Source organism: Ornithodoros turicata, chromosome 5, assembly GCF_037126465.1.
Source record: "Ornithodoros turicata isolate Travis chromosome 5, ASM3712646v1, whole genome shotgun sequence".
In the NCBI taxonomy this organism is placed as follows: Eukaryota; Metazoa; Arthropoda; class Arachnida; order Ixodida; family Argasidae; genus Ornithodoros; species Ornithodoros turicata.
In genome coordinates this window covers 59316127-59387501 of record NC_088205.1, presented here as the reverse complement: position 1 = coordinate 59387501, position 71375 = coordinate 59316127, and the positions used below count along the sequence as shown (strand labels likewise).

General features: G+C 46.8%; 5 protein-coding genes across 5 annotated transcripts; 2 read left to right on the top strand and 3 right to left on the bottom strand.

The window, feature by feature from the left end:
* Nucleotides 1-17368: 17368 nt before the first annotated feature.
* LOC135394528 (F-box only protein 6-like) lies at nt 17369-31602 on the bottom strand. The gene is made up of 7 exons (XM_064625308.1): nt 31562-31602; nt 28779-28817; nt 28496-28557; nt 27671-27760; nt 26416-26542; nt 23614-23749; nt 17369-18263 (listed from the first exon to the last, which is right to left on the bottom strand). The coding sequence occupies exons 2-7, from the start codon at nt 28802-28804 to the stop codon at nt 18090-18092; spliced, it is 615 nt and encodes a 204-aa protein (XP_064481378.1). The 5' UTR covers nt 28805-28817; nt 31562-31602; the 3' UTR covers nt 17369-18089.
* Nucleotides 31603-36184: 4582 nt separating this feature from the next.
* On the bottom strand, nt 36185-43791 carry LOC135394527 (antimicrobial peptide microplusin-like). The gene is made up of 6 exons (XM_064625307.1): nt 43470-43791; nt 40294-40355; nt 39026-39115; nt 38874-38900; nt 37122-37200; nt 36185-36332 (listed from the first exon to the last, which is right to left on the bottom strand). Exons 1-5 carry the CDS (start codon nt 43543-43545, stop codon nt 37129-37131), a joined length of 327 nt encoding a protein of 108 aa, XP_064481377.1. The 5' UTR covers nt 43546-43791; the 3' UTR covers nt 36185-36332; nt 37122-37128.
* Nucleotides 43792-49346: 5555 nt separating this feature from the next.
* LOC135395891 (uncharacterized) lies at nt 49347-50179 on the bottom strand. The gene is made up of 2 exons (XM_064626979.1): nt 50116-50179; nt 49347-50044 (listed from the first exon to the last, which is right to left on the bottom strand). The coding sequence occupies exons 1-2, from the start codon at nt 50177-50179 to the stop codon at nt 49347-49349; spliced, it is 762 nt and encodes a 253-aa protein (XP_064483049.1).
* A 2525-nt stretch (nt 50180-52704) lies between these two features.
* LOC135395890 (uncharacterized) lies at nt 52705-53983 on the top strand. The gene is made up of 2 exons (XM_064626978.1): nt 52705-53094; nt 53171-53983. Exons 1-2 carry the CDS (start codon nt 52705-52707, stop codon nt 53981-53983), a joined length of 1203 nt encoding a protein of 400 aa, XP_064483048.1.
* A 2232-nt stretch (nt 53984-56215) lies between these two features.
* LOC135395889 (uncharacterized) lies at nt 56216-57142 on the top strand. The gene has a single exon (XM_064626977.1). The coding sequence runs from the start codon at nt 56216-56218 to the stop codon at nt 57140-57142; it is 927 nt and encodes a 308-aa protein (XP_064483047.1).
* Nucleotides 57143-71375: the final 14233 nt, after the last annotated feature.

Genomic DNA, 71375 nt, shown 5'->3' with positions numbered 1-71375 from the left:
CTCACGCTCCTCAAAGTATTGGCCACCAGCAAACCGGCGCACCGTGCAGAGTTACTTAAAGAGCTCAGCTGTGACGACATTCGAATCCTTTCGGAAATCTGTCTGAACATTCTACGCGGAAATATCCCACTTTCGATGGAACTTCATAAAAACTTGAAAAAAGAAAAAAATCATCCGCTTCCTCAGTTACAAGTCACTTCATAATTGCCCCCGGCATTTCAAGAAACATATTAGGGGACAATGAGGTGCTCCTCTCAGGGCTCTCAAGTCTCATGGCGGGAGTCGCCGGGCAAGCGATACCCAAAGTCATAGGTCATGGCTCATGGAATAGAAATGGGTGAAGTTCTGAAATCCAACGATTCGGACGACGTAAAAGTGGACAAAATACTGGAAGCTCTCTATTACTTACTCAAGCATGCTCACTATCATCCACCTCCTCTGGAACCCGTCCATTCAGCACCCAAACTGAAACCGGAACCCAATCAATTCGATTTTGATCTTCTACCCTCTGGCGTTGATAAAGCACGCGCGAAATCTGTGGTAAAAGAATTGAAGAAAGTTTTCACCTGGCAGGCGGATAATGTGCTAGTATATAGAGGGAAGCGAATCAACCGCTCAAACATTGTGGCTCTCGTGAGCTACTTAGCACGTCGTAGCGCGCTCATCAAGAAATCCAGTTGGTACAAAAAAGTATCGAAAATTATAAGCACTCTGAAAATGCACCGAATTGCTCGCTAGAGCAAATATGGGGCCCTATAGAAAGATCAAGGAGAAAGGGTTAGGTGGAGTGGATCAGTACCAACCTTATCACAAGCTCACGCGCCGAGAAGCCATCCAACAGCTGAAAAAAGATGCTTACACCCTTCACAAGCCCGTGAAGAAAAAAATTTAAGCGGCGCTCTATCATCGCAACTCACGTGAGGGATTTATATCAGGCAGACCTTCTGGATATGTGTAAATATCAGAAATGTAACAAGGGCTACAAGTACATCTTAACGGTCATAGATACGCTATCGAGGTACCTGTACATGGTCCCCATTCGCACAAAGCGCCCGCTCCAACGAGTTTTCCGTCATGGAATTCCGAAGAATCTCCTCACCGATCGTGGAAGTGAATTTTGGGGTTGCCCCATTCGTCAGTATTTTCAGTCGCTACTAAATCACTATACCACACAAAGTGGAATGAAAGCGGACTCTTGTGAATGTGTGCAAAGAACAATTAGAGGAAGAATAGCCAGACATTTCACTAGTACGGGGAAGTTTAATTATATCAACGTGCTGCCGAAGATAGTGGCCGACTATATATAACAACTCGGTACACTCCGTCACGGGCGAAAAGCCGAAAAACGTGAACGCCGGAAATGAAGTAGCTCTGTTCAGCACATTAAATTGTAAGACGACCCTGCGCGAGAGCAAGTATAAAGTAGGGGACCACGTGAGGCTCGCGTTAGATCGCGGCGTGTTCGCCAAAGGCTACGATCAAAGGTGGACGGCCGAAGTGTTCGAGGTGTCGTGAACGAGAAACACCGATCCACCCGTAGTGTACGTGAAAGATTCGACGGGAAAAGAAATACTGGGATCATTCTACGAGCAGGAATTGCAGCCCGTCCACCATCTTTCCTTGTACGATAAGCGACTCGTATCTGTGGTGATTAGAAAGAAGAAACTTAACGGGGTATTGCACTACTTGGTTCGTTGGTTCGGATACGCCAAAGATCACGAATCTTGGGTGCCCGCCAGCGATGTCAGAAAATGAATTTTAGGTGTATCTGCTCTCGAATGCTAGCATGGACCTGCACCCGTCCAACACGCTGAACGACTTCACGATCGCGTTAGATAAGCCGCTACACCTGGATGATTCGTACGTTGTCGGTCTAGAGGGATTTTCCATTCCCAACAGCTTCCTGAACGTGAACCAAGCGCCGGATAACCTGATGACTCTATCAACTGAGAAGGGGCAAACAAAACACCTCACGTTCGAAGACACGGACACACTATTGAATAAAATATTCCCTGAATAAGGGATAGAGTGGAGTTACGAGGAAGATCACTACGTGTTTAAGCTACCGCGCGTGCGCTCGGTGCAATTAATCGACAGACCATTGTATCTGGCTTTTGGAATCGCCGACATCGATGGAGATCACCCGGAGGGCGGCAGAGTACGCAACGTGTTACCGCTTACGGAGGAAAGAGCCGTTATGGTTGAGTTCTCCAGGTGATAGTGATCAATGACGATCTAATTCTGGAATCCCGATCGCTAATTACCGGCACATTCAATGAATTCTTCAGAGCGACGAACGATACAGAATCAAGGGTGGAATACAAAGACAACACTTACTCGCCCTCTCTCCCGGCGAATTTTAACTTGTCAACCGAGTTCCCGGACCTCATTCAGGTGAAGCACATCCACGTTGAAGGATCCCGAAAGCGCATCATGTGTAATCCCATAGTGAAGACGTACCGCATTCACATAAACACTCGTGAGACGGGAGCGCGGCGCATTTCACTTCCACCAAATTATTACGAAACACCCGAAGCTCTCGTGAGCGCCATCAATGAGCGTCTCAACCAGAGGCTTCCCTCGCGTACGATGCATGGGCGAGGAAGTATTCGCTGAGCTTGTGAGAAAACGTGTCGCTTACATTATCCGATTACTTTGCGTACCTACTGGGTCTTGGCGCGAAAACCGTATTTACCGAAAATGATACGGGCGTCGACGAAGTAACCATAGATTTTCCCATTAACTGTATTATGGTATAGACGGATCTCGTCACGCCCTCCGTAGTGGGAAACGGGGGTCATCAGATACTGAAATTAATTCCATTTGTTTACGATAGAACGAAAGAACAACTGAGTTTCAGCTTTCTTCCTGTTCAGTGCTTTAAGTTAGTGGAGCGCGAAATTTCCTCAATCACCGTCTCTATACGCGACGACACGGGTCGCAAGCTACCGCTACAAAATCGCGGTAGATCGACGCTGACGCTGCACTTTAAACATGTACACTAAAGCGGTACCAATATACGGATTCGGCGTTACGACGGTATATAGGTCGTACCTGTACCAGAAGGGAGGCAATTTCTTTTCTCAGCTCGGGCGTTTCGCTATTCCACTCTTTAAACACGGATCGCCCTACTTAAAAAAGACGGCTGTCGCCGCAGCTAAGCGCGACCAAAAATCTGTCGGAGGGAGACTCTTTCCAAAGAGCGCTTAAAAGATCGGCGAAAGATACGGGACAAGAAATTCTCCGAGATCTCGGAGGGGCCGGGCGAAGGAAGAGGAGAAAACCGGACGTCTTCGACAGCATAAGTCACGCCGGTTCCGCGACAACAATTTAGTTGCGAGATGGACACGATTAACGTCGTACACCCCGACACTCCTCTGTTGGATAAGTCGGAAACACAATTATGTTCTGTGCCGGGAACGCAATGGCATATACTGAAGGGGGAATACGAGGTATTGTACCCGGTCGCTGACATATCCTTCGTCATAAAGTTTCAGCTCTCGAATTTGGGGCATCACTATCTCGATTTGAACTCCGCGTACATCCCCAAGAACACACATGGTCCTGAGGATGTCCCCACAGTGTCATCGTGTCCTCGCCCTTCGAGGTGTATCCCCAGAACGTCCTGACGATAACACTCGTGGACTGTCCGTGAAGAGTCATTCAGGTACGTGCTGTGCCCGTTCCTGGGGGTAGCTAGGGGGACGAGAAATATTATTTTGTTTAGTTTACCTGCTCAGACTCCCTTAACACATTTGTTTTGTTTTTGGGCCGATCCTAGGACCTGACTGAACTTTTTCTTAAATAAAGGGTGGCCCGGCGTACAATTCCCTGCCGTCAAAAGGAATGACTGTCTATGATACATGAAGGATTTCTCGTGGAAAGAACAGAAACGCGCCATTCTGTCGCACTGCTTTTGGCTTTCAAAGTTCCTACCTGAATGTCTCAAACCAAAGGGAGTAAGAAACATAGACTTTGGAATGAAGCAGAGCTAATACTTCAATCAATTCCTCGCTTTGATATTTTTTCTTTGTGTAATTGAAAGAAGCATGGACAGCTCACCCTTCGTTTTGCGTAGCGGGCGAGCAGGACTCTCGAATTTACGGTGGGTCGCGTTATAAGCAATAAATGGTATATGTCTTGGCTTCGGAAGAGAATTCTAGTACCTTTTGGAGTGGGCGAGCTTAAGCTTGTCCCACCCTACAGTTGGCAATACGAGGATTTTTCAGAGTTAGTGTCCTTGACAAGATTCTGTTTCTCAATGGAACAATAAAAATGCTGCCGTAACTTTGGTGTCATTGCAATGTAACTTCTGCAAGCACTTGGCGGATGTGCGTGCCAGAAATAGCATAAATCAAACAAATCAAAGCAGGGAATTGAGGGAAAGCATTGTCCTCCACGTGTACTTAAACTGTCCTAAATTGGTCCCTGAGGACGGGCGAGGGACAGCCTCGGGGATGTCACCTCATATGCCAAAGTGGCAGTATTATGACATTCTGAGGATCAGATTCTGACATCCTAGGGATGCCATACCTGTCCCCATCTGACAACCTTAGGATAGCCCTCGGATGACAGTGTGTTCTTGGGGATAGTGACGAAAGTCCGCATTGTACGTGACGATGGGTCGCTACCGGAAACACACGCTGGCGATCGGACGACCTACGACGAGGTCTACCCCGTCAACGCGTTCGCCAGCTCGCTTTTCAAGAACGTAGCCGTTTTCTTGAATCAGACCATGATTACGAATAATAATTTGTATAGCTATAGAAGCTACCTGGATATTTTGCTTGACACCAGCACCACGGAGCAAAATACCGTGCATAAAGCGGGTCTGTACACGCAAGAAGAATTACGTCAATCGGAAATCAACATTCGCGCTCGTGGACCGGCCGAACGATACAACCTCACACGGGGCGGTAAGACCATCGACCTGGTTTTCAAGATCAACTCGGACATTTTCCTGCAGCCTAGGCTACTCATATCAGGAGTGGAAATTAAGCTTGTTTTTTATCAAGGCTCCGACGAATTCCGAATTATGAAGACCGATCAGGAGCAGCACATGCATAAAGTGGAAATCATGAGTGCCGCCTTGTACATAAAGAAATTCACCGTGTCTCCAAGCCTATTCCTTGGGCACGAAACGGAATTGCAGCAGCGCAAGGCTCTCTACACATTGGCCGGAAGTACATGGCGTATTCGTTCGCTACCAGTTGGCAACCTGGATGCATGCCTGGAAGATTTACTTCCAGAGAAGATACCGTCTAAGGCGGTGGTTGCATTCGTGCCCACCCTAGCCTACCAGGGAGCATTCAATCGCGACCCGTATCGATTTGTGAACTGCGACATTGAGTCGGCGACGCCCACTGTGAACGGGATGCAGCGAGTGGACACGTTCCACTTCAACAATAACCTGAACCACCGAAGCTACTTCAACCTCTTGGAGCAGCTGTGCGAGAAGCACGTCTCCTACGAATACGATCACTACGTTGGAAACAAGTTCCTACTGTACTACGACCTGGATCCCGATCAATCCTCCGTCCACCTGTCACCGACCAGGCGTGGAAACATTCATCTGCAACTCAAGTTCCGACGCGCCTTGGCCGAACCCACGGCCGTATTGATACTGTCCGAGAGTGTGAGAATCATGTTCTGTGGATAAGAACAGTAGCGTCACACTGGACTAGCAATGTTCGAGCAAGACATCGAGAGACTTTTGAAGTACAACGATTACACTTCGGCATTCTTCCGTGGTGTATATGCTCGAGACGATCGTCTGCCCGCGCTGTATAGACCGGGAATAATCTTGGTCAACACCGATCGGCGACAGCAGCCGGGGAGCACTGGATTCTCTACACGAAAATGAAGGATAAACTGATCTACTTTGATTCCTTCGGATTGCCGCCCATCGAACCCGAGCTGAAACGTCTCGCCGTCGACGAATATAATGATGTCTGTATTCAAAGCCTGCATTCTCCAATGTGTGGTGTGTACAGTTGTATCGTGGTGACGTTGTTGGCCAAAGGGAAATCACTGAAGAGCATTGTATCCTTGTTTTCGAATAATCTCGCCGCTAATTACCTAAAATCAATAAAGATGCTAGAAAAGTTGTTTGTTCCTTAAAAAAGCGTGTTCTTTATTCTCTATAGCTCCCCACAAACTATACTTGCTTAGTCGATGAATACGCGCTATAGCTCCCTATCATATCATTCTATCAATATAGCTTCCTATCATACCAGCATATCTATATACCTTCCTAATCCATCACAACAACACAACATTTTTTCTCTTAAAATCAGAAATACATATATTTTTATTTTACTGATGATTATATATGGGACGCGGACTTTCGCTGGTCTCAGTGGGATGTGTCACTTTTTGTTCGCGTGAGTAAAGATGATGTCGGGCGATGCGACTCTTTTACCGTCCCTGAATCTCTTCTTCTTCTCTAGTTTCACATCTGGTAATTCTCGCATTTCTTGCAAATCTTCATCTATGAGTCGCTGAAAACGACTGGGTAGGTACACCTTTACGCGTTTATCGTTTTCCATCAGGAGTTCCACGTACACGGCCTCCCCGTACATAGTGTCCACCTTGCGCAAGTTCAACACGTCGAGCTTTTCGTTCTTCGGAACAATGCTCATTTTCTGAATGTCCCCATCACCGGGTTTCTGTAGTTTATCCAGCTTCTCGAAAATAAATTACATATCTCGCTTACTTCTCAGTGCAACTTTCTACAAACACCGAACGAACTGAAAATGAGAACAACTGTTACCTAACTTTCCTCATCTTGAAGACAATAGTGACACATAGCGCTTCACCCAGAGTCGACCGACGGATGAACAAGTAGCTTCACGGAGCTCAAATGAGTTGTATATACCGCAACTTTTATATAAAGCACCCCTGGAGGGGCGCAGGGGTGATGCGATTTTGTTTACACAATAAGATAGGAACAGCTTGTGATATATGGCGAGCGCGCACGTTAGCTGCGAAGGACAACCCATTTGGAACTTCTTGGAAACCGAAGTGCATAAGCGAACCCTTTGATTTTGGTTACAGAAAGCTTGTTTCGGCATGTGGAAATGAGAGGGCTATGATGTAATACAGGCAGTCCGCTTTGACGTGGGCTCAGAGAGATTTATTTTTTATTTTCTTCAGGTAGGCTTGTCTTATGAGGCAGAAGAGTTTACTTTTTTAATATGCGCGGCATCGGGGCATGCAGCGTGGCTGCTGAAGCTAGATGACTTCATTTCTCGGAAAACATTATTTACGATCTTTCAACTGCGAGACTGATATAAAACAGATGGCGCAACGTGTTGAGGCATGCAGCGTGGCGGCTGGGGCTCCATAACCTCATTTCTCGGAGAACATGATTTACGACCTCCAAACTATGGCAGTACGCGAGTTTTGATATAAAACAGATGGCTCCAACGTGTTGGGACAGGCAGTGTGGCCGCTGAAGCTCCATGACCTCATTTCTCGGAAAACATTATTTACGACCTCCAAACCACGGGAGTACGCGGAAGCAAGCGAGTTTTGATATAAAACAGATGGCCCCATCGTGTTGGGGCATGCACCCTGGTTGCTGAAGCTCCATGACCACATTTCTCGGAGAACATGATTTACGACCTTTAAACTATGAGGTACGCGAGTTTTGATATAAAGCAGATGGCCCTAACGTGTTGGAACATGCAGCGTGGCCACTGAAGCTCCATGACCTAATTTCTCGGAAAACATTATTTACGACCTCCAAACCAAGGGAGTACGCAGAAGCAAGCGAGTTTTGATATAAAACAGATGGCCCCATCGTGTTGGTGCATGCACCCTGGTTGCTGAAGCTCCATGACCACATTTCTCGGAGAACATGATTTACGACCTTTAAACTATGAGGTACGCGAGTTTTGATATAAAGCACCCTAACGTGTTGGGACATGCAGCGTGGCCACTGAAGCTCCATGACCTAATTTCTCGGAAAACATTATTTACGACCTCCAAACCACGAGAGTACGCAGAAGCAAGCGAGTTTTGATATAAAACAGATGGCCCCAACGTGTTGGGGCATGCGATGTGGCTGCTGATTTATAAGACGCAAGAACGCCTCAGGGGGAACAGCCTGCTTCGAGCCGCAACTCGCTTCAAAAGTAAGTTATTCGCCTCACTTGTTGCACATTTCTTACGGCTCCTTTTACTTTCAGTGTCTAGGTGTGTATTCTTTTTTGAGGATGAATCGGAAGACGAATCTCGGGACGGCGCTCCTCCTACACTGTGCGCTCATGTGATGCGATCGCACACCGACGTGGATATATCCTTCCTGCCCTTCTTCCAGACAGACAGTGAATTTAGAGGTATCGTCAAAGGGTTCGTGCTATTGGCATCCGTTCATGACCAGAGAGTAGAGGATTTGCGACAATATTTAATTATTCACTTTCACGATATAGTCGCTATATTGAGAGCGCAAAGAATACCCTTTAGGTTTTGCATTTGTTCTGATGTTTTAACGATAAAGGAAATGTGGGGAGATAATCGGGCACATCGCCCACTTTATGGCGTTTGCTCGCAAAGTCCACAGCGACGGAGGCATCGCGAATACCCTGATGGACGTGATTCAGGATTCCACAGGGCACGTCAAAAATTATCAGCGGGAAGGGAGTGGGTTCGTGTTCACCGACGTTCAAAACGTTCAAATGTGCATTTCCGCAGTGAAAACCAAAAATTCGGATGCATTGAGGTACTTCCCGCTCATTTGGCTAAACGCAGGAACGTGCTAACGAATATTCACTTATCGGCACGTAAAGAGGGTGAGTGTTTTAAATACAATACGCTCGCCCTCCTGCATCCACAGGGCTGGAATATATGAAAATTATGCGTCGGAGTATTGGTGGCCTAGTCGCTTCCCCGTTTCCTACTCTGACCTGGACGAATTCAAAGACAAAAACAAAATATCCGTGTATGTGTATGAGTACATCGATCAGGGAGTGCACGTGTCTCGACCCCCAAAACTCGAGTATGAAAAGAAAATTCACTTATTGGCTATAGACCAGCATTTTTTTTTTATCAAGTCCCTCGAGCGGCTGTTGACAAAAAGAAATTACAGTTTCGTCTGCGAACGTTGCACGCGCTCTTTTAACGAGGAAAAGAGCATGGCGAAGCATCGGCGCCTGTGCGCGGACGTAAACGAAATCATATTGGAATTTTGCGAACCGGGCAAAAACTTCATAGAATTTACTAAAATACAGTACATGCAGCAGTACAACTACGTCGTCGCGCTGGACACGGAGAGCGTACTCGCGCCCAGTGGTGTTGGCATGCAGCGTCACGTCACTTCTAGCTTCTGGGCAGTGCTCGTGCACACCCACGACTCGAAGGTGATGCGCATCAGGACACACCACAGTGAAGATTCCGCAACGCAGTGCGTGAAAGTTTTGATGGAAATGCGGGACGAGATGATTGCCCTGAACGCCTGCCCTGCCGCAATGGTGCTGAGATGAGCAACAGGCCCAGCACAGAGCTGCCACCCACTGCGCTACTGTAAACGGGAGTTCGCGCAAGATCTACCCCGTGTCATCACGACCATTCCAAGCGTTGTACTGCTGGCGAGACAAATTACATCGCGACGCTGTGCAACCCCTGTAACGTGGCGTGCACGACGAGAGAAAAACTGCTCATCATGGTGCACAATCTGGCCTACGATTTGGCCGGACTGCGGCGGGAATTTCACCTTCTCGGGTGGAAACAAGCTCCCTTCATCGTGACCAGCTCCATGGAAAAAATTTGATCGTTCGAAATTGGCACCTTCCTATTCCGAGACACCATGCAGTACCTCAATTCGTCGCTGGGAGAGCTCGTGGAAACCGTCAAATTTATGGGGGCGCAGAGGCGTTCCAATGCCTGAAGCAGTTATTTGGAGACGACTACGAAATTTTGCTTCGCAGAGGTGTGTTCCTGTGCAGCCACGTTAGCTCTTTCGCGGTGTACGACGAATTGGTTCTGCCGGATAAATCCGCATTCCGAAACGATCTGACGGGAGAGGATATAAGCGGCGAAGACTATCAGGACGCGCTGCACGTTTTTGAACGTTTTGGATGCTCGAATCTGAGGGATTATAATGCATTGTACCTGAAAACGGATGCCCTATTACATGCTGACGTAATGCAGCACTTCCGACACCTGTGCTATGACTCGCGCGGATTGGTATTGCTTCATTGCGTTTCTCTGGCATCCTATTCGTGGCAATGCGCCCTAAATTACAAGCAGGCAAAATTGGAACTGATCATCGACGAGGACATGTACCGGACCATCGAATCGGGTGTTAGAGGTGGGCTCTGTCAGACGAGCAGGCGTCATTTACGGGCTAACAACCCTCTGTGCAGTGGCTATGATCCCGATAAGGAGGAGGTGTACCACATCATACATAGATTGCAACAATCTTTACGGATTCAGCATGATAAAGCACCTCCCCGTCGGCGATTTCGAATGGGTCGAGGATTTTAGCTCCGTGGATTTTATGCGTGGGGTGCGTGTACGTGTGCGACTTGGATTATCCAAAATCTATCCACACGCTGACGCGGTACTTCCCCCTGGCTCCCGAGAAGGCGGTCGTCCCGAAGGAATGGCTCTCACCATTCCAGCAATGGCTCCTCGAAGAGTTAATGTATCAGCCAGCGAACAGCAAAAAGCTGCTGCTCACGTGCAAGGACAAGGTCGAGTACGTCGTTCATTACGCGCTGCTCACGCTCTATTGTAGATTGGGCATGAGGGTGACGAAAATTCACCGAATTCTAAAATTTCGTCAGGCACCATTCCTGCGTCCCTACATCGAGGACAATGTTGCCAGATGCGTTGCCTCGGGCACCGACGTTCGAAAAAAATTTCTATAAAATCTCAAATAATGCGGTCTTTGGGACAACGCTGCTAAATAAATTTAATATGCGGGATATTCGAGTAGCCTTCGATGAGTCGCCTCGGGAGCCTGGCGGAATGCGTGACAATGGAAATTTTGTCCCCCGGTTGCGTCATGTACGAAATGCGCAAAAGAAAATTGCGATGCGATTTCCCCCTGCAGAATGGCTTTACGATTTTAGAACTAAGTAAGTTAACCCTGTACTCGTTCTACTATGAAACCCTGTTGAGTAAGCTCACTTGTCCGGTGATTACCTGCTACTTTGACACGGATTCTCTGATCCTCGGCCTATTCTACAAGGACTACGAAGATCAGTTACGTGCGATCGCCGACGACCATTTAGACTTGTCTTCCTTCGATCGGGATCATCCACTGTACAGCGAGAGGAATCGCGGAAGGCTTGGCGCGTTCAAAAGTGAAACCGGCAGCATACCCATCGAGGAAGTAATGTGCTTGAAAGCCAAAATGTACACCACATTAGCCGGGGAAAACAGATAGCAAGAGCTAAAGGGTTCAAAAAGAACATTGTGCGCAAACACCTCCTCCATGATACGCACGAACAGGTGTCAATAGTGGGAAATAAACAGTGCATGTACACCATCAGAAATGTGAAAAGAAGTCTGATGGCGTACGACGACAAACGATACCTCTACAATGACGTGGACTCCTACCCGTACGGAAGCTGCAAATATGGTAAGCTCGAGAGGATGACGTAGATGGCTGGATTTCACCTTGTGTTCTTTTCACCCTCAGATAATGCAGAGGATGAGAAGGAGTAGCGTCATTTGTACTGTGTCACTGGAAGGATGTGGCACCTCGTTCTCTTCTCGCTCGTCTCTTGCGCGCTGGACGCCGGCAACTGTACGGCGAGCATCAAGCTGGAGAAGGATAAGCACACGTACGCGCACGAATGCCCTGGCGATATTTTGGCTATCAGAGAGTGGCACGTTGTACCTATGCGGTCGGGCATTAACCTGGACAGGAACGCTACAGTATCGCTGCGTACGTGTCTTCAATCGCTGGACGTGAGCTACAGCTACGAAGATATCCAGTGCACATGGAAGTGCCAACTCACGGAGGACGAAATTTTTCATAGCTGCTGTCCCGGAGATGTCTACATGATCCATCACTTCCGAGGAACCACACCCAGCATCAAAGGAATCAATCTCTCCAAGACTGCCATGCTTTTTCTCAAACATATACTCAATAAATGTTGAAATGTATTTTTTCCTGTCTGTCTGAGATAGAGCCGCAGCAAGGCCACTCCCGAGCGCGCCATCTTGCGGGCGCTAGTGAAGGCTATGTTCAGTAGGCTTAGAATGGCCAATCAGGACTGCCAGCCAATCAGTGGGCTTAGAATGGGCCAGCGAGGACCAATCGGTTGGCTTAGATTGGGGACGGCCAATCAAACAACAACGTTATTTTCGACCTAGGAGAGTGGGGAGTTTCATCGCCGCAGGCGATACTCTACCCCATTGCTGGTTGGGATGGGGGGAATAAAATAACGAGCCCCTTCACAATAGCGATCAAAGTCCGATGGTGTCCAGAAATGTCAGAAGAGCTTTGAGCGCAGAGCGTTGCTGGGCTGGATTGGGCCAGGGACCAAGCAATTTCGATAGGGAGAAAGGCTGAGAGTCGAGCTGACGAAAAGACTCGGAGAGTGTGGTTCGGGAAGGTTGGTAGTGAGGGCAATGAAGAAGAATATGCTCTAGATCCTCAAGAGCACCACAGTGGCAGCAGGTGGGACAGTCAACTTGTCTCAAGCGGTAACGCCACTGAGCTGTAAAGGCCACATCGAGGCGCATTCGGTGGATTAATGCAGCATCTTGACGAGGGGTGTTTCGTGGCATGCGGAAAGCGAGCGTTGGATCAACTCGAGCTCAACATAGAGGGGGGAAGAATGTCGGTTGTCCGTTAGCGGGAAGCCAGGGGTGTCACTAGGCGTCGCACAATTGAACGGCGGTCTCCTCTCAGCAGAACAATACGGGTCCGTTTCCGATACGAGAGTGCTGCTTCTGCGGCGCTGTCGGCCTGCTCGTTCCCCACGACACCACAATGGGCTGGAACCCAGTGGAGAACTAGCCTGTGGCCTCCGGCATAGATAGTGTGGTAAGCCATTAACACATCTGTGACTAGGGGTGCGGATGGGCCTCGTATGCCGGAATTTTCAATTGCTGACGGCCAATCAATTGCCATTGACAGCCAATCGGAGCGCTTAAAAAGTCTGGAAAGTGTGGAGTGATCAGTAGGCTTAGAATGGACCAATCAACGGAGCCGGTTAATTAGCATAAAGGGGCGGAGCTGTGCTCAGTGATCAGCATGCACCAATCAGCGTGAAGTGGGCGGAGCCAAACAATTAGAATAAAGGGTGGAGCTACGGTCAACCAATCAACGACCAGTAGGCTTAGCATGGGCCAATCAACGAGAAGTGGGTGGAGCTAATGGCGACCAATCAGATGGCTTCGAATTGGCTTGTGTTAGATTAGAACTGGATTTTGTTGGATTAGAACTGGATTGTGTTGGATCAGAATTGGATTTTGGCTTAGAATTGGATTAGAACAGGCTTCTCTTGGATTAGAGAAAACTCTTGGTTGTTAGCCTCTATTCTATGCTACTTAGATCATCTGAATTACAAAACAGACAGTTGATACTCCACCCTCAAAGCATCTTTGCCCTTTTGCATTCAGCTTGCATGCACAGGTCATGTGTATGTGATGGGAAATGTGAAGAAAGGCATGTACACACACATCCTGTAATAGCTGGATATTGCAAATCACTTTACGGTTCATTTAATCGACACTCATCGTGGAAGGGAGCAAAGTGTGGCCTCCCAAATTACACGCCAAGTGATTGCATTTGGACATATGTGCCGACCTCTGGACATCCGACAGCTTTTATGGAGCATGTCACTGAAGTGGAGCAATAAGTGCAATGTTATGATGCAATGCAATATGCCATTTTTTCTTCCATTTTATTGTCCTAATTGAAACACATACTAAACTCCAGATTTCGAAGCTGTGTGGAAACTTCCAATATATTTAGGGTACAATATTTTGAATGTGCAAAACATTTCAAATGTATCTGGGCAGCATTCATCTTTGTTGCTATTCCCAGTGGCATAAGTCAAGATAAAAAGATTCATTTTTGTAACTGGTGAAATTCCCCAACGGACTTCTTCTAAAGAAAACAGTTGTTCCGGGTAGACGCGTCACGTGTTGCAGTCTATTGAAATATTGAGAGGTTGCTAGAAAGCAGTTGACACACTACTATTCTCTTCTCCAACCTCTGCTGAAATCTTGCTCTTGTGGAATGGCAATCTTTTACATGGGTGACACCTCAGAGGCTTTGTGGTCCAACTGGCTGGCGAAATGCTATTCTCAATTTCAATTAATGCATCCAAACTGTCCCATAAATGCTTCCAAGCAGACTTGTTCCCGTTACTCGAAAAAAGTAATTGATTACCGTTACTGTTACTTCTACGCAAAAAGTAATTGATTACCGTTACCAATTACTCGACTCCAAACGTAACTGAGTAACGAGTAAAAAAGTAACGCATTACTCCGGTCGTTACCCTGCATTCACGCAAATTATACCAGTCTTTGTGTGCCTAAAAAAAGAACAAGTTCAACAGCGGAACAGCTGAAATAACACGAAAAACAAAAACGCGTAGGACAGGTAGATGTCGGCATCTACTGTATTTATCGCCCGGGAAGACGTTAACCAGATTGTGGAAGAACATTGCCTGGAACCTCCCCATGACTCAAACCTCCAAAGCTTCAGGTACCACCACACTGGTGTAGGAAGAGATTAGGGAGAGAGACCCTCAAATTCCAGAACATTATTACAATGACCTGCACCTGCTATAGTAGAACAATCCAACAAAGGCTGACTTGGGGCAGAACATCTGAAAGATAAGTTAATCTCTGCCGGAAAAGTGATCAGTTATTTAGTAATCGATTACTCCAAAAAGTAGTTGATTACTGAAAAAATTACTTTGACAGTAAAGTAACTGAATACTCGAAAAATTACTCAAAATGTAATTGATTACAAGTAACGCAATTACTAGTAATCCATTACACACAAGTCTGCTTCCAAGTCATAGACAGCAGTTGAATCGAAAATTGGGTTCAGTGTTGCTCCTATAAACTAATGAAAAAAGAAATAAGAAAGACGGTGTTATAAAAAGCGGCACATGTATTCTCATCGTAGCACACTACAATCGTGCGACCAACTACTGCAATTCACATGGATAAATTTTTTTCGTTTCGGAGCACCAAGTCTTGGTCAACTCTTCCCTCGCCCGTCTTCACCTCGGAAGAGCATTTTGTCTGAAGTAGTCAGGCGGGGGAGAGAAACAGATCTAGACAGCAGTGCGTCAGGGTTCCTTGATGCTTCACACTAAATGTAAAGCTTCAAAACGGGATTCCGAAAAACAAAGAGGTTATCAGGTATACAACCAGGAACTTGGATGTGTCACTGTAGATTCACAGCTAAAACATCTCTGTACCTAACAGAAAGAGTACTCATTCTTGTTTTACAAATAACTGACTAGTTGTCAAATTACTGCAAAAACATACGGTCCTATTCTGCCAAAAATATACAGGCATGCACATGGAAAGGAAACAGGTGTACTATAATATACAGCCAGGTGGGCCCTTCAACATTAACACTCAACAGGACAGAACTGAACATCCAGAATTTCACAGGAAAAGAATTACAACATAAGCGGAATGAAAGTACATAGTAATACTAATCTGTGTGTTCAACAAAGTTATTAAGGTACTTGAAGATTCCTGAAGATGTGCACAATCCAGGTGTACAGCTAGAACCGAAAATACATAGGTAGGTAACCCATGAGGAAGTGACGTCGGAAGGTCAAGTGCCGATGCCACTTCTTCAAACACTGCTGCACACTGCTGGTAAGGTCCCAGTAAGGCTGAAACAGCTGTCTAGTGTTGACATAGCGACATTTAAGTTTTGAGCCAGTTTGAAAGTACAGTTGAACCTCGTTATAACGAAGTAGCACCGAGATCTAAAATCGTTTCGTTATACCCGATATTCGCTAAAAAAGTAAACATCAATGAATCACCAAACGAAGCCGCGATGGGGCCTGTGAAAGTGGCATACGAACCAGGGCTCGAAACCGCTATTTTTTTGGGTTCGGTTCACGTTCCGGTTCAAGGTTATCGGTTCGGCTTGGGTTCAGCACAACCAAAATAACGGTTTGAACCGATATTAATCGGTTGAGAACCGGTTTACGTGTGCTATGCTAATCAGTGTACCACATGTGAGAGGTAACATCAGGTTCGCGCGATCGCTTGCTCCTCCTTCCTTCCTCTTACACTACCTCGCTTACACTACACGCCTCTACACTACCTCGCTACAAAAAAACATGTATTTCAGAGCAGGTCATCCTTTACTGTACCGAAAAGTGCTGGGAATGGCGTACAGCGTACCATTGAACTCCAGTGCAAGAAGCTATCGCCAATTTCTAAAGAAAGAAAAAAGAGAGGTCGCGTCTCTTGGTTCGGCGGTCGGCATCTAGCTCGTGCCAGAGGCACGACGCTCTGCATCATGCTCCGACTACATGCCAACCTCTTTCCCGTGGTCGCTAGTTGTCCGCGTTACTTAATTGTGGATGTCACTGTGAACTATTAAAATTTAAAGACCGATATTAAACGGTAGGTTAAAGGTAGGTAATGTAAAATTTACGCCTTCACACTGTGACGCTGAATAAAAGGAAGCAGCCGAGGCAACAATGCAAGGTGTAGCTGTCTTGTAGCATATCTTTTTTTTTTTTTTTTACACCTCGAGTTACAAAAATGTACAGTGGTGTCGTGAACTTTTTGGAGGTGAGGCTGTAGGAGGTGCATGGACTCGCCACTCCTTGGTTTTTCAATTTGTTATATCCGCTCTATGAATTCGGCAAGATTCCGAGCGATGCAGGGAGCTGGTGGGCGGCAGTCGAGTGAGAATGTATAGGCGTTTTTACCGTCTGCTGAACCGGTTACCGTATCATATTTTTTCGGTTCAGTTCCGGTTCGTTCAAGGGGGGAGAAAAAATGTTTTTGGGGGGTTTTCGGTAATGGTTCAGTTCCGGTTTCGACCCCTTATACGAATGGGGGCGGTGGTAAACTACAAAAACGTGCTATTTCAGCATATGGGGAGCATTATAAAAACGTGCAAGCTCACCTTTCGCATTGAGTCGCAACGAAAAAACGACCGCTAGACACAACGTGGTCATATTCCTTCTGTCCAGGAGACAATTTATTTGAAGAAAGAAGTTATCTTGCTCTGACGGTTCTCAAGCACGTTCTCAAGAATGAACTTTTACACAGTGGCGGATCCAAAAGGGGGGCGGTTGGGCAATCGCCCCCCCCCCCCCCAAACGTCAGATTATACATAGAATTTCCCTCTCCCCTACTACGCGCTCCGACAACGAAACCGCCCCCCCCCCCCCCAAAAAAAAAAAATGAGGTCTGGATCCGCCCCTGCTTTTACACCGTATCTATGCAACACAACACTCTTTCGACGTCGGTAGTTTTGACTGTGGTTAGCTTCCCAAGATAGCTGCGCAGTTTGCTGGCCATGTCCGCTGCCTCCCAGCTTCTTAACGGCGGCTCTTCAATTTCGTCTGCGCTGTTCTCGTCACCTCCCGGCAACGCAAGCTGGTCGACGATTTCTTGGTCAGTTAGCTCTGGTGCCACAAAGAAGTTGTCGTCGCCGGAAACAAAGTCATCGAAAGATATCTCTGGCAAGGTCAATCGGCGCCAATTAGCGTCGTCTGTCGACAGCTCCGAACGCCTGATAGTTCGCGTTGGTTGCACGGTCTTTTCTCCTTTTTTTTTTGCTTTTTATGCTCGCGCACGCGGTTGAGCAACATGAAAGGTCAAATATGCTACGTTATAACCGATATCGCGTGGAATTTTGCGTTGTTGGTTTCGTTATAAAAGTAGAACTGCCACTGAATAAAGCAGAAACCTACCAAACTTTGCATTCACTTCGTTATAACCGATAATTCGTTGTATCCGTGTTCGTTATAACAATGTTCAACTGCTCAACTACTTTGAAGCTGCAAAAATATAATTAGGCACCATTCAACCTATCATGTGGCAGAACTTGCAAGCAGTGCTGCTTTAAAAAAATCTATTATTTACAAGTGAAAAAGAAGCATACGGGTGGCTTAGCGAGATTAAGTACTGCACTGCTGGTGCCACGATGAGCTTTCCGGAAGACTACGAATGCGAACACGAGCTTCCGTCATTTTTGCCCCATAGCGGCCACGCCAAGACTGTGTGTCTCTCCCACTGTGGTAGAATTTCACGAACCGTACACCTTCGGGATAGTTGCTGAACACGTGTTGCACCTGCAAAGTAAGGTAACCATTGGTCAGGATAACCACAAATATTCCTCTAAAAAAAACAGTACCCTAATTTCACGGGTATAAGCCGCACCGCAGATAAGCTGCAGGACCCGTTTTTAGGAACGTTTTGAAAATTTCCTGGCAGATAACTGAGATAAGCCACACTCGCAGACAAGCTGTGGGCAATACGACGCCAACTCGTTAAAACTGCATGGGGGAAGGCACCAGGAAGGTCAATCTACTCGAATGTGGACGTGCCCCTGTTACACACTGTTCGTGCGTCGACTGGGAGGTGCAGCTCCAGAGTGACTGTCGGCCCTTTCGTTAAAACCGGCCTATGGGGAAAATACCAGGGAAAAATAGTAACCACATAAGCCGTGGACCACACCGGTGGACAAGCCGCAGAACGCCCGTGAGAAAAGAAAATCGCGCATAAGTCGCGGCTAATACTCGTGAAATTACGGTACTTAGGTACAGTATTTGTGACAAAACAGGCGGTGCTCATTGTGCACACTCTTCGTAAATAGCGTAAATTTTTGCACTTGTAATAGGTTTTGATATTTCTTGCATATGCTTATTTTAGTCATTAGTGCATTAAATCCTAGGTGCTGCACATTTTAAGATTAACCCCCCCCACAACTAGAGAACATCAGAACATTAGTTGTTAATTTGTTCGCTTCTCATGCCAAATGTTTACTATGGTGTACTGGACTGAATTGTTATCATTCGATTGCTATAATCGAAATTGGTGGAGCAACAGTGGTGAAAGAAAAGAAACAGAAAGTCAAAGGAATTGAAAATATGGAATCTGCATGTGCTCCCCTAGCTACTATGCAGCTATGCTTCAGGACTGGCAGATGACACATACACATAGCTCTCCTGTGCCATCAATCACACAAGCTACAGAAGAAAGTTAATTTAGAATAAGATAATAATTTAAGAAATAATTTAATAAGATACTCGTAGCGCTCCTTGCCTGTCATAAGCATCCGTATCTGTGACAGATCGCCTCATTAATGTACTGATCGATCGCTATTAGCTGTGGCTCAAATGTAATACACCCTCATCTAATACGGTCGAACTCCCTTGGAATGAACACCTTTTTAACGAAAAATAAAACCACTACGACACATTTCTTGGCTGTCTCGTTAGACACCCATAGGAATAACATACTTTTTGAACATTTACAATGGATATACTGGAATAGCGAAGTAATTTTCGGGTCTGCTCCACTAAGTTCTACCTCGTCCAACAAAGTTCTGTAGCGGAACGGCGAACCATACCATACGCCACGTCCTGACCTCTTGCTGTTCTCTTCCCAATGGGGCCAGTAGAACCCCACTTTTTAACACTGACTAATTTGCTAGAAGAGAAAGTTTGTGCTCAAAGGTGATGGTTTAGTGGGAAAATATGAGACTTTGCAAAGGATTTTGGTTTGTGCGTATCATACTATGGTCAGCGAAATATCAAAACATGCCCTGTTTCTTGGTGGTTTTGCACATGCTATGTAGTCGAAGTGTACCAAAACACAAACTAGGCAGCGCGATGCTGGAGTGAGACTCTCTCATATTCATCAAGCGACGTTCAAACAAATGGATACCATGTGACAGCATGTCGGCACGACTGCTTTGCCTCACGTTTGCACACAACTTTAGTTTAATTTATTGAGGACGGACTGATTACTGTACGTAACATGTGTAGATATATGAGATACAATTGCAGATAAGCTATGTGCGAGTTCCTCATTGGTGGCCGTCCTCGGTATGCACTTTGCCCGGCGCCTCCTCCTCCTTCTCGTGTTCGAGGGGGGCCCCAGTGAATGTGATCCAACATTCAGGCTATTTAAAGCCCCGAGGCAAGTGGCAGACTTCATTCTCATACATTTTGTGGACAATCACAGTGATGTGATTGGCCCAAGCCATTTTGGAGTACCTTCTGGAGCAGAAAAAAAGTCAATTTTGGAGCAACAAAACGGTACTTTGTAGCAGATGTGCTACATCGTCATGCGCAGTCCTATACATTTTATTTTTAATATACTTTCGAAAGAGTGACGTGGATGTGGTCACCAAAGCCGAAGACCAACTCCTTGTAACGATTGTCATGTGCTGCAATCAGTTCAAGTAGCTTATGTGTAATGTCAAAATTTAGACCAGGAATTTCAACAATAACCGCAGACAGCGACAGAGTGGTGTGAAAATTCTAATATTTTGGGTGTTCTATAACACGGAATTGAATATAGATTACTGCAAAGGATTTTTTATTAGTCAAGATTTGTCCTGATACCTTGCAGTTGCAGTGCCAAATATAAATGAAACAGCAAAAAAATCTGCCAAAGGTAGTTTACTGTTGGGAAATAATTATGTGTGCTCTTAGCACTATGACATCTTTTTTGTATTTCCAAGCTCAATTTGTCCATTATGCTTCCACAAACTGCTAGAATCACATAGGTTCAGTACATTGAACATTAATTTCAGGTTTCTTATTCCACAACACCAGCTAATTGAGGGTCGATGACGTGTTAGTGAGGTCATGTGACACTTGCGACAACTTATGGAAACACTGCATGGAAACACGGCAATGAAACAATGAAAAAAAAAAACAGTGATAGTGATCGGACCTGCATCATCCATCCTGTCATATTCCTAATCCTTCCAGTGGGGGAGATCATATTTGTACCGCTTTATTATTGCCTGGCTGCAACAGTCAGGGGGACAAACTCATAAGCAGTTTCACCAAGTAGACTCTAGCTTCACCCTTCAAACAGCGCCATGTCAGGAACGGGTTTCCTAACAGCAGGATTCTGGCTTAGTGCATGCAGAACACAAGCAAAACTGGTACAACTATAGGAGACGTGGCTACTGTCCCGCAATGACTTGTACTCAGAGTTGTACGGAACTGCGTTACTAGTAATCAATTACTTTTTTCAATAATTTTTAACATAATCAATTAATTTTGTGAGCAAGTAATTTTCCAAGTAATCTGATTACAATTTTCGGTAATCAATTACTGTGTCATCGATTACTTTTTTAACCTTCTGTCAACAATGGCCACCCTTTTCAGCAAGCCAATCTGTTCTGTTCCACCACGAGTTCGATTGAAGCAATGACGCAGAGGCAGACATGTATTTAAGATAAGATAATACTAAATACTACTAATACTACTAATAAATACCACCCGTATCGTTCCTAGTGAGAGCACCCGTGAGAGCCTCGTTCCGCTCTTCTCGCACTGCTTCCTCGACGGCCTGCTTAAATTTCACTGGGTTCCCGGACAACATGAACGGGAGGCGACCGAAATAAACCGTCCAAAATAAATCGTTCCGAAATAAATCGTGTTAAAATAAATCGTTCTAAAAGAAATCGTGTCAAAATAAATCCTACTAATACTCCCACGGTTTTCAAAATCCTGCTACCGGCGAGAAAACCACCGCCAGCTCTCCCCCGCCACGGACGTGTTTCAAAACCATCACCCAAAAGCCACTTTGACATCCAGGATTCGGAGCTCACCCTTGCCGGTCCATACCAGTCACACCGATGAACCGACGAGAAACCCACCACCAGCTTTCCCGACACCGAGTGCCGGTCGCCCATAGTCAAGGAGCGGAGGCAGCTCGCACCCCGTACAGACGGGAAACGCAGCCGGCGCGCAGTAGATCAGGATCGTCGACCACCGGCGACTCGCACAGCAAGCCCCAAAAAGCCGCCTCGGCGTCCCCCTCGCCAGTCTGAGGAGCAGTGGCAACCTGCACCCCGCACAGACGAGTTTACCGACGGGAAGCCGGCCAGCTCCACAGTGGGGCGGCGGCTCCAGTGTGTTCGGTGATGTTTGGTGTGTTCCTGCATCGTGTATGTCTTCAAGGAAATGTGCTCTTGTACTTGAGCCCTTTTGTTTTGTTCTAGATCATTGCATGTTGCATGCATGATGGCATCAAATATCCTGCGGTGACGTACGTGGCAAAAGCCCTTTCCTTTTGTAATTTCTGGTGAGCTCTAAACGTGTTGCCTTTGTATGGTGTATTCCTTTTGCACAGCGCGGCACAGCCAGCCGTTGTTGATGTTGGAACCGTAAGGACTTTTCTGACAATTTCCAGAGCTCTAACGGCGTGGTCTGACATTGTGCAGGCTGTTGCAGGGAACCAATATATGCTATCTGTTATTGTGATGCGACATTTAACGCTTCTGTGGAACTAAAGTTGGTGAAGTTGCGTTAGTGGAATTAATGCTGAATCAAGCTCTGAGGCCAAGTGGAGCACGGCTCTATGAGCACTACATCACTGAGCACATGGAGTAGTCAGCCAATCAGAGAGGGTGAATTCTGAAACAATTTATTTTAAGCCGTTTAATATTGTATGGTTGTGAGTGGAGCATACTTGAAGGCTGAAAGCAGGTGTGTGGGCACAACCTCCGGTAGGGTGGCGTTAGGAACCGAAGCAAACAGATCGCCGACCACTCGGAGAACGGCAAGTCCAGGATTCTTTTGTAGCACAGCATCAAATTTTCTAACAAACTTTGCACCGACCGGACTGGTAATCTTTGCGAGGTTCTCGCGTACACCTTTCACAACATCCAAGAATTCCACGAGCATGAGGCCTCCCGTTTCAAGCTTCCGGATGGCTCACGCAAGCAAGATGAAGCGAGTTTTCACTAACTGTACCTACGTATGAAATATGCATTTACATGCACTTAAAACGTACCTCAAATCGTTTGGGACAAGGCTCAAATGTGCTTCCACGTCACCCCCAGTGTAAACTATGTTCAGGAAAAAATATGCATTTGCACGAAAATCCGGTCTCTAGTCATTACATTCACGTCACTGCATGGGGAAATGGTTTCCCTGCACCCAAAGGATATGCAGCAGCTTTTGGAACACATCACAAAGATGACAATGGCTATACTGATCGATTACGCAAGTGCTGACAGAAGGCATTTTTCGAGCCGTAGCTTTCTGCAGTAGTACATGTAGCAGTATCCAAATGTATTCATTCATTATTAGTCAAAGAGATAAGTATTCCATTCATGTTCGATCCAAACCAAAATTTCACTATTCGCGCAGCCCCAATGACAATAAATGTACATCAGAATCAATCGTGGAGTCCTTTTTTCTGTTTTTTTATCAGTTTCATCCCATGCTTCTGTTGAGTGTGCCATTCTGGTGACATACGCAGCCTTCAGCATGCTTGCAGAATGCTAGTTTGTACTGTTATGAAAATGTTCATACATTTGTGTGTAGGCACTGTATCAGTGTTAAAAGCCTTGGTGTGTAAGGTTCCACCTTGTGTAGAAGGAAAAATAAGCTAGTAAGAACCATAGAAATGCAATATAGGCCACAACAGGTACTTGCGAACAAACTGCACCTGCTTCCATTCACGACCCTTCCGCTGCTCTGTCTCGATTATTCCAGTAGAGAAAGATGCCAGTGGTGCTCTCTTGTGGTTCAGCAAGGTGACGTCCATTCTATATGTGCATCCGCAATCAAACCTGGCAGCGTGCCTGAAATGTGAAATGGCGGTTTGTACATCAGTGTTCTTGCCGTTTGCACACATACATGCCAGTAACAACCATTCAATTACAGATTTATCGGGTGCTTGTATGCTTGTATCCAGTTTTCTCAATGTGTAAAACTAGTCAAATAAAGTTATTATTATTACTATTATTATAAACAACACGGATGTCACTCCTCTGCAAACGAGTAACAACATAGCAATTCGTGAACCACAAAATCTCACACCACCACACACCACAAAACCCAAAACCCCAAAACCCGAAAGGTGTCCAAATTATTTCCAAACCGAATTCTGGAACAAACTTTTTTCGGAGAACAGAATTTCTCCTCCTAAATGGACGCCAACCGAAAAAGTAGAAGCACCCAATGGCTATTTAGACGGAAGGAGAAATATAGAGACGATGATGTAGCAATCAGGTCGACTGTCACCGTGTGTGCGACTTCTACCGCTATGAATACAGGGATTATCTCACTGAGCTCGATGGTTGAAACGCGATGCCCCCCAAGGTCAGAAGTCTTGGGCTGAAATTCGGAGTGCATTTCGGTAGCATGCGGTGATGCACAGAAAAAAAGTTCGGTCCCGATTTCGATTCGGCCAGTCTTTCGTGCCGTGCGGTTCAGCCTTTACTGGTTTCAAACCTCACTGCAAAGGAAACATAGAGGTTATAGACATAAAGGAGTACTGTCGTGACCCTTTTTCTTTTTTTTAGTTTATTGGTGCAGAGTATCCTTCAAGGAATAAAATGAGTTCCTGCGAAAGAATGATGGGTGCAGGTGACCTGCAGAGCGAGGGCTCTGTCCTGCACACGTTTAAAAAATCGTTCGCCTCGTGAAAAGAGCGCGTTGCAGAACAAGAGGATGTCGCGACGTTTGTTACGCCCCTCGCATGACCAGTGAGGTACGGCGGCACAGTTCAAGCATGTACAAGCGGCGAGTGAGCTGAGAAGAAAAAAGAAAAAACAATGGTTCGGGGCATTCTCCCGTTACACGAGGATCGTGCAGGCCGACAGCGGCTGCTTTCTCAGTTTCTTTTCTTTCTTTTTTTTATACAAATTCGATCACACAGCTATAATGCACCACAGAACGAAAAAATTCTGCATGGTGGGCAGCTTGGAAGACGGGGCAGGATTTCGAGAGATATAAAACGTCCCCTCATTGCTCCTTTGAACTCGCGTCATCATCCTGCAATATTCAGTTGCCAAACACAAATTTTCATAGCACGAACACAAAGCAATGTTCAGACTAAAGACCCGAGGCAATGTTCACGATAAATAATTACGGTACACACACACAAACATTGAGGAAATCCTCAGTAGAAAAGACCGTCTGCTACGAACATTGCGAGCTGTTTCTTGTTGACTTCTATTCTCTATATGATTTATATCACGTTTTCTAAAAAACAGAGCATATATGCACCCTGACAAAATAAGGTTGCAATCATAAGAGTAATATATCCGTGGCTTCTGTGCAATCTCAGAACTCACAGTAGCAGAAAGCAAGCGATGATGTCGGTATTGTGACGCCACCCGTTAGCCACTGAACCAACCGTGCGGTGAAAACTGTTAGAGAGGCCGCACACTGTTGGGAAGCACTGGGGTATCGCTGTACAACACACAGTTAACTTCGGGCTGCACCACTCGTTCTTCCCGTGGTAACAGCGGTCGCAAAAAATCAAGGTCATGTCGTTGACAGCCTTCAAATCCTCCGTTTCGGATATCACGCGGCCGGAGAACGCCTGGCGTCTCCGAAGTGGTAGCAGATGCTCCGGCGTGCGCGGTCTTGCTCGCCTCTATCATGTGATCCCAGATCCAATGACGTCCTACCACTCACCAATGATCCTACCACTCACGTCACATAGTGACGCGCGTGGCGGCTCTCATCACGTGGCTATCCTGAAGGCGAAGGAGAGTGCTTTGCGCACGGGGGATTCGGGGGGCTATTGCAGGCGTCCCAATTTCGCTACGGTTGGACTAACTGCGTGGGAAAACTGGTTTCGGCCGTCTAACATCCCATATCGACCAAAAACAGAAACAAAGCTGTGTGCCTGTAGACTGCTCCTTTAATGTTCTTACAAGTGAACACAGGCGCTTGAGCGAGAGGACTCTGTGTACAAAATGGGAGCGAAGCACACTAGTATGCCTGAAATGTTGTCAACACAAACAAGTACATACTAGGGGAACAAAGCTGAAAGATGCCTCTGAACCATTGGATTCTTTCATATGGTGCCCGGATTAAATTGAATGGCGCTTGGGTTATTTCAGATGGCACCAGAACTAATTCAGATGGCACTTGAACTAAAATGAACGGGAAAACCTGTAGTAAGGCAGAAATATGGTCAACACAAACAAGCACATACTAGGAGAACAGAGCTGAAAGACGCCTCTGAACCATTATGTGAACAAACTCTTATTATCTCTTTCCCACTTCAAGTTCAGAAGCTCAGAAACAACAAAGACAGATAGATGGGCTAGTTGCCTATAGTTGCTTCAAGCACAGAGTGATCACAATAATGGTTCAGTTCTGCGCTTCGGAAGGTCGGGTCAGTACAGGTTTCAGCGCAAACTCCTAAAAGCGGATGGGTACAGCATTGCCATGAAAAGATGCATTGTACAAACTGACTATATTTCACTTCGTGGTCCTAGAGCAGGCTCACCATTCAGAGATGTGAATTGGAGGCTTAATCAGGTCCATCACTTCTGGCGGAACTCCAACTCGACAGAGGTCTATAACTTGCACCTTAGAACACAACCCATAGGATGTAGCAAAGCAGTGCTGGTCCTCTGCACAAAGCCATGAGTGAAAGTGAACAAAGCAGACAGCCATGTTTCTCCTGCTTTCCCTTTCACGTAGCTTTCACATCACTGGCTTTTGTCTGCCCTCGAGGTTTATGCAAAAGCACGAGGAAGCATACATGTGGTTCTGACTCCCTTTCGTATTGCCTCTTGTGTTACACCAGCACCGTATCCAGTATTTCAGAAAAGTGGAAAGTCTCACCTCGTAACCCCCGGCTCCCAAAACTCCCAGCAACTAGCTGTCACGAACGGTCAACTGCACCCGGGGCTCGACAATTTTGCCATTTGTTGAAAAGTGTCGTGAAAAGTCAACTGTTTTTCTTGAAATTCTTCACATTTCAAGAAATGCTAAATTTTTGTCGGATATGCCACCCTCCAAAAACACAAACGAAAGCACACTGGAAACACAGGTATTCTGTGCGAAAATCTCACTTCCTCATAGGCAGAGACGCTAGCAATGATGTCACAGCCGGATGAGTTACAGTATTCGTGATGCAGATATGCTACATGGCCCGCTTTAAATGCAAGTTCGTATTGATGCAAATCACAATAGTGTCATGATCCAGGGGGGAAACTTTCAACTGGAGAAGGATGGCCGTGAAGCACACCCTTGCCTAGAAGCAGTCTGAGAGACTGAAAAATTGTACACATTGAATTTACAGACATATACATCATTTTAGCTATGTAGACATGACAGGGAATTTACTATATTATGCGTGTTGCACATGTTGTGCACTGTGAGGCTCTACAGACAATTCAAACTGAAAAAAAAAAAAGATTTTTAAAAGTGACACATTCTGTATTCTACAGCTAAGTTTGTTCGGATTCATGCTCTACTGCCCCACCTTATGAGCTCCCGTGACCCCTGCTGTCCAGCGCCCCCTCTAGGGAAGGCACGCAGGGCGGATACCCCTTTCGCAGCTTCCTTGGAACAGCTCTAAGTACAACTACCCCTTTAGCTTTTCAGTTTGTGAGAAACAAGCTTTGTTAGGATCCGTGCTGGGACTATTCAATGGCCTGCACCATCAACAGAATACTCTGTCCAGGCTGATGTAGTTGTTATAACAACGCACATTGCAGAAAAAAATATACGAAAACTTGACAGGGTCTACATACCAGTTGGTGTGGGGTCTGCTCCCACTGGGGGACATTCCACACCCCACTGATCCCCTCCATTGCGCTCGATTTGCCAATGCTTGAACCGCTCTGTAAAGCATAAACAAAAAATAATGAAAGACTGTGTCATAAAATCTTTCTCTTTTTCTGGAGGCGGACGTTGCGGGTTTTTAGAGGTTCCTATTATGACATCTGAGAATAATCATGACGACCTATGAGCGCACTTTTTCACAAGCAGCCTTGGAGCTCCAGGGGGTGGCCACGGCCCCCCGTTGCTCCCCTCTCAGATGAGGAGACATGTTGTACTGAAAGGTATGTAGGTAAACCATTGAGATTGAGCGACTGTAAACCATCATGCAGAATAGGAGATGTGTGCCAAAAGAGGACGAGAGAGGGCACATAATATGAGGTTAAATCAACGATAAGGAAAAAACAACAGTAAATTCTGTCATCTCTGTAGAGCATTTGTTCGCGTCTCTGGAGCATCTGTTGAGAAAACTGGGACAGGCTATCGGATAGTAATATTTAAAAGTTGTCTACGCAAGCTAATAAAGCTTTTGGGTAACGCAATTTTCAACTTCACACTCTTTGTATTTCTGTGATAGTGAATTCCAACTGTGACGTCAAAGTATCTGAAAAGTAATCAGTTACTTTTAAGAGTACGTAATATTCTACCTTAAATACTTTTCAAGACTGGGTATTTCGTACTCTAGTCAGTTACTTTGTCACCCAGTAGTACTCAGTAACTCAACTTAGATACTTTTTGCGAGTATCTCGTACAAAGTTTGAAACCAACACATCTGCGAAAGCACTGAAGTTGCTCACGTTTTTTTGGTCCAGTTTGTCCGCAAGCATTCTTCACCAGGTTCACGCCATAGGGATTATACCTGCATATCATTTGGTAATACTTCTGGGGTGGGGCATTAAACCGATAATTTGGAATTGTCTTTCGCTCTCGTATGCATTTGGCTTTCCATAAAGCATGACCGTCGATTAGATTTCGAAATGTTTGGCATACGTATCTGCACTGGGAAAGCAAAGTATTTATGGATAGAAAGGACAATATGTGGGTCACTACAATGTCTGGGAGGAGTAGAATGGGAAAAACCTGAGAGTCACCACAGTCATGCTCATTTTCCTGAATATCCTGCAACGAGAAAAATGGCAAGCTTAACAGCATCACCCATATGGACATTCCTTTGGTTGGCATCACCATTCTGTAAGTCGGCTTCACCTCACTGTTGAAACGGGTTCGGGGGAAGGTGAGGCCAACTGCCAGACATGCACTAAACCAACCTAAAGTATCATTAGTTTTGGTTAGTTTAAGTTAATGTAGGTGAGCTTAGTGACAGTTTAGTGCGGCTTGGCAGCTTGTCTCGCCCCACAAACACCATTTCGACAATCTCTTCTTTCGGTTAGTTTATAATGTTTTACGCAGTGGCTAGCGTTACAACAACGGTAACGCTAACTGGCTGTTAAAGTTGCAACAACAGTAACGGCAACCGCCTGTTGCTGTTACAACAACGGTAACGCTAACTCACTGCTAAAGTTACAACAATGGTAACTGCTTGTTACGACAGCAGCTGTAGCGGTAGCGACAACAGTGGCAACAACATAGCAGTAGCTATGTGTGTGCTCAGCTTTGAGCACATGCAGCAACTTGAAAAGCTGGATGAAAAACTCTCGTAAGAGAGTTCTTCGTTCCCATCATACTCTTTAACTGCCCGTTGAAGTTCTCCAGACGGTTGTTTGTGGTGCTGTTGAAAGTGCGCTCTCCAGTTCTTCTCGTAGTAGTCTCCCACGTTTGAAGGTGCAAGTGAAAAAAAATTGTCTTCCAGTTCCTTGAATCTCTCTTCTGATCTTGACATCACCATGCCCTGAAGGGTGGCCAAACTCTCTTCTCTTAATTTACTTGAGATACTCATCTTCTGGGTTGTAATTTCTCGGCTGAATGTCCTCAGTGTATGGTATGCACACATCAGTACATGAGCACCTGGAAAATGCTCCTTCAGTAACTGACGTTCAAGCAGGTCTCTGTCTGCCATGATGCAACGAGTTTGCAGTGCCGTGGGGTGAAGCTCCTTGAACTTTCCAAGCACCCAGTTGAGGGTCTCTGCACAGTGCCAGATTTACAGTGGTGGGGGCCCCGGGGCACCGTGCTGTGGGGGCCCCCTCGTGTATTCTATGTCTATCCAATCTGTTATTCGGGGTCGATATGCGTGGACGGAGGAAAGATTTTTACCAAGTTTCCGTTTCAGGCACGCAAAACAGATTTCCCATGGACCAGACCTTTTCTGGTGGGCGCCCCTTTGTGGTGGGGGCCCGGGGCAAGTGCCCCGTCTGCCCCCCCTTAAATCCGGCACTGTCTCTGCATCTTCCTAACTATCAGTGCGACGCATACTATCTCAGTACTTCCATTCCCATCTATGCTGTGAATCACGAAGACAGGCGTCCGCATGTCTAGTAGCTTATAAGGTCCCATCGATGCCGATGAATTCTGGGTATAAGGACATGGAGTGCTTCATCTCTGGGGTACAGATGACGCGGCCTCGAAATTCATCACTGCCGGTTAGGAGGTGGCAGTCAGATTCTAAAAGGGGTAAAGGAAGGAAATGTAAATAACTCCACTGTTCACTTCAGGTCACGTCTTTCCGGGTCTTTGTGAGCCGTCATTATGTTTGCCAAGTCCTTTGTCAGTACAACTTGACCCGTTTCCCCCTGAAGGGCTCGCGCAAATCATTTCTCGTTAGACCCGAGCTCCAGCCGCCTTCTGACATCGCTCTGCACTTCATCGGTCAACTTTCGATTTTGAGGCAGGTGCAAAAAGAGCTCCTGTGGTAGAACAGGAAGTAAGTGTTATAAGTACGAAGGTATTCAGCTTTTATAATCTGACCTCTGGCATGTCGTGGTTGTGTTCAACTCCCGTGGCCACAACCTCCAGGTGTTCCCCGTCACCGGAGACACGGCAGTCAATATAGAACGGGCAATCTTTGATGTATGTGCCGAAAAGAGAAATGACACGTGTAAGCGTCACTTCAGGTATCGTGCTCAGCTGAGGCAGTCGACGTGCGTGCCTTGCTGCTCGAATGCCTTTGCCCCGATTCCTGTGTTTCCGGCCACCATGGATGCAACAATACCTCACTTCATAAGACGGAGGCTTCATAAGATGTTCTCGTTGATGAACTTTTTTCAATCCCTTCATACGGGCAGCTTGAATGGACACAGAATTGCGGACGTACAGCTGGGCAAACGTTTCCTTTGAAAAGCATTTTATACGCTGCTCCAGCTCGTCAAAGCTTTGGAACTTGTCCCCAAGTTGCATGGTTAAAAGTGCGCACAAGCAGCCACAAGCGCACGTGGGCTGGGGGCACGGCGATCGAGGCGGAAAGCGCCACCGGACCCACGACTCCAACGGACATGACGTAATCGCTGACGTGTGACTGTAACTAACAGTAAACTAACTAACTAACTCTACTGACTTCATCGAAGGCGTGGCAACGACCGTTCGCTTTCCCGTTGTTGTTGGGGTTGCGGATACTCTTGTTGTAACTGCAACAGGCGGTTGCCGTTACCGTTGTAACTTTAACAGCCATTTAGCGTTACTGTTGTTGTAACGCTAACCACTGCGAATATTTTATGTTGGTTTAATAATATTTCAGGAAAGCTTACTGCAGCTTTCCCAGGCAGAAACTTCAGCTGCAATCCCAAATGGATCCATTTGAAGTACAAGTGGATTCCACTTGGATTCCAGCTCAAATTTCAGCCTGGGTTGGCAGTTTGCCTCACCGCCAACAAAACCCTTCTCGACAGTGAGGTGCCGCCCACTCGCGCAGCGGTGCAGCCAAACCACGGAGTGCGCACATTTGTTTATGTACACGTACGAGTACATACTTGTGTATCCTGCACGGAGAAAAACGGGAAGGCTTCCCACTGTGCGCTCATTTCCGTGCGGCTCTTTCGTGTGCTTCAATACTGGTTTGATGCTTGTGAAACAAATACCGCACGATGACTCAAGTAATACCAGTTAGTGATGGGCGATACTATCGAAACATTCGATACTATCGATAGTTTTTGACTATCGATTGTCCAACTATCGAGTGAACCGGAATATCGATAGTATCGCGATAGTTTTTCGGACTATCGATAGTAGTGATGTGTCATTCGCGAATGAACAGTTCGGAATGAACGAATCCCTTGCACAAACTGAATGAACTCATTCACTATTGTCGATCGTACTCGTTCACCAGTTCACTTAGACGTCCCCGTTTTGTCAGGTTTCGCTGCGTTCGCTTCGCAGTTACTAGTTTCTCCACTCTCCAGGCGATGCAGAGCGGCAGAGCTCTGAGGCGATGGTGCGTGTGTCGCCATCTATGTTCGCCGCTGTAAAACAGTGTTGAACGCATGCGCAGTAGTTAGCCAGGCGAAGCTCAGCGCGCGTGGCCGAATATCAGATGTGTTCGTTCAAATCGCGTTCGCAAGATTCGTTCGCGAATCATTGACGCCAATGGGTCAAGTGACCCTGATCATTACTTCTTTTCGTTTTCTATGCGGAGCCTCTACCGTAGCCACTGAGGCGCCAAAAACGAAGTAGGCAGGGACTGGTTTAAGATTTCTAAGTACTGATCATTACTAAATACGTACATGAAAAACATGTCCGCCATCTCACATACTAGCCAGACAGGGCCTTTTCCGGTATACCTGACAAATAAGTTGGATTTATCGACTGCAGATCATCACTAGCGATATTTAGAGCGAGCCGATCATAAACAAACAATCAGAAAACACATTTTTGATTCTGAATACTTCCACCCATACGACGTCCGCCACAAAGCTCGATATGACGCGCTGTAGTGAATCAACACGAAGATTCCAAAGGAGACCAGCAAGAAGAACCAGGAACCAGTGCGCCGTCTGAGAGCAAACGATTCCGTTGCTCTTCGATTCAGCTCGCGAGTGAACGGTTAATTCGTTAATTCTCCTCGTTCTCCTACTCCTTCGATTCAGTTTAGTCGTCGTGACTGGTGCACTGGGCGCGAGGGTGGTGCACTTCACCGAGCTTCACGTCGCTTTAGCCAAGCCAATCCAGCACTGCGCTTCTGCCTGCAAACTACCCATATTTTATTCACTCCGAATTTAAAATTTTAGCTTGTTTCTTTTGAAAACGAAACTTTCTGCGAAATTTACGTTTCGCTCCTGCAATCCACTGATAGTTTGTTTCCTCCAAATTTAAAACTTTAGCATGTTTCTTTTGAAAACGAAACGTTCTGAAGTAGCATTTCGCTCCTGCAAACTATCACTAGTTTCTTCACTCCCATTTTAAAATTTGAGCAGGTTTCTTTCGAAAACGAAGCTTTCTGAATTTGCGTTCCGCTCCTGCAAATTATCCATAGTTTATTTATTCCTGATTTATAATTTCAGCATGTCTCTTTTGGAAGTGAAACCTTCTGAATTCGCGTTTCGATCCAGCAAACCATCAATAGTTCGCTCACTGTGAATTTGAAGTTTGAGCTGTTTCTTTTGAGCACGGAACCTTCTGAATTCGCTGTTGCTCCTGCAAACTCTCAATAGTGTGCTCACTCCAAACTTGAAATATGAGCAGATTTCTGTTGAAAATTAAACTCTCTAATTTCACGTTTTACTGCTGCAAACTCTCAATAGTTTGTTGACTACGAATTTCAAAATTTACCCATGTTTTCTTTCTTTCTTTTTTTTTTTTTTTTACGTATCAGTTCGCGTTTCGCTCATGCAAACTATCGTTTAGGCACTCACAATTTAAAAGTTAACAGATTTCCATCGAAAACAAAACCTTCTGAATTATTTTTTTTTTGCTCATGAAGTTCGACGAGCGCGTTTCGCTCGTGATTGATAATTACCTGATAAAAGATGGAAATCCCTGAAAAGGATAGCCAGCTCCCTTCTATTTGTCCTTTCTGTTTGCTCCGGCCTCAGAACATCCATTCCCATCATGATAATCACCTCTCGGGAAGGGGGGGGGGGGAAGAAATATGATCTTGGGAAATAAAATGTGAAGTTCACCACAGGAGCCGTTAAAATCCGTCAATTCATTCCACGAAAACAGAAAAAGAAGAGAAAAAAAGAGAGACAGAAATGGGTTCATGACTCAATAATCGCCGACCATTTTCGCGTCCCTAGGTTCACACTGGGTTCACAGATCGAGCAGCGCCATCTCGCGGGCCAACTCAGGGCCGTGACGGATGGAACGACCCAGTGGATGTAGCATCGGCAAAAGCACGTACCCGTCTACGTTCGAACCTCTGCCTCCAGATGGCACTCAGCCAACGCCGCCCACGCGTCCTCCCATTGGAGCGCTCCGGGTAGGCGGGGCGCGCGACGGAGAGGGAAAATCGGATTATTCTTTGTTCCCCCGCTCAGCAAGCGCCCAGGATGCACTGCGTGCGCAAAGAGCACTGGGATTTTCTGAACTCGTGTACTGGTTTTCCCGTAACACAAACTGTGGTGGCAGTTGCTTTGCACAGAACGGCCTCTATGAGTACATCTACATATTGGTGATGCCACAAGGATGTCGCCCAGAAAGAAGTCACCCGTCTGAATAACGTGCGAAGACGTGCGAGTGCTCTGCTTCTGCTTCGTCGTCGTCCGGGGACGATCCATGGGAATCGACCCCGACCGTTGGGGAGTGCAGGCACGTCAGCGTCCACCCTGTACAGTACCGCTGCCGCCCTGAGGAAAGCATCAAAGACAGAGATGTCGGCAGCTCTGGCTTGTTTCTCGAACATAAACCTGGCTAGGTAACCAGTGAAGTGGGACTTGACTCTGCGGCCGGCGCCAATCGACCGGTTAGCGTGTCCCCACGTGCTCTCGATGGTGTTGGTGTGAGCGCCGGTCTTTCTGTCGACGAAGCCTTCCTTGTGGTTGACGCTGTAGTGCTCGAAGGCCGGTGATACCTTAAACTTCAGGTATCCCTTCCAGCAGTTCGTGATGACCGTTGAACTTTGTTCTACCCAGTCCAAAATGAGCTGATACAAAGTTTTTTTTGTCGCGGCTTTCCACCGGGACGAGGAAGCACTTCCGTGAGGCGTAGCAGCGCACAGTTCTCGGCTTGGACTTGTTCTTCCAAAATGTCTCCCTTCCTCGACATCTCCATTGCAGTCCGTCCTTCTTGTCACAGCAGCGCTGCAGGGTCATTGACTGCTGACATCTTGGGCATGCCCTAGCCGTTGCGAGGAGCCCGACACTTTGCAGATCTCGACCGTCCTCGTAGCGTGGCCAAGGCACTCCGAAACTTCCAAGAGTGTAGGGTTGCCGTGAAAGAGCTCCATCGTAGCGGGAACAGGTCCAAAGCTGAATGGATGACATTCACGCCTCCCACCGCCTTATAAACCCATGGCCCATGGCTTTCCCTACCCCGGCTCCACCATTTGCAAGCGGGTTGTAGCGGGGTAGTTGGTTGAAGTACATATACTTGAGTGAAACTGCAGCAAGAGACGCGGACAGGCGGGTTAAAACATATACGACAGGGGACCTGCAGACTCGCAACTATCAGAAGTTTAATGGGAGGAGACAAATATATACAGTACAAAGAGCAATCAACCAGTTGTAACACGTGGATCGATAACAAATGGCATTTGCACGTGTAATCCTAGCCCCCACATCTCACGTGCAATCTTATGTAATCAAATGACATGGTTCGTGAATCACCCTGTATGAAACCTTTACTACTTATACTATATGTCAGACTGAACAGGTCTTTACTAACAAGAGTAGTGTGCATTCGCAAGCACGCGGGTGCAGGTTTTAACTCCAGCTGTCGTTGTCATCAGTCCAAAACACCCCCTCGACAGCCACCTACTGAAGGTCTGCATCTTTTGTTGTCGGAAGCACTAACGTAGTTCCCGAGGTTCGTATTCTTCTCCTACCTTACTGGCCGGGTGTGATACAAGTGGCTTTTCACGGACAGGCATTGTTGTGTCGAGGATGCTTTCTCCCTCTAACTTTCCACTGCAGAGATCTTCCTATGCGTCCTCTGCAAACCCGCCTGCCTGGAGCATAGCAACTACCTTGCACATCTTTTCCGCCTTTCCCGTTTCTCTGTGCGGGACAGTCTGTCTTGCCACGACCTTGCAATAATAGCACTCCCTGCCATGGTATCCTGCTTTCATTTGCATTCGTCTGCGAGCTTGCCTTTAACGTATTCGAGCGTTAGAACTTAATCCAGACGAGCATCAAGAGCTGTCACGAGGGCCTCGTAGGTATCAGGCAGACCACTAATGAGCAAAGGAGCTACCTCGAAATCTACAGTCCCCTGTCCAATCCCTGTGAGACGCTCCGCAAGTTCTAAGGTGTGCCGGACGTGCTACGCATGTCTTCCTCTGTACTGAAACTGACTGATACAACTTCCTCAGTAGGCAGAGCTTGTTGCTGAGGTTTGGTCCCGCTGTATACCTTCCGGAGCTTTTCCCACGTCCTTCGCGCAGTCTTACACATGCAGACGTGCACAGTCTCGATACTGGGACAGATTGCAGCTATCAGAAGTTTCCGCTTTAGTCCGACATGCCGACACTCGTCGACGACACTTTATTAATAAATCGAATTCAATGACCAGCATACACTCAAGTATTCGTGGCCTTGTTATTCTTCGAAGGCTGGTTTGACCTCTCTTCGGGTGTACTTCGTTTGAGGCCTACAGTAGGCAAAGAAGGGGGAAAATATTATACGAAAGAAATACTGTATTATCAAATTATGACCGACGAGGTATTCCAGGTTTAGGCATTCCTTATCTTGTACCCTTATCACATGGACAGTTTTCAATTACCATCGAAAGCAACGGCCATTCAACCTGTAGCGCCATCAAGCGTGTCACGTGTGAACCTGTCGGTGAGCATTCGATCCAGCGCACTGCGAGAAGTCGACACATCGCACGCTGGTTGTCGCTAAGCCCGTGTTCAATGCATGCTCTGGTTCAATGTAGGGTGCCTGAATGCTAGCTCCCCACTACTCCCCCCCACTATTCAAGCACCCTAGTTCAAGATTTCTCTTATTTATGTCAGGTAAAAGATACAGAGTTCAATGGGACCATGAGGACGAGCCCTGTGATACGGTCCTGTCACACCAAGAACTCAATCCTATGCACATAAAAAGAGAGAACAGAGAGAGAGAGAGAAAGAAACGTGCGATAAATGTACACTGTCAGACCCGGGTTTCAACGTTGTTGTCCCGGTCATATCACAATAAGAACAAAAGGAGAGAAAAATGGTCATTCAATGATCGTTCAATGGTCATTTGTTTCAATTATCATTGAGCACTGACCACGTGACAAGGGTATTAGATATGCCTATAAACGTTGAGTAATTTACGTGGAGAAATGTCATACGCCTGTGAGCCATATCAGCAGTCAATGTATACACGTGGATTCAAAGTTTACTGGAGGATTTTCTAACGCGTTGGGCAATAAGTTATTTAAGAGACTCACCCTCGACTCAGTGGTGGTGGACGTGGCTGTCACGGTCGCAGTGATTTGCGATTTCGTACAATTCTTCGATTTCACTCTCCTGCAGAAAGCATGCAGTGAAGCCTCTTTTACGAGAAGCACTGGGAACCAAATCTTGTAGAAACTTCGTCTAGTATATTTCATATGTACCGTGTTTTGCTTTCGGTATACATGACAATTTCTGATCCGTTTTCTTTCTGTTTTGAAAAGACAATGAACTGTGGATATTTCTGCACGAGGAATAAACGACGCCCTTACTTTGACAGCAATACAAAAGGAACGGGATCTAGCCGTCGCACCGTTGGTGATTGATACGCGGAGCAAATAGCGATTTGCGCTTTCCATTTTCTCTCCTTCCCGAGGGACCACGTCCCATCGGCCTCCGCAAACGATGTCCCTCAATACCCTCCCCCGAAATCCTCTCCGCACCGCCTCTTGCGAAGGAGGGAAAGCGCGGTTTGCGCTTTCCATTTTCTCTCCTTCTCGAGAGGCCAGAGCCGTAGCGACAGGGGTGCGAGTGGGGCAGCTGCCCCGGGCCCTCTGGCCAGAGAGGGCGCCGAACGGCAGGCCCTGGCAGGTTGGTTACACAGTATAAAGCGGGAATGAAGAGATTTTAGATTTACGATCTTGGCAGTTCAAATATGCGTTTCCTTTTCCTTGTTTACAGAACTTCTGAGGCAGCGAGAGAGAGAGGCGCTTTACGTTTACCCTGCCCTGGGCGCAAACTCGCCTCGCGACGGCTGTGCGAGAGGCCACGTTCAATTGGCCTCTGCGAACGATGTCCCTCAATATCCCTCCCCCGACACCCTCTTTGCACCGCCTCTTGCGAGGGAGGGAAAGCGCGACTTGCGGTTTCCTTCGCGCATAACTCAGGGCCTTGGATACTTTGAGCCAAATTGACTGTTTTCTGACTTTCGTGGCACCGAAATTTGAGCAATGGCGACTTGGCTATTTTCTTGGCTACTTTTGTGGATACTTCTTCGTGCTACATTTCTGTACCTAACTTGGAGTAGCTCTCATCGTGCACTGCATAATGCCCAGTTACGTGCAGTGGGTTCAAGCCTGCATGCTTCCCTTGATGATCGGCCTTCTCTCTGTGTAGATATACGATGTCCTTCGGACTGTTTTGTTTGGCTGCTGAGGTTTTAGTACTCCTTTAGAGTTCTTCCTTGATATGATGCCTGCACACCACTGCATGGCTACAGAACTGCTACATACGAGGGAAATTGGCTACTTTTGGCTACTTTCTCGTGGCGCGTTGGCGTCTTTTCAGGATTTTGAACTGGCAACCCTGCTCACGGACGACGCAACGGATGAATCCCGCTCCTTTTGTAACGGCATCTTTTATTCCACACTCTAAAAACAGAGCTTCACCGTATAGCACGCTCTGCGCCAACCGCTGCCGCGAACGATAGGGCTAATTGTCGATTTCGATTCGAGGAGAGAGGAGGACGTACGTCTCTTTGTGTCAGTTTGGATATATGATAATTGCCACAAAAAGGCGTACGCCCTCCTCTCCCTTCGAATGAGAAGTGATACCCCTGTCGTTCGTGGCCATAATTGGCGCAGAGCGTGCTATGGTGGAGATCTGTTTTTAGAGTGCACGAGCAGAAACTTTTGCGCTTTACTGCCCCTTTAATTTGTATTGCATCAATATATTTTTATATGTTTTTTTCTTTTTTACATACCCTGGAATACTGAGCTACTAGAGTAATGGGAAGTACGAAAACTTACAGTGAAGAACCTCTTCAGAGCGGTCTCCTGTAGGAACCAATATGCAAATGCAATTAGGGTTTGCGAGGCACATCGCAAGAAAATAAATGAAAGTCATTTTCAGAAACTATATATATGAGTCAATGTCGAAGTTAATGTTGTTTGCCACTTACGAAGTTAGGTTGAGCACACAGCTTACGGACGCTGCAGAACTCACTGTCGCACTGGAGTTGTCTGTCCGCACGGTCGATCTTCGTCTTCAACTGTATAGCATAACAAATAGTTCAACACAAAACCAAAATTATAGACTTTTCAATAGCAATTTGAGACCGCAAAGCGCTATGGCTGCACCCCAGATACCATATATATACTCGCTGCCCGATTTTACTTTTAAAGGCATTGAGAAAACCGCCTGAACAGCATATGACAGTATACTCTAAAAACAGATCTTCACCGCAGAGCACGCTGTGCGCCAATGATTGCCACGAATGATAGAGTTATCGCTTCTGATTCGAAAAGAAAGGGGGACGTACGCCTTTTTGTGGCAGTTTTCATATATCCAAATTGCCACAAAAAGGCGTACGCCCACATCTCCCTTCCAATCAGAAGCGATAACCCTATCATTCTTGGCAATGGTTGGCTCAACGCGTGCTATGCGGTGAAGTTCTGTTTTTAGAGTGACACTCTTAAAAATGAACACCACGTAGCAAGCTCCTAGCCAACCACCATCTCGAATGACAACGTTCTCGCCCTAGATTTGTTGGAAAAGGGAATGCGGAGCCCAATTTGGGTCATTATGCACGGCACAGAATAGGCTCCGCATCCCGTTTTCAACAAATCTAGGGCGAGAACGTTGTCACTCGAGATGATGGTTGGCTAGGAGCGTGCTATGTGGTGAAGTTAATTTCTTTATATATTTTTGTTATATAATTGGGGGTTTACGTCGTGAGACAACTGAGTAAGTTCATAGGCCATATACTGAATTTCATAGGCAAGGCTTTTCCCTGCGAGCGTACCAACAACGTGCAATTTTCCTGGTGAAGAGCACCCAGTTACCATGGAAACACACGCCTTTTAATAGCTTTTGATGAGTAGGCGCGCGAGTAACGCCATGCATCCTGCTGCAAAGAAGTCCGCCAGTCGCGGCTGCGTTTTCAGCGATTGTCACTGTGGAGACCAGCTGTATAATCAGCCGCAGTGGTAGCCACAGAAAGCCTGTGCTTGAAATCGTCCGCGGTAATTGGATAAAGGAATCAATACACTGTTCTAAACCATGTACTCCACTAAAGCGTAAGTGCAGTACTTAGGGTTTTTCACTGCAAACAATTAAGTGAACTACACACGTCCCTGTCGTTTTCAGCGCCATTATATACGTCTCGCACAATTCAATTAAATTCCGTTTTATTTTGCAGCATAGCGGGTAACCCAATAATTTACTCACTTCAGCTGTGGCATGGTCTCGCTGACACTTCAACAGACCCTTGAGTGTTTGGTCGTCTTTTTCTGAAATCGACAGACAATTGCTCGAATTACATATCCTGTAATTTAGGTGGTGCTGCTTTGGGAAGGGGGTGGGGGTGATCGCGCGTCCTGAGTTGTTGTTTTCTTATCTCCGCCACCGCCCACCAGAGCCATCATCATCATCTCAGGGACAGATCCAGGATTTTTCTGAGGAGGGAGTCCAGCCATGGACAGCATATACCACATACGCGATACCGGGTCAATTAAACACTATGTGAAGACAGAAAATGAGGAGGGGGTGAGGACATCCGGACACCCCCACCCCCCTAGAACCTCCCTTGATCATCATTATCATCACTGCCTCCTTGACTTAAGTTGCGTTTTCTTTAACAGTATTAAAGCCACTACAGGCAAGAGAGGAGAGAATCAACATAAAACCTCAGGGCTTACCCTAACAGTCCCGTTTCTGCCCTGTATATTATTGTGTCGTATTAAAGTAGCTTTGTTCCTTATATCCTATCAAATGAGGTTCATTATGTGGGACAGAAAGATTAGATACTACGAACAGGAACCCTGCTGTGTCTCGTTCTGTTTGATGTAAAACGTGAAATATGGAAGGAGGTTCAAGGAAGTCTGGGCCTTCCTGGTTAGAGTCGGATCGAGTGTGGCTTGAAAGCGCCGCAAGTAATCTCGTTTCCAAAGAAGTGCCCCTTGATTCTAGGTTCCACATGGGTGAACAAGCAAAAGCGAATTTCAACGTTTGAGTAGCACCGCGATGCAAATGTCTAACTGACTGATGCGCAAACCTGGGGCGCGTTCCTCGCCACTTCATAACTTAACTAACGCAAGTTCCCGTTCGATGGAATGAACCTTTGGTTGGCAGGTCAGTGCAGTCGTTGTTTGTCCTTACTTGTGCTGTTCTTTGTCCCTTTTTTTACTCAGCACTGGAGTTTTATAGATTTTAAAATGAGTTATTAACCTGCCCAGATTTTAACTTTGTTCGCGTTTGCTCCGTCCTCGTCAGTGCTATGCCAGAGGTGGACCAAAGGCCATGGTGCTAGCAAAAAGAAAGAAAAGACCGTTGCTTTGTAGCGGCTCAATCGCCGTCCCCCGCGCTGCACGAGAGCGCATTGAGAATAAAATTTTCTGTTCTCCGCATTTGTCGTCCATTGGCTGCTTGTATTATACTTGTATTTTATTATCTGACGCTTCATGAAAATATTGCACGGAATATCTAATACAGGTTCAGGTTGATATTCAAGTCGGGTAATTTGGCAGGAGATCACACGGTACCCAGCTTACTTGGTGTCGTGAACAAGTTTACTGTGAACACAAAGCTAACATTGTTCATACGAAATATCTTTGTTTTCATGCTCCCTTTATTCATCTTTCCCCACATAGTCACACGAAGGGATCCCCATGATTGCGGTATCTGCGCATTGGGTCGTTATCAGCGATGCCTTCTAGGTTTAAGAGCACATAAAAATTTATTTCCAACGCGAACGTCGCGTATTGATCACCAGCTGCGTAATGAAAAAAAAAAAAAAATCGGGATGGGTTCTATGGGGGCTCTACATGGGAGAGGAGGGTTTACCCGCGTTTCCCTCTCCCAAATGCCCAGAGGTACGATTTCGGGGTCGATCACCTCTCCCAACGCCGACGATCATATAGGCGCACGGGATGGCAGCGTTCGGCTTTTTAGCGCTCACCCCGCGAAGAGTACCACGTGGCCCGCCTGTTGCTATGGTGACGGGTGGAGTGAACGCAAACTTGTGAATCTGCGACGTGGCGATAGAGCGGAGCAAATGCAAACTTGCGAATCTGCGAAATGGCGAGGAACGCGCCCTTGGACAGGGAGGTGGATGAGACAGAGAGAGGACAGGAAGGAGTAAGAGACATGTGCATTAGCGATAATCCTGGTCCTACTGTGCCGACATCCGTCTAAAATGTCTGTCAAGAAACCCCAGAGGACCAACACAGTTGGTACTAGTGTTTGAACGCATCCATATACTCATGACAAGTAACCGCTGTACGTGACAAATGAAGCAGGAACACTGAATGGTGCACTCCTTGTTAGTTTTTCGTTTTTAATACGGCGGTTGAAAGTGCGGCTTACTTGTCTCGTCCTTTTCTAGCTTCAGTATGAATTTACTACACCAACCAGCCCAAACTATTCTTCGAACGCATCACCTCCCAATATTTAGCACCGTTTTGAAGCCCCACACATGCGCTCTAGAAGCATTGCCTAAAGACTGCACAATAGCGAGAAAAAAATCTTGTCGCAGAATATACACACCCTGGTTCTAAACGAGTAAAAGGAACGGAAGAAAAAAATCTATATAACCGAATGCGTCACAGAAGCAGCAATAGTCGCTTCGCCCCTGGTTGTGGGCACCTTGGCAATCGTTTCATTTACAGGGGAAACAAAAAGAGGTAAAACAATAATACATCAACGAGCTCACGAGCTTCTGCTAGCTCGCCCTTCGCGCTAAGCAGAGTCGGTTGGCAGGACACTTCGAATTATCGTGTTAGAAACTCGTGGAAATCGGTAGGCACAGCGTAAGACTTCGAATAAACCGATAATTTCGAAAAACGTAGTTTCGTTATAACGAGGGTTCACTCTTCAGTTTGGGAATTTGTTCTGCTGCAAAGACCTTGTACACTTGTCAGAAAATATTCTCATTGAAAAACGAAAGTAAAACGGAATATAAATGAAGCAAGGCAATGCACCAATGATTAGTCTCGGTGAGTAAATGTTTTGTTGGGGCTTCGTTCGTCTTCATTTATTTCGAGTTTCACCTTTTGGTTCTTGACTAAACTATAACGCACCTTACCTTATAGTTACGTTGAAAAGAATGACCCCTCCCGTCCGACATCCCCTTTCGGGAATGCTGCCCCCTGGGATTTTCTCAGTACTCCCTGATACCCCATATACCCCGCAAACATCTTGCGACACCCCTGAAATACCTGCCAAAAACGCAGAAATGCCTATAAAAAAATAGGCAACCTTCCAGACCCTGCGGAAATCCCTGGCTGTCACTCTTGGAACGTCTCCACGTGTTGTACTCGACCACACTGTAGCATGATGTCCAAGAGCCGACCTCCTGGCCAGCACGACTTATTTTCACAGAAAACAAGGTTCAAAATAATACTCACTGCACAACTCCAGATGATAAGCCGACGCCAACAGAACAACCGCGGCCAGAACAGCAACGCCAAAGAGACCCTTCATGGTAGAGTAGTACGTAGATGTCTTTTACTCTCTCGCAGACGCTGCGTGCTCACTAGTTAACTTGTGCCCGCTTATATATCGAATGCGTTCTGCGTCATCGCTGCTGAATGAGCGGACGAAGGGTAATCTCTTGTCCCGCCTCCGCTATAACCGGCGGTTATTTCAGCACGTTGGGACGTCTTGCACATCCAGGAAACGAGGAAAACCTAATTGTCTGTCACTGTGAAAACATCGCATTGGCACGCTGAAACAGTACGCGTGCGCCTGCTTGTAGAATAATTACGCTCATTTCTGCCTTAGGACCGGTTGTTGACAACAAGGTCTCCTGTTGTTGTGCAACGTCCCCGATAAGAACATCAGAGTTTTGAAATGTTGTGACCGCAAGAAAGAGGTGTTTTTAAGTGGCAATAACAAAGCGTCTGCCAAGAACTTCATATGCTTTCCCTATCACGTCCTAGCCGGGAGCAACGTGTCCTCTGCTAACCGGTAAAGTTCGTAGGTCGTTGCTGAGACGATTAGGCTTTGAACGAAACCGTCCTCGTTTCTTTGTTTCATGTGTTCGTTTTGTCCTTATCTGCATGCTTCTCCCACGTAAATATTGTGAGGAGAAGCTCACATCGCCTCCTGTCTCGTTTCATTTAATTTCATTTTTATTTTATTCTACCCAGGATACATCTTAACTGGGAATAATAGAGATGGAGGAGCCAGAGGGAAACACCCGGTTGAATGCTCCTCCTTGAAGAGTGCGTTAATCACAACAACAGCACAAATCATAAATCATAATACATGAAAATAATACAGTCAGGGAAATAAAACACACACACAAAATGGCGCGCAGTACATGACAGGAAACATGAGGACCAGGAACTGTTAATTAACAATACATTTTTTACCTGTTTTCTAAAAGATGAATAAGCACATTTTTTTTTTTATTTCAGGCGGCTACAGGTTCCAATCACATACCACACGAAACGAAAACGATAGCCTGTGCCGTAATTTGTACTGATCTTTGGTAGATTCAACATTCCATCCCCATATCATCGTCATCATGTATCTCTCTCTCTCTCTCTCTCTCTCAACGTTCCACTTGCTCGTGCCCTAGTACGCGAGCTTGAATTCAAATTGCGAAAATTTATCTGAGGCAAAGTTAGATTAAGTTTTAAAATGCGATAAATCAAACCTAGAACAACATATGCTATTACGTCCTGGACGAATATGAGTATCACGATATGAAACATGGGAGCCATGCCACATCGTCCACAACAGCAGAGCTCCACGCCCTACTGAAGGCCTTCCGGCGCATACAGAATTCCCCAGCGGACAACTGGGACATCTGCTCGGACTCCAAGGCTGCCCTCGAAACCCTTCAAGACAGGACCCAATTGACATTCTCGCATACGAAATCTCGAAGGCAAACAACTCTGCTACAGCCAAAGGCACAAAATACGGGTGCAGTGGGTACCATCGCACTGTGGGATTCCCGGGAACGAAGTAGCAGACCAAACAGCCAAAGTCGCCCTCACCAAAACCAGGCTCTCGGCAGTCCCCTTTGCGAAATCAGATACAAAAGCTTTCCTCAGGAAGAACTCCACAAGGCGGGCCCGCAGAGCATGGAAAAAGTCCCTTCGACCAGAGGACTACTTCTCCTTCATCAACGCTGAAGCCATGCACTGCCTTCCCCTATGACATCAGCCGACCCATATCAAGACGTCAATCCATCGAGCACGACTGGGAGCCATGTTCACGGCCACTACCCTGTACACAAGCTGGAAGCATCCACCACAAGGTTGTGCAGGAGGTACACAGTACCGCAGGATACGCTCCATATCATGATCCAGTGCCCAGACCACAAAGACGACAGAATACGCCTCCAAGCAAAACTCCAAAAGATGGACAGCAGGCCTTTCTCCTTCTGCAAAATGATGGGGACCTGGCAGAAGAAGGAACACAACATCCAAGCCCTTAAAGCACTATATATACTTTCCTAAACACATCGACAGCGGCAGCAACATAAACGACAGCGGCATAGCAAGCCGCCACTAACACTAGCATCACGTGAACCACGTCTTTCACCCATATGAAATGTAGCTGCAGCCGTCCGAACGGGCAGCCACCCTGCTCCAACGGGGGGGGGGGGGGGGGGGGGGGGGTTTGAAGTTGCTGGCCGCACTCAAGTGGGCATCGTCACGACTGTAGCAAAAAAAAAAGAAAAAAAAGAGGGGTAGAAGAGAGTTGACAATTTCAAAGTGAGGCATAGGCAGGATGACTGATACTGATGGGACGGAGGCACACTGTAGATGAGAGGTGCGCTAGAGTGGTCTTTCCGCAAGGCCCGTTTCTTGAAGAAAACGCACGAGGTCGCGAGTTTTTGCAAGTCGTTCTGCACAAGAATCATCGGGGAAGAGGACGTCCGTCAGTATGCCAAGCCTGGCGTGGGGAAGGTGAGTTTCCCGCATAGTATGGTATGCGCGGCATTCTGTCATGATATGTGCGATAGTCTCCGGATGATTACAGTGGCCGCAACTGGAGTCCTCCCTGGAGCCCCTGGAGCCGATCTTGAACAGTTGCGAGTAGAGCCCTGCACGGGCCGACTTTTCCGGGCCCGGCCCGGCCCGGGTGCATCGAAAAATGGCCCGACCCGGGCCCGGATCTTCATATTTTTATGCGGCCCGGGTCGGCCCGGCCTGGCCCGGTGACCCAGTGACTAGAGACCCCGGCCCGGCGTCTATGCAAATAGAGCCCGGCCCGGTGACCCGGCGAGTAGATCCCGACCTAGTATTTCCAGCCGCGACGTACGCGTTTATGGCGATTATCAAACAAATTTATAAGTAAATTTATAAGGAGAGAAGACAAACATACAAGTGATGTCAGTTTAACACCGTAACCGCACGAGACCAAATTAAATCCAGAACGCACGCGGGCATGGGCGCTATCGTTACACTCTCAAGATTTTGCGGAGGTAGAGCATGCTGTCTACAAACTGCTTCTCCCAGTCCCTACCCCTCTCACCAAGCTTTGCAAAAGTGATTGTGAAATATGTGAGGAGTGAGGAGCAATGTAAAGTGGCTAGGAGAATGTTCTAGAGGGTCGAATCATATGCATAATGCAGTATCCTTTGCTTGTCTTTGCAAAATATGCACAGGAATGACGCAAGCGCATGATGATATGAACTAATGCATCGCCATTGTGTGGAATTAGCTGCGTGGCCCGGCCGGGCCTGACTCTCGGGAACATATTTGTCGGCCCGGGCCCGGCCCGGCCCGCGGTGCTGGCGTATTTTGTCGGCCCGGGCTCGGCCCGGCCCGGAGCACACAGCTAATAACAGGGCCGGCCCGGGTCGGGAGCCCGGGCCCGTGCAGGGCTCTAGTTGCGAGTTCGTGAACGCAGATCCCGAGCGTAACCGATGAAGCATTGTCTGCAAAACACGGGGAAGATCTTTCGTGGGAAGAGAGGGTCGATGATTCTGCATGGTGTCCTATCTGCCAGGATGACGCACTTCAACTAGGTGTTTGAATGCCATGTGCCTGCGGTGTCGGCCGGAACTGGTAAGCAAGGGTTGCAGCTGTGGTGTGCTGAGGATGCTAGCTGGTCCGCTCGTTCGTTGCCTCTGAAGCCGACATGAGACGGGATCCATTGAAGGGTAAGATCACCTCTGGTTAGCTTATGCTGGGCACGCGACCTCCTTATACAGCGGGCTAGGATGCTACCACACATGGGGGTTCATCACGTTACAGAGGGCACCTCTGAAGTCCGTAAGTAAAACGTCCTTAGCTATTCCATTGACTTGAAACGCAGCAGCTGCGTGTAACAAGGCCAGGAGTTCGTCCGTCGTAGATGAAATAGGGTAACGAGCTGATTTCCCTTGCCAGGCCACGTTCATTGATGGGATGGAGTACGCACTGGTAGCGCTCTTCGAACGGTAGTCAATGGAGCCATCCGTGAACACCAGAGTATGCGTGTGGTAGACGTCGCTTATCAGGTTCTCAACCGCCATTCTAGCCACCAGGAGACTGGACTCGCTCTTCTTCCGTAAACCCGGGATGTGATGCGTTGTTGCGGGCACGAGCTCACGCCATGGCGGCGCACGGTTTTGTAGCAGGACACATAAGTGGGTCTTACAAGTGATATCCCACACAGAAGAGCAATATGAGAAATGGGAATGTATGAAAGCGCAATATTAATTAAGTAATATGCATGTTGGAAAATACTGACGGGACTTGACAAGGACACTAATGCCATATGAAACCCTTCGAGCAATATGTTTGATGTGCGACACCGCCTAATTACAACGCCTTAAAATTTGGTTTCTTGACAAAACTGCAATGGAGAACCTAATAGCGATAGTGATGTGCGTGTACCTATATTTCGATAGGGAGAGTGAAAGATCATAGTCACTGTTTTACTGGCATTTAACTGTAACTTATAGCAACGGCACCAATAGACCAATTTGTTAAGGTCAGAAATATCCTTGCCAGTTAATAGTAGGGTCGTGTCGTCAGCATACCAGTAAACATCTGAATAAGCTATGTGTGCATAAAGATCTTTGATGAACAGTAAAAACAATAGCGGACCCAAAATAGACCCTTGGGGCACTCCCATATTACAAATTGCTAGTAACGAGAAGACATCCTGATTTCTGATTCTTCAAGATGTCTGTACCTTTTGGAAACACGACACCAGTCGATATCATAAGCTGGGTCGTCTAGCGGAGGTCTGCTTTCGCATACCGGCCACTGCCGGTGGCGTCGGACGCCTTTTTTCGGTGGCCGGTGCAATACAAAGGGCGCGACAATCCTCGCTTCTCCAGACTACAGTGGAAGAAGTCATCCTCGTGGCGGAAAGCGTGAAGGGGTCAAAAGGGCAGGAAGCCGGAGAAATTCCATGACGCAGCTGAATAAATAATTGGTATTAGAAGCACAATGTAGGCTACCGATTATGACAGATTTCCTAACTGTCGTGGCCATTGGCCCTCTCGTAACCAGTATGTCTACATGCCGAAGCAAAGTGCGGCAAGCAGAAAACGACACACACCACCACATGCCGACACTGCAAAATTCTAGCATCGTGACAACAGACATTTGGTCACCCGGAAACAGATTCACAACGACACAGTGATCGGCGAAGACGAGATACGAAAAATTAGAGACGTCGGAGCATGATAGCAACACTTGAGAAAGCATCCAAAGACGAGCGTTATGCAAATATCGCCTCTTATATTTGAACTTTATGGGCAGGGGATTGTTGAGTGTAGACAGCAGAAAAGCAGAGCATCAACCATAATATAGAACTAATCAGAATGGGACTGAACACACGGCGTTGCGAAGGCGCCCAGAAAGTGCGCGCTTCCCTATACTTTGCGCTTTTGCAGAATAATCGCGCAATAATCGCGCTCACGGCAAGCAGCCTGATCGCAATCACATTGTAATTCCCATGAGTGCCTGCAGAGGCGCGGCATCGTTATCGCAATTCAGGAATCACGAAATACAGATTACTGCCGTGAGTGCGATCGCGATCACCACAGGTTTTCCTGATGTTATTTCAAAGCGCCGTGATCATCGCAAGGGCAATTCAATGACGATTGCAATCACAGCCACACTCATCCCTTTGGTGATCGTGATGGCGGTTATTGTGGGTTATCGTGATCATGCGTGATTTCGCCGAGGTCTGGGTGACGGTCTTTGGTTTTCGCTGGGGGGGGGGGGGTTGCGGGGCGGCGTTGCTGGGTGACATGTAGGAGGAAACTTCAGGCTGGTCGGCGACGGACCGGTTCTCTATGAAGGCTGGCTTCACATGGTCGACGCTTACTGTGTCATCCTTGCCGTGCACGCTGACGCGCATGTTCTTGCCGGCGCGGCCAATAACGAGGTGGGGACCGGTGTAGAAGGGCGTGAGTGGCTTGCGTACGGCGTCTGTACGGATGAAAACGTGGGTAGCGTCGTCGAGGGCTTGAGAGACGTAAGGCTTCCGGGACGACGCGGTACGGGGCGGATGAGGTCAAAGATGCGTCGCAGGCGTTGTAGGATGTCGGGAGCCGTGACACGGGTCTCCTCAGGACTGCTGGGGAACAAAAATTCTCCAGGCAGATGGAGGGTACGTCCGTAGGGCAGTTCTGCCGAGCTCCACCCGTGGTCGGGTTTGAGGGAGGTAAGAATACCGAGGAGGGCGAGTGGAAGATGGTCTGTCCAATGAACTCTGTCTTCGAACGCAGTTAGAGCAGCCTTAAGGGTGCGGTGCAGCCGCTCGACAAGGCCGTTGGACGCAGGTTGATAAGACGTCGTACATATGCGGGACGTGCCGATGAGCCGCGTGAACGATGAAAAGAGATTGCTCTCGAATTGGCGGCCGCGGTCTGTGGTCACTTGACTAGGAACGCCGAAACGTGTGACCCGTGTAGCGAGGAAAGCTGAAGCGACAGTCTTGGCGGTGGGGTCAGGGATGGGCGTGGCCTCAGGCCACCTGGTGTACCTGTCGACTGCTGTTAAGATGAAGCGACACCCGGCTGAGACAGGGAGGGGCCGACAATGTCAACGTGCACGACGTCGAAACGTGCGTCCGGGAGGTCGAACTTGCCATGAGGTGACACGGTATGGAGGTGGACTTTCGACCGCTGGCACGGTATGCATATGCGGACCATAGTTGTAATGTTTCTGTGCATCGATGGCCAAACATAGCGCTCAGCAACGAGGCGTTTGGTGGCGCTATCCCTTGGTGCGCCAGGTTGTGCAAGGCCGCAAAGACCGGTCGGCGGTACGCTTCTGGAACAAAAGGCCTCGGCTGCGCTTTCGAGAAGTCACAGCAAAGTAGGAGGTCACATCCAGGAATCGGAATGTCCGTGAACTTCAGAGATGAGTTGCCCCGCTCACGCAAGCGCTGTAGCTCGTGGTCAGCGGCTTGGGCGGTGGCGAGGGCCTCGGGAGACAGTGGCGAGGCGGATACAGCTTCCACGCGGCTGAGAGCGTCGGCAGGGCCGTTCTCGGTGCCGTTGACATGCTGCACGTCGGTGGAAAACTCGGCAAGAAACGATAGGTGACGCATCTCTCGAGGAGAGTATAGCGTGTGCTGGCCGAGGTGAACGCGTACGTGAGGGGCTTATGATGCGTTAGGATCGTGAATGGGCGGCCCTCCAGAAAATGGCGGAAGTGCCGCACGGCGAGATAGGGGGCCAGCAGTTCTCTGCCGAAGGTGCTGTACGTCTTCTCCGGAGGCTTGAGGCCTTTGGAGAAGAAAGCAACGGGTCGCCAAGCGCCGTCTACCCTCTGCTGGAGAACACTGCCGACGGCTATTCCGGATGCATCTAACATGAGGGCCGTGGGGGCGTGGTGCTTGGGGTGATAGAGTACGGTCGAGCGTGACAAGTCCTCCTTGATCTGAAGGAACGCGGCGTGAGCTTCAGGGTTCCACGGTAGCACCGACGAAGCCGCCTTATTCCCACGGAAGAGTTCTTCAAGAGGGCGAAGGGTTTCGGCGCAGTGAGGGATAAAGCGCCGATAAAAATTAACAAGGCCGAGGAAACGGCGCAGTTGACGCAGAGGTTGAGGCTGGGGATAGTTGGTAACTGCGTCCACTTTGGTGGTGAGTGGAGCTATACCTTCGGCCGTGACCTGATGTCCGAGGAACTCGGTGGCGGGAACCCCAAATTCGCACTTTTGCACGTTAGCCACGATACCGTGGGCTGCGAGCCGCTGGAAGAGCAGGCACAGGTGTTGCTCGTGCAGTTCAGGTGAAGGGCTGGCAACAAGTAGGTCGTCTATGTAGGTGAAGACGAATGGGAGTCCGCGAACGACCGAGTCAATGAACCGCTGGAATGTCTGAGCCGCATTGCGCAGCCCAAAGGGCATGCGCGGGAACTCAAACAAACCGAACGGGGTGGTGATGGCGGTTTTCCTGACATCCTCAGGGGCGACCGGAATCTGATGGTATGCTTTCATGAGGTCTATCTTCCTCAAGATGGTGGCGCCGTGCAGGTTGACGGTGAAATCCTGAAGACAGGGGAGAGGGTACCGGCCGGGGACTGTGACGAGGTTCAAGGCGCGGTAGTCGCCGCATGGGCGCCAGTCCCCCGGCTTCTTCGGCACCATATGCAATGCAGATGACCAGTCGCTGGAGGAAGGCCGTGCGACGCCCATCGCCAGCATGTGATCGAATTCGCTACGTGCGATCTTGAGCTTTTCTGGGGCCAACCGACGAGGGCGGGCGAAAACAGGGGCTCCCGTCGTGTCGATGTAATGCACGACGTCGTGGGCCACAGGTTGCGACCAGTCGGGTGGCTGTGTAAGGGAAGGGAATTGCTTCAATATCGCTGCATATGGGGAGAGCAGGGCGGAGATGGTTGTGCCTGCGGGAGAAGGGGCGGGCGAGGCGTCGGTAACCATGAATGCATGGACGGACAGCTGGGTGCAAGAGTTGACTAGGCGCTTGCGGGCTACGTCAACCAGGAGACGAAAATGCCGCAAGAAGTCGGCTCCCAAGATAGGTCTGTCCACGGCTGCGACCAAAAACAGACAGGGAAACGATCGCCGAAGCCCGAGGTCGATGGTAAGGGACTGTTGTCGATAGACGGGAATGCCGGTATTATTCACAGCGGTTAGATGGAACATGGCTGTACGGTGGCGCTCGGCAGCCGCGGCTGGTAGGATACTGACTTCTGCGCCGGTATCTACAAGAAAACGGGTCCCGGATGCCTTGTCCGTTACGAAGTAGAGTCGGCTGCTGTCAGGAGTGGAGGCGGACGCAGCCGTTACCGGCCTCCGGGAAGGCTTCCCTGCCAGCTGCACGGGAGAATACAGTGCTGCGCTTGAACGCCATACCGCCTGTGGTAGAGACAATAACCTGTACAGTCTCCTGGAGGTGCCTCGCGAGAACGCTGAGGGGAGCGCCGTAGGCTGGGTGACGACGTCAAGATGGATCGCGACGTCGGGGTCGGGGATGTAGTGTTGTAGTGTTAAGAAAGACGACGACGGAGGACACGAAGAGAGGGAAAAGGAAGTAGAAGTGAAAACGTAGAATGTAGTTTTTTGGTCGGGAAAATAAACAACGTGGTTGCAGTGTTTCTGCGTCGTTAAAGTCCAAGACACCACAGGAAAAGCTAGCGACGAGGTATTTTCCATCAGCAACCCACGAGGATAGCAAGAACAGGGAACCGAAGAACAAGTAAGGAATATGGAAACCCTTCTACCGGCGTTCTCCAAGTTCGATCCACACACGGACACGTCGTCACTCGCACAGCGTTGGACTAAATGGGACGCCCGTTTCGAAAACTTCCTTTTGGCCGCCAACGTCACAGATCCCACTAGAAAGCGTACTATGCTGCTTCATTACGCCGGAGAGGAGGTGTACGACATTTTTCAAACCCTCCCGGATACGCAATCGGACTACGACACAGCTGTCGCCCGTTTGAAAGCGCACTCCGCCCCTAAGAAGAATACCGTGTACGAGAAACACGTATTTCCCCAAGCAAAGCAAGATACTGGAGAAACGTTGGACCAGTTTCAAGTCCGACTGAGAAGGCTTGCAGCAACATGCGAATTCGCGAATATTGACAAAGAGTTGGTATCCCAAATAATCGAGGGAACTGCGTCACACAGATTACGCCGCGCCACACTCTGTGAAACGGATATCACCCTAGACAAACTACTGGGAATTGGCCGTAAGCCTTGAGATTGCAGAACTACAGGCTTCCAACATAGAAGGTCCTTCACAACATCAGACAGTTCAAAAAGTGGCAGCGAAGAAGCCCTGGCGAGGAGGCGCCACTCGCAAGGAGAATCGCTCCAACCACAGAAGCTCACAAAAATGCTTCGGATGCGGGGGAAACTGGCCTCACAAGAATGGAAAAGCGAGCTGCCCAGCGTGGGGAGCCACATGTCATAAGTGCCAAAAGAAGAACCACTTCGCCAACTGGTGCAAGAGCACTCCGAGGAACAAAGAAGCGGTTCGGTCTCTGGTTTCGTCAGCTGCCATTTCGGCAAGAGAGACTCAGCACAACTGCAGTTCAGACGAGTCTGTGTTCCACATACGCAACCCAGCAACCAAGCTCCCGATAGTTACAGTAAGCATAAATCAAACGCCGCTGGAGTTCTTTCTGGATACTGGGGCTGGCGTCAACGTGGTCGGAGAGCGGACCTGGAAAAAGCACCTTCGGGCACCCCTGAAGGCAACGACGACACGACTGGTACCTTATGGGGTTACTCAAGAAATCCCTGTTATGGGAGCATTCACGGCTTTGTTCAGCTTCAAAGACAGCAACGTGGAGGCACCGGTATACGTCGTGAGGGGACCACAGGCATCACTGTTGAGCTACAGGACTGAAATGGAGCTGAGACTCATCAATATTGTGCAGACGATAGCCCAGGAGACATCTGTAAGCATACGAAAGGAATTTCCAAAGTTGTTTGGAGGTCTCGGTCGACTCAAACTCGGTCGACTTGAGACAAATTGATTCTCCCACCTGCTGCCACTGTGGTGCTCTTGAGGATGTGGAGCACATTCTTCTTCATTGCCCTCACTACGAACCTTCCCGAACCACACTCTCCGAGTCTCTTCGTCAGCTGGACTCTCGCCCTTTCTCCCTACCGAAATTGCTTGGTCCCTGGCCCAATTCAGCCCAGCAACGCTCTGCGCTCAAAGGTCTTCTGACATTTCTGGACACCATCGGACTTCGATCGTTATTGTAAAGGGGCACGTTATTTTATTCCCCCCATTCCACCAAGCACTGGGGTAGAGTATCGCCTGTTGCGATGAAACTCCCCACTCTCCAAGGCCGAAAATAAAGTTGTTGTTGTTCGGTCGACTCAAGAACTTCCAAGCGAGCTTGGAAATCTCGAAAGAAGTGAGACCAGTTGCTCGTCAGCATCGCCGCATTCCCTTCCGGATGCGGAAGGCATTGGTAGCTGAGTTGACCAGACTAGAGAACCTCGACATCATCGAGCGTGTAACCGGCCCAACCCCATGGGTCTCTCTCTCCTATTGTCGTGGTGCCCAAGCCACACACGGAAGGCGCCGTGAGGATGTGCATAGACATGAGGGAAGCAAACGTGGCCATTGCGAGAACACCGCATGTCATGCCGACTGTCGAGGACATTCTCAGCATCTTAAATGGCGCAGCGTACTTCTCTAAGCTAGACCTCAACGAGGGTTACCACCAGCTGGAGCTGGGTGAAGAGTCCCGAGCTATAACGACATTCTCCACGTACTGCGGCCTGAGGAGATACAATAAGAGACTGCTGTTCGGGGTGAATGCCGCAGCTGAGATCTTCCAAGATGCCATACGACAGATCTTGCCAGACGAAGATGGCATCATCAACGTGAGCGATGACATTTTGGTGTCAGGACGCACAGTCGAAGAACACGACCGGAGGTTACGTTTGGTGTTAAAGCATCTCGAAGAGGCAGGGATCACACTGAACGAGAAGAAATGCGTCGTAGGTGTCCGAAGTGTGAAGTTCTTCGGTCATGTCTTTGCAGCCGGAGGGGTCAGTGTCGATCCTGAGAAGGTAGAAGCAGTAGTGGAAATGTCACCGCCTAGAGACGCAACAGGGGATTTCGAGGGGCGAGTGCTGACGCCACCATGGTGGACAGACGCTCAAAGCCTTCAAGCAACTGACCAAGAGTGTTGGGAGCAGGAATCTGCGGAAGAGGGGCGGTGCAGACGGGAAGGGCAGGAGGCGGGGTCACGGTAGGAATCGCGGAAACGACGGGAGTAGGTGACGATACCTCCATAACTTTGTCTGCGTGCGCTGCTAAATCTTGGAGCAGTAGAGTGGCAGCCGTGGCGAGGATCATTTGCACGCTGGAGGGTAACCGTTGTAGGAATAATTCCTTAAGGAGAGCAGGGTCAAACGTAGAGGCTCGCTCGCGAAGAAGATTCTGCATGTCACGCAGCAGCTGGCTAGGGCGCCTGTCTCCCAACTCTTCTGCAGTAAGCAGCTGCTGCAGTCTTTGGCGCTCAGACGCGGTTGTACGGTCAAGAATGGACAGTATCGTACGGGTTGCTCGGCGGCGGATTATCTGGGACGCGAGTCGTGAGGCAGAACGCTGACGACGTGGCGGAACTGAGTCAGCTGGTTGGTGGTGCCTGCCAGGCCAAACTGGCAATCCACCTGAACGGTGCTGGACGGTTCCGGCTTGTGGAGCCCCGGTGGTTGCATGCGGATTGAAGGCTGAAGGCGCTGTGGGGGAAGACGGAGGCTGGTCCATACTCGGAATGTTCGGGTCACCAACGTAGCCGACAGCGAGTCAGGAAACGAAGATGTGGATATACTTTAGCAACGATGCCGCGGCCTTTTCGAACTGAAAAAACAAGAAAAGCCAAAAATGCGCTGTCTTCCTAGCAACTTTAAGACAATCTCCGAATTTACGAACCAAAGTTAGTTAAAAATATGCACCTTTTAAAATAAGTTTTACGAAAATGACTTTTTCGAAACTGAGCACTACGGCTATCTATATTCTACCACCATCCGACTACTTCAGCGGCACCAACAACGAACACCAAAATTGATAGAAATGCAAAACGAAATCCTAATACTTTACAGCCTTTTTTTGTGTATTACGAGCGCAATTAATAAACGTACGGCAGACAACACAAACATTTGGCAGACAAAAACGCTAAAAATATACGAAACAACATAGCAGACGACACATAAGCGGCAGTTTTGAAACGCGAACTTGCGAAATGAGTGGAAAAATGAACCTGTTCATGCTAGGCCGTGTGCTCACGGACACCGACACAACTGTATCGTGGATTCACTCCAAAGATCTCCTACCCAACAACATGAACTGCCCCCGCTGCGGACGTGAACTAAGCGTGAAGCCGTCGCAGCGTACATTCGGACAATTCCGATGTCGGCACGGCCATGCCCAGTTCTCACAGTCTGTTACTGTGGGAACATGGTTCGAGAACGTGAGACTCGCACCAGAACAAGTCCTGATTCTTACGTACTGTTTCGCCAAAAAAATGACTTTTCAGCAGGCCCTCGACGAGGCCTCCATAATTCCGGAGGTAAGTGTATCGTCAGCTACCGTTGCAGACTGGTACTCGTACTGCCGAGAAGTCTGCACGGACTCGCTGGCCAATGCACAAACTCAGAAAATCGGCGGTCCTGGCCACTTTGTGGAAATCGACGAATGTAAAATTGGTCGTCGCAAATACCAACGTGGCCGTATCGTCGAAGGGACATGGATACTGGGGCTGATTGACGTTGACACTAAACAACTGTGCCTCGAAATATGCCCGGAAAACAAAAGAGACAAGGAGACACTCCTTGCCCTCATTGACAAGCACGTCGAAAAGGGCACAACCCTTTTCACTGACTGCTGGAAGGGGTACGCCGGTTTGTCAGCAGAAGGTTTCCAGCACATGACGGTCAACCATACATACAACTTTGTTGACCCAGACACCGGCGTGACCACCAACCACATTGAGTCTCAGTGGAGACCACTACGGCATAGGTTGGCCAGAGGTGGTGTGACAAGTGAAAACATGGCACACCACCTCAGTGAGTACCTTTGGAGGACTGACTGTAGCAACAAAAATGAGCAGCCTTTCGAGAGGCTGCTAAACGACATCAAGAGTCTCTACAGTCCTCAACAGGGCTCTTAAAGCTTTCCATGGACCTGCATGTATATATTTGTAAATACGTTTCAACTACAACGACCCTCTTCGGCAACACATATACTCATTCCTATTTATTGCATAGTCTAACTGTATACCTACTCTACATTGACCATTCCACAACATGTGGAATAGCACGTATTATCCTGGCCTATCCTAACCTCAGTGACTCCAGATGCACAGTCTACGTCAGCCCCATCAACACATGGAATACGTATTCACTTGGCCTAACCTAACCTCAGTCACGTCGGATGCACAGTCTACATCAGCCTCATCGACACATGCAATACGTATTGACTTGGCCTAACCTAACCTCAGTCACGTCGGATGCACAGTCTACATCAGCCGCATTGACACATGGAATACGTATTCACTTGAGCTAACCTAACCTCAGTCACGTCGGATGCAAAGTCTACATCAGCCCCATCGACACATGAAATACGTATTCACTTGGCCTAACCTAACCTCAGTCACGTCGGATGCAGTCTACATCAGCCCCATCGACACATGGAATACGTGTTCACTTGGCCTAACCTAACCTCAGTCACGTCGGATGCACAGTCTACATCAGCCCCATCGACACATGCAATACGTATTGACTTGGCCTAACCTAACCTCAGTCACGTCGGATGCACAGTCTACATCAGCCGCATTGACACATGGAATACGTATTCACTTGAGCTAACCTAACCTCAGTCACGCCGGATGCTCATTCTACATGGACCCACTCTTCAACATGTGCAATACGTAATCACCTAACCTAACCTAACCTCAGTCACGCCGGATGCTCATTCTACATGGACCCACTCTTCGACATGTGCAATACGTAGTCACCTAACCTAACCTAACCTCAGTCACGTCGGATGCACAGTCTACATCAGCCCCACCGACACATGGAATACGTAATCACCTAACCTAACCTAACCTCAGTCACGCCGGATGCTCATTCTACATGGACCCACTCTTTGACATGTGCAATACGTAATCACCTAACCTAACCTAACCTCAGTCACGCCGGATGCTTATTCTACATGGACCCACTCTTCGACATCAGTACCTAACCTGGGAAAAGATGCACTCCCTCCACATCCAGGTGTTGCTTTTTACTTGAATTTGTAGCATTTATTTCAATCTTCCAACATAAAAAGTTCTATTAAACAAAAACGACGCAACCCTACTATACCTAAAACGCTTCTCGTACGACTACATCCGATAAGGGACGATTATTAACCTCTCCGTACCCAATACGCGTCTCGTGCGACTATATTGGATAGCAGACGACTATGCGACATATAGCCGATCGCCGACCACTCGCCCGTATGCACTCATATCGTCTGGCAACAATGACAACGTGCCAAAATCGCCAAATGCTAATTCCACACCTATCCGTCTGCCGCGGCAGCGTTACTAAAGTACAGCCGAAGATGTTATTTGAAGCCGTCTGGCTACCAACTAAAGAATACCGGCACGCTGTGAGGCCGGCGCGATGGCGCCGCGGCCGCTACAAATTCATGTCAAGCTCACATGTGCTTCTGTGTATTCGGAATCGTCGGGGTCATTTCGTGAACAGGAAAATTACTGCACCATCGCCAACCCCAGATAATTAGTGCACTGTCCTGTAAAATTATTGAGGACTGTTCTACGATATCACAGTGCTTTGACACTGGCACATGTAAAGCTGTATTTTTGGTTCAGTGTGATCGGTAAAGACGAGCCAAGTTGTGTTGTCGGCAGTGCGGTCTTACATGGCGTTCATTCTCAGTTTTGACGGCATCTGATCACCTGAACAGTGATTGGTGCCTCAGCATAGTTGACAGTGCTGTTGTCGACTCATTTACGGCGACCTTCGACGCTCATATTTGTACACAAAGTCTAAAAAGACTGGAATGAAGCTGCATGTGACAGCGGCGGCAGTTATCTTCACGAGTACAGTGCCAGCGGTACAGTGCTTGTGGTCGATTGTACAGCGTGCGGGGGCGTCGGACAGGTTGCTGGTCGCCATCGGTGTGCAGCAAGGGTTAGGCTGTAACAACCGGACAACTTGATAGCCACATGCTTTTGTAACGAGGTGGCATGCATCAACAGCTGTGCACTGGAATTTCTATGGCGAGCTCCGTGCACAAATTGTGACCAATGAGACGCAGACGCTGACCATCGGCCACCGTGCTTGCAACAAGTCCCTCCGTTCCCTCACCTGGAGATGTGGCGATCTGGCGTACCCGCGAAGTTCTATACAAAGTTCTACGCCACGTTCTACACCGATGTTTTAACTGTCAGCCAAACTGTCCGCTTGCAGATGTTTCAGTACACAGAATGCAGAACATCGAAATTGTAAAGCTGTGGCACATTAGTGTTACCGCTGACTGTAGTATTTTACCACATGAAAAGAAAACTAAGCAGACATGTGAACGCTGTGTTATTTCACTGAAACTCACGCATCCCTCTACAGCACGTCATAATTCACAAGGACAGTTCAAGACAACGTAACGTCTGAGTGTTGACAGGATGCGACTGCCGCACAGAAAAAAACACAGAAATGTGACTGGGCAATAAGCTGACCAACTACAGCGTTGTGCAGGATGCGCATATTTCAGTTAAGCGGCATACCGACTAAGAAGAGCTCAAATATGTGTATATAAAAAACTAGTATATAAAAAATGCGTGAATACGTATATGTGAATACAAGGGATAAGCTTCCACAATATACCCAATGGACACTAGCAGAAACGCCACGGACACACAAACATACAGGAATCAGGCTTCTTGTGATAAGCCAGCTAGCGTACAGTGTCCCTCTGTGTGACGCAGTCTACGCTCCACAAGAATGTGCTCATGTTCGTCATGACACCGCAGGCGGAGCAGAGGCTTCGGCCACTTGGTCCGATAACTTGAATTAGATTATGAAAGCGCCATTGGGGTCAACTGCAAGCACAGCAAAGGACAGCTGTGCGACGAAAAGGGAATTATAGTACATGTGTTCCACTGCAGTATGAATACACAGTCTGGCGATACGGTTGCACTACGAAGATCTCTCCTGCGTGTTGTATTTCTTCTTGTAGTCAGGGTCCCTGATCGGCATACTGCTTGGTACACGTGGGTCAACGAACTCTGGAAGCAGCTAGTCATTATAGAACCGCTCAAGGTATACCCAGCCACACCCCAATGGGTAGCACCCCGGAAACAGCTGCTGTGTTCACATCCATACAATCTGACATGCTATCTGGTGGGCCCTCAGTATCTACAACAGCCTTCAGCAGGCACACTTTGCATTGCAGCGTAATTTCGTTCTGGAATCTATTTCTCTTTTCTTTCGTTACCTCCATGTCTGCATGTGGGCAGTTGAACGGACTATGGATTCCCAGCGCTTGGAATCTGTTGAACAAGTGCACATAGTCCACAATGCTTCGCCCTTCAACAACACAGGGTCCGTTTCCGGACGTTCCTGCAGACACGTCTTGCGTACTGTCGCTTCTGCTAGGTCGCGATTGCTTGATTCGTGAGAGTCTGATACTAGTGAAATATTATCCAGATGCCTTCTCTTCAGTGGCGTAGCCAGACCTCCAAGGTAGGGGGGCTCGATACGAAAACTCGCCCCCCCCCCCGCTGATCCTGGGCGCGACAACATACACATACTCGTGCACGCCGCAAAATGCGGTAAAAAAAAAACAGAACGAAAATAATTGATTTGGACGTGCACAATACGATTACATGTATAGGCTGTCATGTCCAATGAGGGGGTGTCACGAGATTGGAAGGATTTGGAAAAGCTCGTACTTTGAAAACCATTCAAGAGTGCTGCTTAGACGCCATGAACTGCAAGAATTTTCGCGATCGTCACACTGTCACCCCCCTCCCCCCACCCATATATGTATTTTTTTCTCCTCGGATTTGCACTATTTCCGTGGGTCGGTCCGTGGCAGGTAGAGGGGACTCGAGCCCCCCCCCTAGCCCCCCGTGGCTACGTCACTGCTTCTCTTGTAGAACCTCAAGGCTTGTTCTTTTGCGTCTCATCCGTTTTCCGCAGATAGATTTCCTGCTTTGCGAAAAACCGTGACTGTGTCGAGGCACAGCACAACCACGGAACGAAGGATTCCGAGATAAGTGCGATAGCTGCGCGCCCACACTCCATTTATTATCACATGCCAAAAGACAGATTGTGACAGTTTATCCGGTTTTTCCCACTTGTGCAGATGTCTGTGGCATGCAGGCAGATGGCACCACCGCGCACAGCCAAAATCCCAGCGGGTCAGCATCGGCTAACCATTGCTCACGAGAATCCGTGTAGCAACTCTATGCTTCGACATAAACAAAATCTTTCGGGACATATCGATTTTAGACATATTTTTCTAGTACTTAATGGGATTAAAATTCGCACCTTAGGTCTATTTATTTTGTGACAGGCCAACAAAATTGAAGGAAGCGTGAAACGCAATTTCTGACGTCTGCGGAAACATTTCCAACATAAAAGATGAATTTCTGGCACCTATAAATGCTCAACCCCATTGAGATCTTCCATTCAAGACTTATTTTATGCAAATTGAACAATTCCTTGCGGAGTTATGCGGTTTGAAAAATGCATGAGGAATGCCAATTGGGCCAGGAGGGTGTGGCACCCCTTTAAGGGAAATTCACCACACTTGAATGCAAGATTTGCAATATGAGACAGCGCCGGTGAAATCATGTTCTTAACTAGTTTCGGCCTTGAAGCAGGTATTCCGTCGTAACCAGGGAGTGTACAACGCAAGGATGATATGACACGTTTACTTTCAGACTAAACGATTCGAAACATTAAACAACTCTGACAAACATTAGATATATCTAGCCAGTGACCTTCAACCTGGAAAAGAAAAGCAAACACGAGTAGCGGGAATCCGTCAGCTGTATAATGGCATGGGTATGATTGCAAAGTCCTTGCAGTCCTTGTTTCTAAACACATGCTCCGCTCTTGTCGCTAAATTGTAATACAGAAAGCGTGCATTAATTTCTATTACTTCCTTCCTTCTGTACTTACTTTTCATTATATTTGGTCATTTGGTCAACGCATCAGCACGTTTGTTTGCTTCCTCCTTCCTGACACGATGCCAATACTGCCTATACATTATTTCTATAATCCTTTCTAATGCAGAACACGTTAGGTTGTGTAAAGGTTCATTTGCATAGCATACACTGATAAGATCCACAACCTTCGCAGGTTCATATGTGCATATCGTTGTAACCGTTGGTTCTGACTGTGTCGGTCTTCACTGTGACGACTGTCATGACTAACTATTTAGCACCAATTGCGGTTAAATTCGGTTAAATTTAGTCGTTTATCTTTACAACTTGATACAATACATAAATGCAATATACGAATGTTGTGATTGCTCGAATACCGAAGCGAACAGTTATACGCTTTATTATTGCCTGCTGATTTAGGGCCACACGACATCTGCAAACTATGATATAATACATACATTACGAAAGAGAGCAGTACGATTCAAGCAAACACCAGTGTATCAACACACGAAATTTTGCGTGACTTGAAAATACTCCCTCTCAATCAATTATTTGAATTAAAACTCGGATTGTTTGTGCGTAAAGTAGTACATGTTCCTGTGCAATCTCTTTGGACACATCTGATAGGCATTATTTACCTTCGAAACTCCAAATCTCTGTCACTTCCGTTTAGCCGCACCAATTACGGTATGCAAGCTACTTCGTATTTTCTTTCGATCGAGAGTTTTGATTTTCGTTTTGATTTGATTTTGATGAGAAACCGATATTTTTTTAAGTTCCTGGAGATATCTCGAACAACTCTCATCATTTCATATGTATAAAAAACCTTAATGGAACAATTACTCACTACCGATTGACTCTGATACTATTGTTTTCTTCCTTTTTTTCTGTTCCTTGAGTAGTACTGTTACGTGTCATATGGTAGGGGTTGCAAAACTTGGCAAAAAACGTTTTATTGACCCCTGGGCCAACTTCACTCGCGAATTTTTTCAACAACACAGTCAACAGCTACAACTAATAGAGATCCCAGGGTGTCGAACCGCAAAAAAATACGGGTTCGGTTCGGGTTCGGGTTCGCGTTGTTTTGATTTCGTTCCGGTTCAGTTCCGGTTCGGCCAGGCCAGAAATCGAACCGGTTCGCAAACCGGTTCAACGCTTCCGTTATATATGTTCCATAAAACTGCTTTTATCAGGAAATGCGTGGCTAATAGCATACTGCTGTTGTCTGCATTGACGTCTCTAGCGGTGAGGTAGCCCTTTAGTGAGAGAAATGAGAAATGGATGAACACTTATTGCAACTAGAGTTCACGCTGTTGAAGCGGTGTAGTCCTGCTACTTTCTGTTCCCAAAATATCTTTTTTCACGCGCACAGTGCCAGCAAGATACACTTAAAGGAAGCCTAATAAGATGGACAGCGTAACATAGACGACAGTACTTGCCGGCACACTGCCTTCGCAGCGTGAATCGATCTGAAACCGTACTGAAGCATGTCGAAAATAAGCCTGCTAGCCTTACTCTGTCCGAGCTCACAGCAGTGTACTTGTTAATCCACAACACAACGGCAATGTGTCACGACGACACAACTGCGCTACCAATAAGCAGAACCACATTTACTTTTCAAAGCACCACCAATCAAACAGGCACCGTTCTGCGTACACTCTTAAAAATGAACTTCACCGCATAGCACGCTCCTAGCCAACCATAATCTCCAATGATATCGTTATCTGCCCTGATTTGTTGAAAACGGGAGGCGTACGCCTTTTTGTGACACTTATGCTGTTCATAATTGTCACAAAAAAGGCGTACGCCTCCCGTTTTCAACAAATCAGGGCAGATAACGATATCATTCGAGATGATGGTTGGCTAGGAGCGTGCTATGCGGTGAAGTTTATTTTTAAGAGTGTACGCTCCTTCTCCAGTTCTCATGTTTCTGACTTGTTTAATTTGTGCTGCTCACGTGTAAAGGGAAATCTTGGGCGCTTATTTGATCACATATTCGTCCTGTAGAGCTATATAACTGGCCTACTCTATTCGTGTTTCATTCGTCCGCGTGGCACCTGGTCTCTGAAGAGTAGACGCCGCACCGCGTGCGTGGGCGCTAGCCGCGGCATTCACAAGGACAACTGCGCTTCAACATGTTAAAAAGACGCTGAAAGTATACGTACTATACGTCGTCGTCTGACTGCTAGGTGAACATTTCTGAAATTTATGATATAGGCGCGTGATGATGATACCAATGTGTCTCCGTTCGGGGGTAGAGAGGAACTCTTATGCTGACTTCTTTTATTTCCGAACCGTTTTGTTGCGAACCGGTTACCGCTATTATTTTTTACGGTTCTGCTCCGGTTCGGGTTCAACAATGTCATGAAAATTTCGGTTCGGGTTCGGGTTCGGTTCCGGCAAAAATAACGGTTCGGGTACGGCTTTCGGTTCGGGTTCGTGTTCGGTTCGACACCCTGATCCAAACCGACCTATCCTCCAACACGCAAATAACAGTTACATTTAGGGAAATAATAGCGATACAATGCTCTATCAAAACGAGAAACGAAAACTGCATTTAGTCAAAGAAGATATTTTAATCAATATGATAACAATCAAAATTTCAAGTTTTATTATAAAAAGTCTGAGACGTGACCATCGTCGTTTTAGCGGGTTTAGCGTCAATAGCGGGTTTTAATTTCTAGTTTTAATTTTTTTAATACTAGTGCCGATAGATGTAAGTAGTTAATCGTGCACAACAGAGAGCCTGGATAGAGGGATACACATAGAGGGACGACACGAACACAAGAGGAAATAAAATCTACAACACTACGCTTAGTTAAAGAAGACAATCTTAATCATTACAATTACAATCAAATTGCATTATTATAAAAACTGGAAGACGTGATCGCCATTATTAATAATGGCGATCACGTCTTCCAGTTTTTATAATAATGCAATTCCAGGCTCTCTGTTGTGCACGATTAACTATTGCGACTCATACAACAGACACATGTCAGAAAATAATAGTGAAACAATCTATCAAAATGAGAAACATTACAGAATTAATACAGTGACTAGCACCGACTTAAGGCGGAAGAACAGAGGAATGCAATCAATAGCCAATGCCAATAGAGAACAGACAATGATATCGATGCGAACCTGTTTCTCTAAGCGGCGCATTCTACAACATGTAAACAACAAAGGAAAATAATTTATCATGTGAAACGCCATAAAATCATACCCGTGACCTAATGTAATAGAACACTATACAATTTCTATTCTAACAGACAGTGCAAACCTTACATTGATGGAGGTATCCAACGCACAGGAAACAGACATGGTACAACCAAGCCAGCTATCTTTCGCTTTTCCCTCAAAGCTGGGAGGCATTTTCTCCCTCTCTCTATACAGCCAAAGCGAAGAAAAATCCTTTGTCACTCCAAGGGGTGGGGTCACTCTCTCTCTATCACATAATTTACTCCAAAGGGGGATATTCTTAGGACCAGCCAAGTTTATACAGTGGCAATATATTTTATTGATCAATTATCGTAAACAGATGTTAGCAGTATTCAACTTTGAAGAATACAATAAGAATTCTATCAAAACAACAACTAGCAAGCAAAAAAATAAAAAATAAACTAGAACAGACATCAATATCAGAGTAAACTGGTTTTAGACAGGCATATTCTAAGCAAGCGAGGAATATAATTCTAACATTAACAAAAACAATGCTCAATCAAAATGAGAAACATTGCAAATTTAATAAATTCAAACTGACTGGCGCAAATGTAAGAATTTAATACAACAGCTAGCACTAATAGAGAGCCAAACCAGCGCATCATCGAACACGCAAACAACAGATACATGCAGAAAAATAATTGTGATGCAATCTACACAGAAGAACCACACAGAAACAAATACAAGACAATAATTATTGCAGGGAGTCATTTTCTAACCAAGCGAGAAGTATTTAAAAAGTTTCTTACAGAGGAAATCAACATACACAACTAATACATCATGCATACATAATTCCCAGCTCACAGAATATATACATTGAGCGAACATCCGAAACAACGCAAAAAACAATAATTCGGTCAGACAAATTATTTCTAATCAAGCAGCCTGAATACATCACAGACAACAACAACAGCATAGATGAATGGGTGATGATGATGCTGTGGGATGTTTCCCTGCATCCCAGAATCAGCACAGAAACTTGCCTTTTTTCGGTTAACAAACAGGACCAACTAGTGGATTCGAACAATAAAGTGAGAGGGGGAAGCCACCAGCCATAAACTTCCCCCTACACTCCCTGTCAAGGTTACGCCCGTAGGGTGGTGAGTCATTGAAAGCACACACAGATCACATCTTTTTGAAAATCAATTTCCATAATTCTCACGGCGACACAGGTAGATATTAATAACATTCTAAACCAAATGGCATAAGAAATTTTTAAACAATAAAATGAACATGGTACAAATGGATGGATATGGTATATGGTACAAATTACCAGAGTTCGAGGTAACTCGTTACTGTAACTAAGTTCCTTTTTTGGTAACTTGTAACTTAACTCGGTACTTTTGCGCCGTGGTAACTTTCAGAGGAACTCGTTCCTTTTTCAGGTAACTTTGCCAAAGTAAGTTAAGTTAAGTTCCAAATTACTTTTAATTCGCTTTTTACTGAGGTACCCATATTTTCTTGCTTTCTCTCCGGTTCCTTCATGGCAGTTTTTGCCATAAAACGTGATACTGAATCAATTACAGTATTTTATTCAGGAAGTAAGAACCGCTGCCATTGAAATGAAGCTGAACTATTGTGCGCCCACAGGGAGTATGATGCAAAGCGTTCGAATAGACCTCTACCCGAGAAACGTCATAATGACGTTGGTAGACACACTGAAACCGAAAGCGGAAGGAGAGGGCTTGGTTCCAGGAACGGGCACTTGTTCGCTGCCCCCTATTGAAAGAAAAGTAGGACCGAAGGTCGCGTCCCTTTCAGGGACCATCGTAATCCCCTCAAGACCGTGGCTTTCGGGTGCGACCTTGTTCACCTCTTGTTCAACTCTACCAAATTTGTGGCGCTGTCGAACGCTATGACGTCATTTGTTCACAAACAGGGAGAGGTCTATTGTTGGATATAAACGAAGACGATCTAAGCGTGTTGCATTCTTCCGCAGGGAACTCAAGGTCTAACTCATCTACTCACACGCGCTGCACCTGCGTAATGCTATTTTGTGTCCTAAGTAACTTGGAAGTAACTCGTTCTTTTTTGAAGTAACTCAGTAACTACGAGTTACATTTCAGGCTGAAGAACTTAGTTACATTTTTCACAGGGTAACTTAACTTATAACGAGTTCTTTTTGACGGGTAACTTATCAATCTCTGCAAATTACAGAATTGAAGGTGCAAGAATTTGTATGCCAAATCTACAATAGTTATACAAATATTTGCACATCAACATCGGAAGGACCACTGGGATTGATGGTGGAGTTTTTGAGGTTGGCTAATCAAGAATTGAAGTACTCTAGACCAGATGTAATTGTAATCATTGCAATGGGCATTGCATTAATCAAGAAAGCAATGAGATCAAATTATCATATACAAGCGGTCTATATCGCACAATTCATTATTGATTTGTTGAAATTACATCTAACTATTGACATGGAAAGTACATAAAAATCTTATCACGTGATATTAAATGAAGAAAAATAGCATACGCTCTTTGGCTGCACGTTGAACATATGTTTATAAGTCCCAAACGTCGCCACACCAGCATTGGACAGCTGTTTCGGCCTTATTGGGCCTTCATCAGCAATGCATAGGTGGGCGACGTATGAGCGAGTGGCGTCGGAAGGTCACGTGGAACGTGATGTCCTCCCGTCAGGGACCCCTGACGGGGGGACATCACCCACCCACCCCACCTATGCATTGCTGATGAAGGCCCAATAAGGCCGAAACTGCTGTCCAATGCTGGTGTGGCGACGTTTGGGACTTATAAACTTATCACGTGATATGTTCCACTGCCACGACTACGCAATTATTTTCTTCTACCGGTTCTTGCCATCACGTCGAATGAGCAGAAGTTCAATATTGTTGTACAAGGTATGATGTATCATCACTTAGTGAAACCCAACGAACATATCAACTGTGGTGAACCACCGGACGATTTTCGTTTAATACTCTCTTGTACGCCATTCAAGAATCTTCATACGAAGAAAGGAAACATCAATAAGAGATTGTGCAAGTTTGTGCCAACTGAGTGCAAGTTACTGAAACGATGCAAATACGGCGACAACGTATCGATTGCATTAATCAACGCTGAATTCAAGCGACGCATAATAAGACAACACTATATGATGCATTCTCAATTCATCAAGCAAGACAACAAACGAAAACTTCAGAGTTTGGAATGGGATGGTTGTAATTTATCGAAATAAACAAGTGTATAACAGAAATATTAAATGTAATCATTGTCATCACTATAATGAATTCTATGCATCGTAACGAAAACAGATTGTATTTAGCATGGGAGGATTGAGAACAATGATTGCTAAGGGAAACGAATATTCCACACTATGTACAAGAATCCTCACATGGAATCAACGCTGACAATCAAATAGGCTTTACCCGACTACACTTTATTCAATTTCAACATCCGGAGGATAGAATTGCAGGAAAAGAATCGGTCATTGAAATTTAGAGGCATGATACCTCAATCTTCGTTTACAAAAGGGGTTTACTTCGTTTACTAATCTTTTGCGAAAGCTTATCATATTTTGTGAATTATATTGCAATGTGTGTATATTTCTCAAACAGCTGGACTATAGCTCTCTTGTTCTTGAGCAACGACAATGTATAATTGAAAGAATGTCTATAACATCTGTTGACAATATATGCTGAAAGGAATCTATTATCAAATGCTGCGATGGAAATGGGCGATTTTACAAGCATGACGTGCAGGCGGAGTCTACAATTCTAATCATGCAATCCACGTAACACACGGCACACAAACGATTATGAGATAAATTCTAACTGGCAGTCAGATTTTTGGAAAAGCGAATCACAGAACTGTCATCAGAAATGTTTAACCAATATACAATGAGGATGAACACCATCCATAAGCACAGCGGAAGATGTAATCTTAATTATAATAAGCAAATATTCCTTTTGCAAACTTATCCATTATAAGCAGCACAGGTCACACATAAACATAGATCCGATTCGCAAAAATGTACCTAAGGTTTCCCGAAGTCATACTGAAAAGCTGCCACCCTATTCATAGTGTCATAGCATACGGCCACTACAAATTGAAATGGTATACTCTAATTTTATAGGTTCTTAGCTCATGAGGTAAAATGCAAACTCCAAACCAAAGATAATTTTTCTTGTTTAAATTTTCAAAGTCAAAACTGTACACACTTTCTTACAATTTTTTTAAGATATAGATTACCAGATATGCTGGTAACTATGCTTTAGAATGAAAATACATAGGTAAATGTTATAACAGTTTTGCTTCCCTTAAGGGGGTTATTGTCGCTCAAAACATTCATCACGTCACTAACTAACGTTTGTAAAAAGGATTGGAGTGTTAACTTCAAGGTTTAGCAACTCTTTACCTCGGTTAAAAGTTAACCAGCGTTGGTGAATCCAAGCCGTCTTTCGCAAGGGACGTGCTGTGTGCTGAGCTTCCGGCGCATGTTAAAAGGACGGTCGCATCCGTTCCAGTCTATTTCGAAACTTTTGTGTCATTGTATTTGCCCTGGACAAATGACCACGGTATGGAAAATCCCACGCGAAAAGTGGCGTAGTTTGCCTATTATTTGACAGGATACATGACAAGAGCAGCTGCCGAATGTTGAGAGTATGCCGAAATTCCCTCTCTGGAAAAACGGGATGGTCATCGACTTCGTTACATTTACGTTAGATGATTTACGGTTCCACATATAATGCAGTTTAGTTATTTTCGTTGAATGTGTCATTGGTTCGGATAAAGTGCGCATAATCAATGTGTACGCTCCAGCTCGTCAAGGACATGTCAACAGTTTCTTCAAAGAACTGGATGTGTTTCTGCTCGACCCCCACCCCGTGATTTTGGGCGGCGACTTCAACTGTGTCCTGGACGCAAACAAAGGCACACGAGGCCAAGGGGCATTAAGGCCAGCTTTGCACGATTGTGAATTCTGCCAGCTAGTTGCGCAATTCAAATTGAAAGACTGCTGGGATTTCGTGCACCCGAATACGTTCTGTCACACATGGTCCCGTGCGACATCACTCTCACGACTCGATCGCTTTTACGTGTCCGAATGCTTATCATAAAATGTTTCAGACTGCGAAGCCTTGATGTTTCCAGCTGCCGCAGGTCACGTCTTAGATCATTTCCTTGTGATAGTTGAACTTATAGGATTTCAAATTCAAACATTTCAATAACACTTCTGGCGTTTTGATACGGGAGCCGTATGCCGTACAATCCCTACCCTAGCAAACAAAAACAAAAAACAGCCTGGATCCACTGTGGAACCAGCCTGGGAAAGCCATTCCAGGCTGGAGCTAGCCTTGCCAAGGCTGTTTGCATGCTGGGTCCAGTGCTGTTTGAATTTCCATTCTGAAACCATCCAACTTCCATTCGGAAACCAGGATGATTCCCTGCTGGAACGAAGCTGGAAATGGGATGTTCCAGCGAGTACGCTGGGTTGTGCGAGGTTATTGGCTGTGAACGCTGTGGAGATAATCTTGGCTTATATAAAGCAAACAAGAAGCCGAAATTAATTTCACAAATGTGTGCAAATAATTTATTTATTCCCAAATATAATAAAATAAATAAAATAATACTAAAATAAATAAATAAAACAATAATAAAAACAAATAAATACCCAAAAGTGTGCAAGGTTATGCACAGAACTCCACGTACATGACTAGATCGCAAAAAAAAAAATGTTGATTGGCTTCACGCTGCAAGACGTGAGCTTTCCCGGTCTGTCAAACCGAAACTATAGCCATAATGCTCTCATCGTAAAATGCGACTAACCGCCATCGGCCAGGCGCCCACAGCCACAGCTCCCCATAGAGCCCATAGTTTGAGATAATTCAGGCAACACTGGACATACGACCAATGAAAATGCGTCGTGATGCCTAGCAGCCAACCAATCAGCAACCTCTCAGTTTGGCTCGGCTTTCGGCCGGCCCTGGCTGCCATTGACTTCTACTGGTTTTCATACCTGGCGCCCGTTATTCCAAAATAACTAAGA

What these genes read in the sequence shown, in the direction of transcription:
- LOC135394528 (XM_064625308.1), bottom strand. Translation starts at nt 28,804, where the DNA reads ATGAGCATGACTGTGGTGACTCTCAG. An exon ending in ATGACTGTGGTGACTCTCAG is followed by an intron (nt 28,558 to 28,778) that starts GTTTTTCCCATT and finishes AATGATATGCAG; the next exon opens with GTATAATCCCTATGGCGTGA. An exon ending in ACAAACTGGACCAAAAAAAC is followed by an intron (nt 27,761 to 28,495) that starts GTGAGCAACTTC and finishes TATGCTTTACAG; the next exon opens with AGCGGTTCAAGCATTGGCAA.
- LOC135394527 (XM_064625307.1), bottom strand. Translation starts at nt 43,545, where the DNA reads ATGAAGGGTCTCTTTGGCGTTGCTGTTCTGGCCGCGGTTGTTCTGTTG. An exon ending in GAGACCATGCCACAGCTGAA is followed by an intron (nt 39,116 to 40,293) that starts GTGAGTAAATTA and finishes TATGCTATACAG; the next exon opens with TTGAAGACGAAGATCGACCG. An exon ending in TGTGTGCTCAACCTAACTTC is followed by an intron (nt 38,901 to 39,025) that starts GTAAGTGGCAAA and finishes TGGTTCCTACAG; the next exon opens with GAGACCGCTCTGAAGAGGTT.
- LOC135395891 (XM_064626979.1), bottom strand. Translation starts at nt 50,179, where the DNA reads ATGGTCCGCATATGCATACCGTGCCAGCGGTCGAAAGTCCACCTCCAT. An exon ending in CCATACCGTGTCACCTCATG is followed by an intron (nt 50,045 to 50,115) that starts GCAAGTTCGACC and finishes TCCCTGTCTCAG; the next exon opens with CCGGGTGTCGCTTCATCTTA.
- LOC135395890 (XM_064626978.1), top strand. Translation starts at nt 52,705, where the DNA reads ATGGAAACCCTTCTACCGGCGTTCTCCAAGTTCGATCCACACACGGAC. An exon ending in CGAATATTGACAAAGAGTTG is followed by an intron (nt 53,095 to 53,170) that starts GTATCCCAAATA and finishes ATATCACCCTAG; the next exon opens with ACAAACTACTGGGAATTGGC.
- LOC135395889 (XM_064626977.1), top strand. Translation starts at nt 56,216, where the DNA reads ATGAGTGGAAAAATGAACCTGTTCATGCTAGGCCGTGTGCTCACGGAC.